Source organism: Pteronotus mesoamericanus, unplaced genomic scaffold (genome assembly GCF_021234165.1).
Source record: "Pteronotus mesoamericanus isolate MK-2021 breed Mesoamerican mustached bat unplaced genomic scaffold, CSHL_Meso_final contig_657, whole genome shotgun sequence".
Lineage (NCBI taxonomy): Eukaryota > Metazoa > Chordata > Mammalia > Chiroptera > Mormoopidae > Pteronotus > Pteronotus mesoamericanus.
In genome coordinates this window covers 412,545-473,492 of record NW_026555229.1, presented here as the reverse complement: position 1 = coordinate 473,492, position 60,948 = coordinate 412,545, and the positions used below count along the sequence as shown (strand labels likewise).

General features: G+C 39.5%; 1 protein-coding gene, 1 non-coding gene and 1 pseudogene across 2 annotated transcripts; 1 reads left to right on the top strand and 2 right to left on the bottom strand.

Annotated features, from left to right (window-relative positions):
* Positions 1 to 17,099: 17,099 nt before the first annotated feature.
* On the bottom strand, positions 17,100 to 19,174 carry LOC129077030 (malectin-like; annotated as a pseudogene).
* Positions 19,175 to 19,250: 76 nt separating this feature from the next.
* TCTN3 (tectonic family member 3) lies at positions 19,251 to 47,054 on the top strand. The gene is made up of 14 exons (XM_054581279.1): positions 19,251 to 19,506; positions 19,680 to 19,803; positions 20,128 to 20,246; positions 25,383 to 25,510; positions 25,755 to 25,863; positions 25,952 to 26,067; positions 26,567 to 26,602; positions 27,140 to 27,220; positions 28,624 to 28,749; positions 29,904 to 30,008; positions 30,433 to 30,527; positions 31,035 to 31,188; positions 34,225 to 34,362; positions 46,633 to 47,054. Exons 1-14 carry the CDS (start codon positions 19,251 to 19,253, stop codon positions 46,864 to 46,866), a joined length of 1,821 nt encoding a protein of 606 aa, XP_054437254.1. The 3' UTR covers positions 46,867 to 47,054.
* On the bottom strand, positions 28,895 to 29,028 carry LOC129077388 (small nucleolar RNA SNORA22). The gene has a single exon (XR_008529845.1). It is a non-coding gene; the product is annotated as a small nucleolar RNA SNORA22 (small nucleolar RNA).
* Positions 47,055 to 60,948: the final 13,894 nt, after the last annotated feature.

Sequence of the window (60,948 nt, the reverse complement as noted above, 5' to 3'; positions counted from 1 at the left end):
TAAGCCTTTGGACTGGCCCGAGATAGTAATCTTCCAGATGTCCAGTGGCCTGAAAAATGGGTGTCAGAAAGCCTGGGCCTGTGAACAGTCTTTCCTAAGTTCTTCAGAAGGTTAGCTATAGGATTTACATATATATCTCTAGGCATTGATGCACAACTGAAAAGTTCAAAAGTTTAAGTCCTCGGGCTAAAGTAAAATAAAATCGCTTCCTCATGCTTCAACCCATTTGGTCTGAACCAGTTTTGTCAGCTTGACTATACAGGCTCCGTTTTAAGTCAGCTTAGATGTGCTGATTCCATTTTGCTTTCTTTGCTCATTCCTCACTGGTTATTCCTTTCATGGTTGACAGTGTGCTTTACTCTTTTAACCACTTCCTCTTTTATCCTTATGTACCTCAACATTTATGATGATCTAGAAATTATGCCCAACATCACAATTCATTCTCTTTTCATTTCCCCTTTAATGTAAAAAATAAGCCTAACGATGGAGGCTCCATTAGATGACAGTAAGAAATACTGGGCAGAACAGCTTCTATGTGCATTCACTGAATCCAAGGAAACAATGAAGTTGTAATTATTGTTCTTAAATGGGGATTTCAGAGTTTCTGACTTGTTGCAAATAAGGAATCAGAGTATCACTAACACAGAGAAATTTATAAAACAAAGGCAAAATTGCCTTTATGGCCGTCATACTGGCTATCACAGTGTTACGGTCTTAAGGTCCCAACCAATGTAATCCCTCATTGGGCTGGCCTAAAGTTTTCTTTATTTTATAATAAATAAAGTTTATTTATTTTGCAGAGAGAGGAGAAGGGAGGGAGAAAAAGGGAGAGAAACACCAATCAATTGCCTCTTGCATACCCCCAACCGAGGGACCTGTTCAGCAACCCATGTGTGTGCCCTGACCAGGAATCCGATCAGCGACCTTTCTGTTTGCAGGGCGATACCCAACCCATTGAGCTACACCAGTCAGGGCTGGCATAAAGTTTTCAAAAAACTTTTGGGGAGGGGAGATTGTTTGCTTTTAAATGTACCACCACTAGAGAAACAAGTATTTGTCAGTTCTTACCCACAAGGTAGAGGAAGGTGGAGACAAAATCATTAAGGAAACAAAATAAGGCATTTTATAAGAGTGAATATAAAGGTGTCATTCTGCCCTGGCTGGTGTGGCTCAGTGGATTGAGTGCTAGCCTGTGAACCAAAGGGTCACTGGTTTGATTCCCAGTCAGGGCACGTGCCTGGGTTGTGGGCCAGGTTCCCAGTAAGGGGCGTGCGAGAGGCAACCACACATTGATGTTTCTCTCCCTTTCTTCCTCCCCTGCTTCCTCTCTGTCTAAAAATAAATAAGTAAAATCTTTAAAAACAAAATTAAAAATAATAAAGGTGTAATTCTTATTGCTGACTGTATTGTTTCAACTCTTTGCAATGGGTGGGAGCAGGAAGATTTATAAATGTAAGGAAGGAAAAGGCTTTGCCTTTTTCCTTAAAGCAAGTCTACTTTATTATAATTAGCTTTCTGATTGACAACAGGAAAGCTGCAACATTCCATTATCATACCATCCTGACAAACAGTTATTGGCCTTCTGAACTTTGGTAAGAAGCATAACAGGTACTGCAGCTTAGGAATGACCACTTCAGTAAAGAAAGTTTTGACATAGACTTTCTTCCCAGTAAAACTAAAGAAAACTACTTTTTAAAAGTCTTTATAAAATGATGTCATTTTTCATGTAGGTAATTTTAATTGTCTATATTTGTGTTTCTCTGAATATAATTGGTAAGAATACCATTTAAAATGTTAGATTACCTGATATGTTTTGAGAGAAATATAATGATTATTGGAGAAGAACTGAAAATTCAAGTAAAATGAAGTATATTCAGTGGTTAGAGACCCTTTATTTTTATATGTCTAAATTTGCCAAAGATTCTTTCAATTTGCAATATCTAAAACAATAAACTTATATTAGGATTAAAAAAGTTTTTTATTTAATTTGTTTTTTATTTTCAATTACATTTCACATACAATATTATATTAGTTTTAGGAGTACACCCCAGTAATTCAACATTACATAACTTACTAAGTGATCATCTGGATAAATCTCATACTGATCTGATACCATACATAGTTATTAGAATATTATTGACTATATTCCCTATGCTGTACTTTATATCCCTGCGACTATTCTGTAAAAACCAATTTGTACTTCTTAATCTCTTCATCTTTTCCCCTCATGCCCCCATCTCTCTCCCATCTGGCAACTGTCAAGTGTTCTCTGTATCTAAAAATCTGTTTCTGTTCTGCCTGCTCATTTATTTTGTTTTTTAGATACAATTATTGATAGATATGTATGTATTGCCATTTTTTTGCTTACATTTTTTATCTTTTCTTCTACTTCTTAAAGAAGACCCTTTAACAATTCATGTAATACTGGTTTGGTGGTGATCAACTCCTTTAGCTATTCTTGTCTGGGAAGCTCTTCATCTGTCGTTTGATTCTAAATGATAGCTTTGCGGGGTAGAGTAATCTTGGTTGTGAAGATCCTTGCTTTTCATCACTTTGAATATTTCTTGCCAATCTCTTCTGGCTTGTAAAATTTCTGTTTAGAAATCAACTGACAGTCTTATGGAAGCTCCCTTGTAGGTAACTAACTGCTTTTCTCTTGCTGATTTTAAGATTTTCTCTTTGTCTTTAACATTTTGCATTTTAATTATGATGTGTCTTGGTGTAAGCCTTTTTGGTTCATCTTATTTGGGACACTCTTTGCTTCCTGGACTTGTGTGTCTTTTCCTTCATCAGGTTAAGAGAGTTTTCTGTCATTATTTTTTCAAATAGATTTTTCAATTTCTTGCTTTCTCTCTTCTTCCGACACCCCCATGATGTGAATGTTGGTATGCTTGAAGTTGTCCCAGAGGATCCTTACAGTATCCTTGTTTGTTTTTTGTATTTTTTTCTTTGTGCTGTTCTGATTAAGTGCTTTTATCTTCTTTAGATTCTAAATTGCTGATTTGATTTTCAGCTTCATCTACTCTGCTGTTGATTCTCTATAAATTATTCTTCATTTCAGTTAGTGTATCCTTCATTTCTGACTGGTTCTTTTTTATGATTTACATATCCTTTTTATGTTGTGACAGTTCTCACTAAATTCATTGAGCATCCTATAACCAGTATTTTGAACTCAGCATCTAGTAGATTCCTTGTTTCCATTTTGTTTAGTTTTTATTTTGGAGTTTTGTTCTGTTCTTTCATTTGGTACATATTTCTTTTGTCTCCTCCTTTGGCAGCCTCCCTGTTTGCTTCTATGTATTAGGTAGAGCTGCTATGTCTCCAGGATTTGGTAAAGTGGCCTTATGTAGTAGGTGTTCTGTAGGGGCCAGTGGCACAGCCTCCCTGATCACCTGAGCTGGGTGTTCCAGGTGCAACCGCCTCCCCCGTGTGGGCTGTGTACATCCTCCTGTTGTAGTTGAGCCTTGACTGATGTTGGCACATTAATGGGAGGGATTTATCCCCAAGGCTGATTAGCTGCAAGGACTGGCTGTGACCATTAACCACCTTGGAGGATCCCACATGTCCGTGCGGTGGGTCTGAGGCCCTGCCCATGCTGGAGTGGGTGGAGTGGCAGCAGCAGTTCTGCTGCTGAAGGCCCATGCTGGAAGAGCACAAGTGGATGGTGGGCGGGTGGCAGCTGCTGCAGCTTACTATGTGGAGGAAGAGTATGGGGCTTGCCACCCAGCCCTATGGCATTCAGGGCCCGACAGCCTGGGCCTCTTCCTAGTGCCCGCTGAGTTCCAGGCAGGCCCTAGAGCACTGGAGGAGAGGTGCCCAGAATTCCCTGGCCCATGCAGTCTCTCACTGGCCTAGGGACCTGAGACTGTAGTAGCCAACCAGACAAACAAGGGGAGCAGGTTGCAAAAGCATGTGGTCTACTCTACAGAGCAGGACTTACTTCAGTGGGGCTCTGGTTCCCACTGAGTCTGCTCCTTGAGTTTTTATTTGTGGAGGTGGTTGGGTGGTGCTTCAGTGTGGTCTGAGGCTGTCTAATAGGTGTGCTGGCTCTGGGACCTTCTAGGAGGGGCAGCCAAGGTCAGCCACCACCTGTGTTCTGCCAGAGGCCACCCAACCTGAGCTACTAATCTGCAGATGGCTACTATTTGTGCTGGGTTTGGAGGTGCCCAGGAGAAGCCAAGTTGCAAACCAAGGCTAGCTGTTGCTAGTGCCAAGCCTGGGGTTACTTAGTGAGAGGTATAGGGCACACTTTGGCCAGACTCTGCTTGTTTGAGAGATTTTAGTAATGTCTGAAGCATGCGCTAAGACAGGCAATTGGTATGGAAAAGCCACTAGAAACAGCTTGGATTGGGCCCACAAATTGGGTGGTGCAGGGTGTCAAGGAATCACCAGCAAGGGGACAAACAGTATAATCCAAATTGATGGAGACTCAGACATGGCGCCTGTCTGCTGGATCCATGGAGGAGGGTCTCAGAAAAGGAACAATGGCCTCTGCCAGCACTTTTGTCTGGCAGAAAGTTACCCTACCCCAGCTCTTGCCCTGATGCCAGGCAATTCAGTTCTACTTATATGTCCCTGGTGCCTTTCAAGCTCCTGCCCCACTGCTGGAGCTGAGAGGGAGTGATCCAAGTAAGTCCATGCATGGGCCCTCTGAGAGGAACTACCTGGGCCTGCAGAAGCTCTGCCACTGCAAATATAAAATTCTAGATTGTTTGGGTTTTTGCATCAGACTGCTATGAGTAATCAAATAGATAAATAATATTATTTTGGTGTTATTTTTAGGGTTCTAAGAGAGCCTCAGTCAAAATTAAAATACCTCTACCACCTGCCTGCTAATATCTTAGATTTCTTTACTCCACAATAAGTTGTAAATAGCCATGAGAAAGTAGCATATCTAAGTTTTAAAAAATGCCTGCACTTAAATGAATTATAAATATTAATATGATTATATATATTAATCTGACCAATAAATAGTGAGAGAGGGATAGGGAGATTGTGTTCTTCCCCACAACATATTTCAAGTTCTTATTATGGCTGATAGACTAGTAAGAGAATCTTTTCACTAAGAAATGGATATTAATTAAAATAAACCTTTATGCTTATGAAGTATGAATTGCATACAAATTATCAGGAGGAGATTCCTAGACAACTTAAAAACAGGAAGCAGAGACATTGAGGTCATCTCTGGATTGAATTCTCATCACCATTTTCAGATATGGGGAAGAAATTTCTAGAGAATAAATACAAATGAAGGCCTAATGTTTTGGAGGTTGTCTAAGCTTGTGATAAATGAGTCTTATTTTCCCCTCAAATAAATAAAAAATTTCAATGTACCAAAACCATGACTCAGATCTAAAGGTTAGGAAATATTGTGAGTACCAAGTATGATCACATCTCCAGATGTTAAAGCTTCGTGTTTTGCCCAAATGAACCCCATGATTTGACTGGACTCCTTGGACTAAGCACTATATGGGACAAAACTGGCAGCCTATCAACTTCTGAACCTGATTGAGGGCATAATTTACCGTGGAACCATTGTTGGAAGAACTTCGTGTTCTTGGAAATTCCCTGGATTAGAAATTCTAAACCGGAGCTTTCAGTGAGTATGACCAGGCAGGCAAAGTTTGAAAGTTTATGCTCCAGAGAGGTGCCACCACTTTCAAATCCACGCAAGGGACCCCTGCCCTAGTCCTGCTGGAGGGACCCATAATCCAGAAACCCACACATGATAAATTTGGTAACAATCACACTGGGCAACTCACAACCCCACAAGTCTGCTACTGTGATTCACACCATTCAAGGTCCAGAGAAACGCTCGATCACATCTCTTGCCGTGTCCATGACGGAAAAGATGACTGTGTCCAACCAATAATTGAGGGCTGGGGCACTGCTGATATCAGAAATGGACACGGCTTCAGAGTATGAGGAGGGTTTGAATTGGAGAAATAATTAGGTGAGAAAAATATTAGCTCCTCGTACCTTTCCTCTCAAATACCATGACTGGAACATATTTTTGAATAGTGAAATATTTGCCAAGAGAGCATAATAGACCACCAGCAGCAACAAGTAGTGCCACTGCCCCTGGCGGCAATGGAGGCCAAGTGACAAATGCACTTCTATTGCCCACCCCGAAGGCCTGGGGCAGGACTCCCCCTTCCACTGCCAGAGCAGTATCTTTAAATAAGGTGCAGTCTCATAATATAATACCCAAAATGTACAGGTTTATGCCAATAACCATGAAGTTCACAAACCCTATTTCAAAAAAGACAATAGATGCCAACACAGAGATTCTAGTTTAAATTTTAGTTTACTTTCTAGTAGAAATTCTAGCTTAAATATGTAAATTCATTTATTTATTTATTTTAGATTTTACTTATTTATTTATTTATAGAGAGAGGGGAAGGGAGGGAGAAAGAAAGGGAGAGAAACATCAATGTGTGGTTACTTCCCATACACCCGCTACTGGGAACTTGGGCTGAAACCCAGGCATGTGCCCTGACTGGGAATTGAACTGGAGACCCTTTGGTTTGAAGGCTGGCACTCAATCCACAAAGCCACACCAGCCAGGGCATAAATATGTAAATATTTTTAAAGTAATCATATGAATCAGTCTTTGACAGTTCTAATTATTATGTAAGTATGGGTAAACCACTAAAATAGTTTATGATTTGATAGCTGGTGTCTTTTGTAAAGTTATTTCTCTTGGATATGAAAGAAGTCTAAAGGTAGGAAGTCTTGTGTAGGCACAAAATTCCCATGGTTGTCAGGGATCCAGGTTTCTTCCATTTTACTGTTTACCTTTGCTTAGTGTGTCTTTTCATGTTCAAATATGACTACTCAAGCTCCATCTCACTCAAAATTTAATCATCAGAATGTAAAAAGAAGGAAGAAGGGGAACAGCTCTCATTTCTAAAAAGATTTCCCCAAAGCCGCACCAATACTTAACATGTACCTCATTGGTCAAAGCTCCATGTGTAGCCCCAACTTGCTGCAAAGGAGGGTGGAAAAATGTCATCTTTTGTTTACATTGTGCTCAGTAAAAAAAAAATGGAGTTCTGTTTATTGGAGAGAGAAAAGAGAATGTGAATGTGGTTAGCAACCAGCAGCCTCTACCATAGAGTGAAATTTACCCATAGTCAGATTGGAAAAAACACGGGACCATAGACAATTTCCAAAGGATGAAATGAAGTAAAGAAAAAAAGAAAAGAAAAGAAGTATATACACCCTCTTACATCAAGGGAAAAGACAATATCATAAATGAGTTTCTATTTAAGAATGGTAGATGGTGTGTTGTTAATACAATGTTTGATATTAATCCTAATAGCTAAAAAAAAAAAAACTTAATGGCTAAAGAAAAATTTTTAAACAAGTCTCCAAGTGAAAACATATTTTCCCCTCTATAATGTACTCTTTGTTTATTAATCTCTTAATAAGCAACGGAATTAATTCTTTCTGAGCTACTAAACTTTCATTTTTCTGTTAAACATGTAGATAGCATTTATTTGATTTACTTGGATAAATGTTTGTGAGCCACTGTTTAAATCACATAGTTATCCTACATGGTTATTACAAAAATTAATTATGCATCCTGGAGAGAGGGAGTAGGAGGGAGGTGAAAATGGTTATGAAAGGACAATAGGAAAGATCTTTGTGGTAATGGAATTGCTCTGTCTCTTTATTGTGGTGATGGATACATGAAACATGCATGCAATAAAATTGCATAGAACTAAATACACTCACATATGTGTGCATGCACATATAAGAATAAAACTGGAAAAATCAGAAGATGGGTGGATTGTATCAATGTCAATATTCTGGTTGTATGTACCATAGTTTTGCAAAGTGTTACCTTTAAACTGGTATACAGGATCTCTGTATTATTTCCTACAACTTCATGTAAATCATGTAACAAAATTAAAAATTTAATTTAAGTAGTACCATTTGAAAGAAATGATTCAACATACATTCATAGCTTATTTTTAAAAAGAAAAATAACTGGTAAGTGTGACTTTTTAGTCTCTTAATGATGTCTTTTTATTAAGAGAAGTTCTGAACTTTAAGGTGATATAATTTATTAATCTTTTTGTTATGATCAATGCTCTTTCTATCCAATTTAAGAAATGTTTGCTTACCCAAGATCCTGAGGATATTCTCTCATGCTATCTTTCAGTAGCTTTATTGTATTATACAAATCTACAATCTATATGAAATTGATGTTTGGGTGTGTGTAGCTAAGAGTCAAGATATACTGTTGTCCATATGAATGTCATGAATATCCAATTGGCCCAGCACAATATATAGACAAGATCATACTTTTCTCACTGCACTGCAGTATCACTTTTATCATATATCAAGTCACTACATGCATGTAAGTCTGTTTCTGGACTCTTTTCTTTTCTATTTGTGTATTTCTGTATCTTGAAGCCAGAGCCATACCTTTGTATCCTAATAATTATTTTTATCTTAAGAGTAAGAGGTAATGCCCTGACTGGTGTGGCTCTGTTGGTTGGGCATCGTCACATAAAGGAAAAGGTATTGGTTCGATTCGTGGTCAGGGCACATGCCTGGGTTATGGGTCTGGACCCCAATCGGGATACATGCGAGAAGCAACCAATCGATGTTTCTCTCTCATGTCAATGTTTCTCACCCTCTTTTTCTCTCTGCCTTCCCCTCACTCTAAAAGTAAATAAATAAATAAATATGACATATAGCAGATATAGTCCTTCTAACCTAGTTTTTCAAGATTCTCTTGGCTATTCTTAGCATTTTGAATCAGCTTGTCAGTTTTTACAAAAAATGCTGGAAGTTTTACTGGGAGTGCACTGAATCTATATATCAACTTGGGAAGAACTGATATGCTTTTATTAATAAGTTTTCCTAGCCATGAATTTGGTGTAGCTGCCCATCTTGTTCAGTTTTCTTTAATTCCTCAAAAATAGTATATAGTTTGACATGTAGACATCTTGCACTATTTTAGACTTATTCCTAGGTATTTACTTTTTTATGTTATAAATTTTATCACCTAAGAATTTTAATTTCTAATTTCTAACTTAATATAGGAATACAATTGAATTTTACATTTTGACCTTGTATTTATTCTTTCCATTGCTCTTAATTTATTCCTGTATTTCTGTGATTCCATCTGGGATCATTTTTCCTTTAGTTTGAATAACTTCTTTTAACAATTCTTAGTGTGGGTCTGTTCATGCTGATTTTTCTTCATTTTTGTTTTCTAAATACATTTTTTTCTTATTTTCATTTTTGAAGGATATTTTGCTGGATATAGATAGAATTCTAGGTTAGTTCCTTTAAGACATTATTCCACTTTGTATGGTTTCTCTTATTTTTCTTTAAAAGTCAGGAGTGAGTCTCATTGTTGATCCTTTGAAAGTAGTGTCTTTTTAACCTTTTTTTTTTTGTAGATTTTCTCTTTGAATTCTGCCTTCAGGATTTGTGGAGGAGGGAATGTTGGATGTGCAGCTTGATAAGGTGAGCTACTACCAGTCTACAAGATGTGGGGCTTCTCTCTTCCTCCCAGATGTCAAAAGACATCCAGGGCACCGCCCTGTCTTCTCAGCAAAAGTGCCTATGTGGACCACCCCTGCCCCCTTTAGGAGAAGTTCTTCTGCTATTCACTGCATGCACAAGTGGGAATAAGATTGAGAGGTTGCCCTACCTAACTCTTCCTACAGTGGTACTTCATTCAGTAACTCACACAATTGTCCAAGGGCCCTACTGACACCAATAGTGTTTTACTGTATGCTTAGAACATTCCCAAGAGCCATTCCCACTTCTGTATTAAGCCTCTGTTATGCAACTTTTATTTGTCCACCTTCAATCCAATCCCATCTGCCTTCTATGTTTCAAGGATTCTCATAATATCTGGTCCATCAAGAGCACCCCTTCATGCTTTCAATATCAAGGTATGTGCATGGGTGTACATGAGTGTGTGTATCCATCTAAGTTTCCTGTAATTTTTAGAGATTTTGAAAAGAAGAGAGGAATCAGGAGAGGATAGAACTTGTTCTCTTATAGCCATATTGATTCAATCTCTTGGCTAAATTTCCAAGTACACATTGAACTTTTCAATACCAAACACAGACAGCTGCTAGTATTATATGATCTAATTTGGAAACCTCTGCTTCTAAGGTGATGTCATACTAAGCTATTTCAATAGAAGACTTGGTCCCCATGTTGAAACTGGCATCTGCATGACACATGTGAATAAATTTAACTCTCCTTCCTGAAAACTATCTTTCAGATTTCAGTATTATATCTCAAATGAATGGCAAGTTCTGTATTACAAAGATTCCTACAAGCATATAATGGCAACAGTACAAATAATATTTTTGTTCAACTATACCAAAAAGAGAAAAAAGTAACTATTCTAAAAAAAACTTGTAAATGGCTAAAATTTAAAAATAAGAAAGAGCAACTCAGATCCTGAAATGTAATTGCCCTACACTCAACCCTGAAATTACTTCAATCAACAGATTCTTTTGCCAATGCTAATAAATTCAGGAATAATTTATCACTGATTTACTATTGATTGAAAATTAAAGAGTAAATTCCAAACTTTGAAATCTGAAATAGTCTCTGATTGGGTGTACAATAGAAAGTTTATATAAAGAAAAAATGCACTACTGGAATAATATAAATTATTATATAAATACCCATAAGAGTTAAATCTGAAGAGTTCAACAAAACAGTCTTTTACAAAATATTTAATGCACATATAACATGCCCCAGGCACTGTTCTAGGCATCTGATACATCAGTGAACAAAACAGACAAAACCCCCTATTTTGTGGAGCTCACATTCTAGTAGATACATATAATTTGAATAATCTGAACTTGGCCTTTTCCTGCAGAAACTACTAACAAGGTAGATAAATATTTTGTGCCCAAATGCAAATATAGATATCTCCTTAGCATTACACAATCATATGAAAATATGTTTGAGAACATTTATAACACAGAGACACATTTAGCTACTGACTTCAAAACATTAGAGCATCAATATCTTGTCGGAGAATGCGAACAAGGTCAGGTGTCCTAAAATTTATCTGCCTAAAGTGATTCACTTGGAAAAGGAGGTATCGGCTAGATTTTAGGTAAGAATACTAGATTTTTTTTTTTTTTACTACAAATTGTTTATTGAAACACAAAACAGTGGACAGTGAAAGGCATCCTGATTTTTTTTTTCTTTTTGGTGGGAGTGGGATGAGGCACAGGAGTGGTAGGGACAGGTAGAGACAGCACAGAAGGGGAGACAGCTCTATCCACCCATATTGCTCTTCCAGGCCAGCCAGGGTCGAAGCCCCTCTATCACGTCTCACCGTGCCGCTATAATTGCATATACTGGCTACAGAGAGAGTTGGTTTCACTTTTGCAGGGAGAGGATGGGAATCTAGAGTAGGAACTACAAAGGGCTAGTAAGAACTTGACACTATTTTCCAGTACTTGGTATAGAACATAGCAGCCAGGACCAATCTGAAGGGGCAGGGTTGGCTTCTAGACAAGCCAGGTTAATGGTTGAAGAGGCTGCGCTGAAAACAGGCAGCTAGCTGGTCCTAGTGTGGGAGAATTTGGTGAAAGAAAAACGCAAAGAAATTATCGCAAGGTCAAATTTCTTTTTGTTTCCTGGACCATGACACATCAGGGAAGAGGACAAGAATGTCTCTTTCCTGATTTTACTGGACTGTCTCTCCCTGCCAATTCTACCCTCCCTCCTGGCAACTAAGCCCTCCTTTCCCAACAATTGTCCTTTGAAAAGACAGAAAGCGCACTTCAGTTTGTTATTGTTTTTTCCTCGTACTGAGGTAAAGCACTCAACCTCAAAATAGTGTAAATGGAGTTCTGCTTGGCCTGGTGCTACATGCCCCTCGTCTCACAAGACTGACTGGATGCAAGAGGCACCAAGGCCCTCTCTGCCAACTCCAACAGGCACTACTGTTCTCCCTGGCTGCCAGCACAATCCTGGCTCCTTGTTTTTATACTCCCGGGGGGAGCCTATCCCAAAATATCTATCCTGCTCTTTTCCTGCCAACCCAGGCACTCCCCACATTATCTGCTCTTATCAAAAAGATTTGGCAACCTAAAGTAGGGTAGCCAAAAGGCAGCTGGGGAAGGACAAACCAGATTGGCAGGAAACCACCCATGTACAGAAAAGAAACCCACCCTCACTGGGCAGCTGACCTGTTAGTGACAACCTAGTCTTGTAACAAAGTGAGGACACCTAGCCCTCTTGCTCCAGGAGAGGTCTCAATGCAGAAAGTGCCCTGGCTCAGACTGAAAGGGAAAAATTACTCGGAACTCTCTGAAGCTTGAACATTAAGGCTTCTTTGCAGTTTTCTTAGAGCTCTTTGATCCCTAATTGTATCTTTACATAGAAGAGAAGCAGATTTCTCCTAAGATTCCTCAACAGGTCCTAGATGTTACTGGTTCTGCTTCTGCACTATCATATCACTAAGGCTTAGCCCAGGTTTCTTCCCCTGGAACCATGGCAGAAGACCCAAAGCATATTTCCCTGCTCTGTTTTTAAACAGAAGCGTCTGTAAGTCTCTCACTTTGGAAAGCTCACCTGCTCTCCTCAGTCCTTTTGGAGAGCCACGGCGGACAATGTTACCTATTATTACTTGATGCCATTAAAGCTCCTCAGGGCAGGAAGACACTTGAATTAGGTCTGAGCTATCCAGCAAGGGGTAGGGTAGAAGGGATGGGGAAGCAGCCCCATGGCAGTGACTGAAAGACCCCTGCCAGACCTGACTCTAGAAGGAATGCCCACCCTGGCTCAGAGCAGGAGAGGAAAAGGTGCTGTGCTGACCTGGGTGGGTCCTTCCCCAACCCCTAGGGAGGGTAGAGAGCCTGCTGATTCCTTCCCTGGGCCTCTCCAGGTGAGTCATTTACTAGGGAAAGATATATAAGTGCTACAAGAGGGAATATAGTGCTGCTGTTTTCTGACTTTCAGCTGAGATTCTAAAAGCCATGGCTAGGCCCTCCCAGGACAGGACATAGACAGGATAAGAAGGAAGAGAAATTCCTTAGAATGGACACTTCTCCAAAAAAGATAAAGAAGTCAAATCACAATTCTGAAGCTGGACTATACAGTTCCCAGGCAGAGAGAGAGGAAGGGAAACTTAACTCAAACTTGACACCATCTTTTAAAAACCTAAATGACTTGTTATGTGATCTCTGATTTCAGGCCAGTATCTCTTAGGTAAACAATGGGAACAAGAGAATAAAATCACACTCTCAAACCAACGTGCGGCCCTGCAGGCCCTGTGGTCTTCCTGGGAGTCTAACACCACTTATGCTTGAAAATGAAGGCCTTTCAAGTCACCAGAACTCAAGGTATCCCCTGAGCAGCTTCTCCTTAATAGAGGAAATTTTTCCAAAAAATGGCTCTACTTTTGGGAACATGGGTCCCACAGATTGCTTCCTGGCACAATGTTTCAGCAGGAGTGAAGCCCACAAAGGTCCCATTAGAGGCAGCTAGCCCCTGACCCAAATCAGGGCTCCACGGCAGACTCTCAGGCCATCTTCAGCAGACATCTTTGTGTGGTCCACCCAGAACAACGGAAGCCACACTCCTGGCAAAAGGAGTTCCACCTTGGCTTTAGCTAGCTGGGCTCAGGGGGACCTAAAAAGCTTAGGACAGAGTGTGGATCCTGCAGAAGAGCCTAGGCCTCTCCTTCCCCACCCCTAACTGGCATCACTCATCATCCCCCCAACCCTAATCCGACCCCCTATAGCGCAGGTCTGGGTCCTGGCTCAAAATACTGGCATGGGAACAAACACTACAAAAAGCAAAAATGAAAAAAAAAGAGCAAAATTACTACAGAGTAATTTTGGACCCCCACAATATAAAAATTAAGAGTGTCCCAACAGGTGCTGGCGAGGCTGTGGAGAAAAGGGAACCCTAGTCCACTGTTGGTGGGAATGCAGACTGGTGCAGCCACTGTGGAAAGCAGTGTGGAATTTCTTCAAAAAGCTCAAAATGGAACTGCCTTTTGATCCGGCGATTCCCCTGCTGGGACTATACCCTGAGAACACCAAAACTCCAATACAAAAGAACCTATGCACTCCAATGTTCATAGCTGCACAATTTACAATAGCCAAGTGTTGGAAGCAACCTAAATGCCCATCAGTAGATGATTGGATCAAAAAGATATGGTACCTATACACAATGGAATACTACGCAGCAGAAAGAAAAAAAGAACTACTAAACTTTGCGACAGCATTGATGGAACTGGAGAGCATTATGCTAAGTGAAATAAGCCAGGGGGCGAAAGACAAATACCATATGATCTCACCTATAAGTGGAACCTAATCAACAATACAAAGATGCAAGGAAAATAAGACCAGCAACACTGAAAGGAAAAGAAAACAACAGAGACAAGAGGGAAGGAGGGAGGGGGGGCGGGGACAAGGAAGGGAAGGGGCAAGTCAAGGAACATATAGCAAGGACTCATGGACAAAACCAAAGGGGAAGAGCTGAGGGAGGGAAGGAGGGAGGGGGCAAGGGAAAGTGGTGGGGGGTAGGCAGAGACAAATGTATTTGAAAAAATAAATTAAAATAAAATTTAAAAAAATAAAAAAAATAAAAATTAAGAGTGTCCCATCCCATCCCTTCAATCTAAACTTCATGTACCTATATCATCTTGGAGGAGGAAAAAAAAAAAGCTTTCAAGGTCAGCATCATGAGCTAGCTGTGACCAGCCCTTGGTCCAGGGGACTCTAGCCCAGCCTCCACCATTTCCTCCTGTTACCTCATTTCCCCTTTGTTTTTATCAGCCACAGGAAGCTGTTCGTTCCTTTCAGACACAACCAAAAAGAAAAGTGCCCATCCCTATCCCCGAGTTCAGGGGAAAAGGGTGAGCTTGAAAACAGAGGCAGAAGCAGAACTGCTTGGCTTACAGTATCACTAGGAAATGGTCCCAGAGACCAGGGTTTCCTTCTGAGACTCTGAGTCACTGAAGGGTGTGTTGAGGTGAGGAGGTGGAGACCCCTCCTTCCACAGTGAGACCCAGACAAACTAACAAGGCAGAATGGAGGCAGCAAGTTTTCCTTCCTCCTGTTGTCAACTGTACTGGCAGTAGCCTACAACTCTGGGGAGTTGTGATGGAATAGGAGCCAAAGCCACTGTCAGAAGCTCAATTAATAGTCAGGATGTCCACTCCCCCAGGCAGGGAGTCCCAAGGCCAAGGCTACAGGGAGTCATTCTTTAAAGCAGGGAGCTTTGCACAGCACTCCAAATTCCCAATTGCAGCCTTAGACCTCAACTAACCAACTGCCTGACTCAATGCCCTGGTACTAAGGCCAAAGTCATACCTAAAATAAAGGGCTACAACTGTCAAAGAATGAAATTCTGGCCTAAAGTATCTTATTAAAAGCCAAAATCCAAGATGTGAGCCCAAGGGCTACTCGCTTTGTCACATAATAAGTGGTTCAAATAGGTGAAGCTCTTTAAAGACATATCCAAAAAGACAAAATCAAAATTAAACATCCTTTTTAAAAAATTGCCCTGATCTGAGATTCTTTGCTGCTCCAGCCCAAGCAGAAGCCAATCCTACTGCCTTCCATCCATGAAACTCCCTGTAGCTCGGAAAAAGATGACAGTGACCAGCAGAGGGAAACAGGGAAGCTTCATTTCCTGCAGAAAGTTTTCCAGGGAATTCAAGATAGATAATTTCATGCTAAGGTTGGTTCAGAGCTGCCAAGACTATGGCTGACTGGAAATCTTTCAGCCCTGTCACACCAAGAACCTGACTGCTACTTGGATGGGAAAATGAAAGGACAGCAGGGCATACTATTAAGATCAGTAAGCAGTGTTCCTCAACCAGATAGTGACAATCAGTCCACTTCCTTGGGACAGCTCTAGGCATAACTCCAAACTGGCTGAACCGTGACATAAAAGGACACAGAAATAAATGAACATCATATACTAGGCCCTCTAAACAGTGGTCAGTCACTTAGTAGGGCTCAAGTCGCTGAGGTTGCTCCTAAATTATGTTAACTTAAGTCTTTTCTAATCCAAAACTCAGAAGACATGCTTGAGGTCAAGTGTTCTGCTGCTGCAGGCTGGAAAGCATCTCTGTCCCCTGGCAGCAAGACCCTACAAAGGGGCCAGTCAAAGATGTGCTGGGTCAGGTCTCCCTGGCTGCTGGCTCAGAGATTCCGGGAGGGAGGTACCATCAAGATGAAGTGGTAGATGATAAGACATTCAAGCAGAGGGAATCCTAAGTCCTCATGTCTTCTTCCTTTCTTGGAAATAATTTAGTGAGATGGTTGAGAGAGAATTCAAATGAGCCAGATGAAGAAATTTTAAAAAAGGGACAAGGAATCAAGTTCCCAAAAGGCGCTGAAATCAAAATTATTTGTGGTAGTAATTCAGAGGCAATTTGAGGACCTGTCATAGACTAATTGTCTTGGATACCAGACAGTCCTCTAACTGGCCCATATCAGGAAGACAGGTCAAACAGTAAGGTGGAACCACCAATGGAATAAAATCAGAAAGGCTTCCAAGTTAGAACGTATCTACTTTTCCTTTTTTTAAAGCCCTCTGCTTCTGTTTTCTTCTTTATCATACAAGTTATACATCTTTACACACACAGAAACCACACGTACTCTCAATCCCAGGACATCTGGAAATGTGTCTGAACGTAACTTCAGAACATACCCAATTCCCAGCACTGGTCTTCTCAGGTAATAAGATGACCCTTTCCCTTCTGTTAATTTCAAATCTTAAAAAAAGGGGTCTGTTCCAAGTTCAGAGTCCTTTCCACTAGCTATACAGATGAGGATCCTTGAACAGATCAGACCCAGTTTACCCGAGATCCCCTAGAGAGGAAAGAAATGGCTGAGGGCCAGCCACAAAGAGAGGACTATGACTGAAGCAGGTTTGGGACAAGGTGGTGAAGGAGGGCTGCTCTCTCTTTACTCTGCCTCTTTTTAATCTCTTTTAAGGGGTGTGTGTGTGTGTGTGTGTGTGTGTTTAGTTTGTTTGTGTTGTTCACCATGAAAAATGTAGAAACCAACCAACACTTTCAAAGCTACTTTCCCACACCCCTTCACCCTATTCAGGGTGGCAATTTGTTTTCACCACCGGCAGAGGCAGAAGTGGGTTGGAATGAAGACTTCGAAGGCCACCGGGATGGGAAACCTGAGGCTGCTGCTGATGACAGAGGCATAGGGGTTGGGCGTGCAGGGGCCTGACTGCATCTGATTCTTATTGGTCTGTCTTTTGAGCTTAGATCCTTCATTGTCTTCTTCTTCTTCCCCTTCTTTCTTCTCCAATCCTGGATTAGGCTGCAGCTTTGGTCCATCATCCACTGACCCAACCATGACGTAGAATGCACAGGCTCTGGGACTGTCATAGTACCCCTTGACAAATTCAATGTCGAGTTTCTCTGTGAAGGTGGACACCTCTCCCTAGACGCTCAGCTTTGCTTTTCCAATGGTCATTGGGATGATTTCATCACGAGCTGTGCTGTGCCCAACGCTATCAAAGCTATCCAAGTCCTTCACCACAACATTCAATCACAGATCAAATACCTTCTGGGACTGTGCAAAGCAGACCTTGACAAATTTCAACACCCTTGTTGGGCACTTCATTGCCAAAGGTCTCCTCATTGTACCGCTCTGTTTGATACAGGATCTGGTCTTCGGGACTGGTAGGGAGGATTGGCCGTTTCATGCCCTAGGGAGAGGCTCGGCCTCCCAAAGAGTCCTTGCGGAAGTGGATGCCGCGCATGTCCACCTGCGCTGCGCCGTCCGCGTTGACGGCCCAAATAACGGTCTCAGGCAGCCTGGCTCCCACCAAGCCAACCACGCCGAGCCCCGGCCCGCAGGACGACAACAGCAGCAGCAGTCGTCGCAGGAGCCCCACAGCGGCTTCCTCAACCGCCCGGGGCCCCCAGCTTGGCGGCCACCAAAGCAGCGGCAGCCTCCGCCGACCCTCGTTCTCAGCCAGCCTCCAGGCCCCCTGTACTCAGAAAAACAGCGCCACAGGTGCCCTGCCTCTCCCGCTGGCAGGGACATGTCGTTCTTAGGCCTTCTTCTCAGCGACGGCTGTAAGTGTACTAGATTTAAGATAACTCTTACCAGAGCTTAATCTGTGTCCCCAAACCAAGCAATGGAAATAATCCAAACGCAAGAACCGTTAGACTGAGAAAGACAGTGGGTCTAACTAGAGCAAATTTTGATCATCTAGAGTTGTACTATCCAATATGGTGGCTGCTAGTCACAAGTAGTTATTTAACTTCGAATTAAATTTTTTAAGTTCAGCTCCTCTGTTAGTTTAACCACATTTCAAGTGCACAGAAGCAACATATGGCCTGTAGCCACTATATTGAAAGTGCAGATATAGAACATTTCCAACATTGCAGGAAGTTCTATTGGACAGTGTTGCTCTAGGAAATCAGAAGAGACACGCCACTCATGGGAAAACCCAAAATTTCCCAAAGAGGGCTACAAAAAGTGGTGCTTTATAATAGCAAAAAAGTACCTTTTTTTCACCATCCCTCAGCTATTTCCATTCTTGAATCTTATTTTCTCTTCATCTCCTAGAAAATATCTCTCTTTTCTATCCTCATTCTCTATCCTCTCACATTGTCCCCTACTCTATTTCTCAGCCCCCTTCTCTAGTGATTTCATACATTTATTGAGGTTAAACTATTTTTGTAATTTCTCAATGTTAAAATTTAAGGAGCTGAATCTTTCTAATACGCCCCCCGCCCCACCTCGTACACTATTTAGATGAGACTCTTTTTTTTTTTTTTTAAGGTATGTAATCTTTGACGTATTTTCTTTCCTCGAGGTTATCTTTGCTTAGAATCCGTAGGGAAAAGATAATGCAATTCTAGTTCCAGACTCAGGTTTCCCTCCCTCAAAAGGACTCAGTCCTCTAGGCCGAGAGATGTCTGCGCGGCCTACCGCTGAACTTGTACTGTCACCTAGCGGAGAGAAGGAGCAAGGGCTTCTTCGTCAGTTTGGCTGTTGCCAAGCGACGGAGGCAGTGCCCCGCCTGGTCTAAGAAGGAGGGCGCAGACTAAACGTTGCTGAAAGTGTGTAACAACGCCGCTCTCTATTGGCTGAAGGCTTCTCAGCCCTTGACATGAACCAATGAGCCGATGCAAACGGATTACGTAGACTCTCTGCGACTCCTCCCCCATCCCCCTACAGTCTCTAGCGACGCGTCTGGCGACCGTCAAAACCCCACTTTAAAGCCTGGGGGGTTTCGACTGCCTCATGTGCGCCTTGTCGCTCGTGCTCCTGCAGGTGCTCTTCCTGATGATACCCGAGAGCGTCCGTCCTCAGCCCTCTCCCTCTCCGTCAGGGGCAATGTCCACCTCTTCGGACTTGGGGCCAGGGACTCAGGGCGGGACCCTTCAGACCTCTTCGGAGGGAACTGGAACTCCTAGGGCCGTGCCTGGGACCTCTATGGTCGGCCCTACTGTCGTGACCCCTTCAGAGCCTGAAAATAGGACCATGGACCTTTTCCCAGGTGAGGGAAGGAGACACGGGGATGGAAACTGCAGACTTAGATGTAAAAGTCTGTGAACAAAGTGAATTGCTGCAACGTGAGGATTTGGGAGCTGTCAGGAGAGGGGAGTTCGCACTTGGAAGAATTTAGAGATCCTCATCCCTCTCTCTCTGCTCTATGTTGCACTTTCATAGTCTTACCAATCTGTATCTGTGACTTGACGCCTGGTACCTGCGATATTAACTGCTGCTGCGACAGAGACTGCTATCTAATCCATCCCAGAACAGTTTTCTCCTTCTGCCTTCCAGGCAGCGTGAGGTGAGCTGTGCTGCGCAAGTTGAATCCTAAGGGAAATTGGGGCCCTAGAACAGGTAATATTTGCAAGTGGGGAGAGTTCCTCTTTCTGCTTTCCTCCCCCATTTCCACTCCTGTAAGTGGAATTATCTTGGTTTTTCCCAAGAATGACGTTTCTCTTCAGATCCTTTAGAACAGGGCTATCCAATAAAGTAGCACCTTCGTGTTGTCCTGCGGCTGCCCAAGGAGTTTTCTCTTTGGCATCTGACCGACATGCATGGGGCAACCTCCTTTGGACCTAACCCTGCACTTATAAATGTGTCTATTCTCTATCCTGTCGCCTCATAGGTCTTCAAGTTGGGTGTGTGTGGACAACTCTCTTATCTTCAGGAGTAATTCCCCATTTCCTTCAAGGATTTTCACGGATTCGAATGGAATTAGGCAGTTTTGTGTCCATGTGAACAACTGTGAGTAGAAACATGTTGGGTATTCATATTGCCTAAAATGTATTGAAAGCTTGCTTTGTCTCTGTCGTTTATTTTATTTTATTTTGTTTTTTAAGATTATTTATTTTTAGAGACAGGAAGGGAGGGAGAGAGGAAGAGAAACATCAATGTGTGGTTGCATCTTGCACACCCCCTGCTGGAGACCTGACCTGCAACCTAGGCATGTGCCCTGACTGGGAATTGAACCAGTGATCCTTTGGTTTGCAGGTGGCACTCAATCCACTGACTCGCACCCGCTAGGGCTTATTTTAATTTTTTTTTTTTTTTTTTGGTCCTTTGAATTTCTGTCATCCTACCACTCCACCTGCCCCTCCCCCTTATTAGTGAATATTTGCAATTTCTTATCCCGTATGGGCTATGGGTCAGAAAACCCATACAGAACTTTACTTTTTTAAAAAATATTTTTATTTATTTTTAGATGAGAGGGGAGGGAGAAAAAGAGGGAGAGAAATATTGATTGATCAGTTTCCTCTCATATGCACCCCGACTGGGGACTGAACCCATAACATAGGGCTGTGCCCTGACCCAGAATTGAACTGGTGACCTTTCTCTTTGTGGAACAACACTCAACCAACTGAGCCACACCGGTCAGGGCCAGAACTTTAATTTTAATCATCCCTGTTAGCCTAGATAATTGCAGATAGATTCTATTCCCCTATTTGATACAATCTCCATGAAGGAGATTTCTACCATGTATGATGGTAGAAATTTTTAGGCAATAGTTTTAGACAAAAACTACTTATTATCCTTAGCCTATGTTCCTTATCTACATTGTCCTAGCTTACCACCAGTATCCCCGCACTCATTGAATCTGCAGTAAGTGATACATAGGGAGCACGAAATAATACTTGGATGAATGTCTTTGAAAAATGAATATATACCAACCTTGTTTTTATTTTATGCAGCAACAGTGTAGGGAAAAGAGTATGAGGGTCGGTTCTCAGCTTTGCCATTTACTTCTCAGCTGCACAGACTTGGGCAGATCCCTTAGCATTTCTGGTCTCATTTCTTCAACTACAAAATGAGAAATAATAACACTAGCCCTGGATGTGAAAGTGCTCTGTGACTTTAGAGTGCAATAGCAGTGAGAGATGGTTGCTATTATTGAGGTTTTTAAATAGGCTTATAAATTTGCTGCCGATAGCTATAACATTTCTAAAGATACGAAGCTATATGTCTCTTTTTTAATGTCTAAGAAACAAAACAGAGTTAAGTCTTCTTTATACCCTGAAAGTTAACTGATCCTGATTTCTGTTAAAAAAAAAAAAAAAGTAGCAAAACTAGATTTGTTTTAGAAAACAGTTTTTTTATTTTGGGGAACTAATTTTTTTTTTAATTTATTTATTTCAGAGAGAGAGAGAGATTGATTTGTTGTTCTTCTTATTTATGCATTCATTGGTTGTTTCCTGTATGTGTCTCGACTGGGAATTGAATCTGTAACCTTGGCCCTGGCTGGTGTGGCTCAGTGGATTGAGTGCTGACCTGTGAACCAAAGGGTTGCTGGTTCGATTCCCAGTCAGGGCACGTGTCTGGGTTGGAGGCCAGGCCTCCAGTTGGGGGCGTGCAAGAGGCAACTGATCTCTTGCATACTGATGTTTCTCTTCCTGTCTTTCTCCGTTCTGTTCCCTCTCTCTAAAAGTAAATAAATAAAATCTTTAAAATAAAAAAAGAATCTGCAACCTTGGTGTATCCGGATGACACTCTAACCAAACGAGCTACCCTGCCAGGGCTGGGGGAACTGTAAGTCTGCGGCTGCCCCGTCCTTTCCAGATCTCCCACTGACTTCTAGTTCCAGCCTTATGATTGTGCTCCAGAGCTATTGCAATAGTGTCCATTGGTTCTCCTTGCTTTTAATCTCCCCTCCTGCCTCCTATAGCATCCTGCCACTGCTTCTGGACCAGCAGTTTTGAACTTTCTTTCCCCAAGAGTACCTGAGAGTTACTACCTTGGAAACTATAGGGTATTTTGAATTGTTCAGTTTATATAAACATTGTGTCTCCCAAGGTAAATTATCTGCACCTAGAAAGGATGGATCAGATCTCTGTTTGCTCAAAAGGCTTAATATTTGCTGATAATGATCATTAGTAATGACTGTTCTTACTCAAAGTCCGTACAGAATGATGGAATGGGAGAAAGGAAACCAGGAATCAGGAGATGCGAGATTCAGTCCTGCCTCTGCCAGGTGTCTTTGTGGCCTTGTGCAACTCATCTTCATCTTAGGATCCAAATTTCCTTTTGGGATTGGGCCTCATGGTTTCTAGACTTTCTTCTACATCTGGAATTGTATCAATTTAAATCTAAATACCTTTAAGCCCTGTTTGATGTAATGCATACCATGTATGATGGTAGTAATTTTTAGGCAAAAATTTTAGAGTTTTAGACAAAAACTCTACTTATTATCCTTATCTACATTGTCCCTGCTTACCACCAATATCCCTGTACTATTGTGAAAGACAAAATGTTATCTCTTACTTATTTTTTTTAATTTTAATTTATTTTTTCAAGTACATTTGTCTCTGCCAACCCCCCACCACTTTCCCTTGCCCCCTCCCTCCTTCCCTCCCTCAGCTCTTCCCCTTTGGTTTTGTCCGTGAGTCCTTGCTATATGTTCCTTGACTTGCCCCTTCCCTTCCTTGTCCCCGCCCCCACTCCCTCCTTCCCTCTTGTCTCTGTTGATTTCTTTTCCTTTCAGTGTTGCTGGTCTTATTTTCCTTGCATCTTTGTATTGTTGGTTAGGTTCCGCTTCTAGGTGAGATCATATGGTATTTGTCTTTCGCCCCCTGGCTTATTTCGCTTAGCATGATGCTCTCCAGTTCCATCCATGCTGTTACTTTTTTAAGCCATGAAAAAATAGCCAGGTAGATATTTAATCTCAGCTTATCTTCTTTCTTAGCTTAACTTTAACTTTTCTTTCGTTTATAAGGGTAGAAATAACTGCATTTTATGTGAGGTATTTCTTCCATGTGGTTTTCAGGGTGTGAGTTCCGAGGGAAATGTTAAACAGCTCCTAGAAGCTTTCAAGTTTGAAGATTCAGATCAGAGGTCAAAGGCGGTGGTCTGCAAACCATCAGCATCAGCATTACATGTTCCAGGGCAATGGTTTTAAAACTAAAATCATGCACATCACCTGGAGAGCTTGTTAACATGCAGATTCTAACTCACTATTTCTGGGGGAGTGGCTTAAGATTCTGAATTTCTGGCAAACTTTCAGGTGATGCTGGGGCAGCTAGTCTGTGCACCACACTTTGAGTAGCAAGGGTCTAGGAGATAAAGAGAGAATGAATAGTCTGGAAGTCCCCAAAATTGAGACTTGTATTCTTTTCATGCTGTATCAGAAAGCTGAAACGTAATAACTAAGATTGATTGCAGAGGATAAAGGTCAGACTTTTGTTACACGGAATTCTCATTAGCTTTCAGTCATGAAGATCTTGATACCTTTTTAAATCTGTCCAAATGACCACACTTATATGAAAAATTAAAGGATTTGGCATGGGGCGTGTTTCTGCTATGTTTCTTTTTCAAGTTAACAAGACTTGGATGGTAAAGCAGAGTATTACCCATTACTGGCCACCCTCTGGGCAGGGGACAGTGCCAGGGGCCTTTTCCTACATCTCCCTCCTGGTTCTGAAGTGCCATAAGGAGGTGGCTGCAGCAGCTTGGATAGATTTGTGCATTGCTATGATATAGATTATAGAATTGTTAGAGAAAGTACCCCTTCAGAGTGTCTGAAGTTTTGAATGTAGAAATTATAAGGTGAAAAGAATAAAATATGACAAATCAATATACTTGAGAGATGGAAACGTTCTTATTAGGACTGGTCAGTTGAAGTTTAGAGGGAACAGGAAGATTTGAGGACAAATCAAATATTGTTTCCGACTTTGCCATGTTCCTATAGAAACAGTACCATTTTGTTGTACTAGAGCCTCATCTAGTGTGAGGCAAATGTTAACGTTGTTGAGCCTTCTGTTTTCATCACAACTTGCTCATCATGCACATTCCTCTCATCAGAGTTGGAACTAGAATTCATAGGTCATATTCTTTTTTTCCCCCCTGTTTTCGCGATTTTTAATTATGTAGATAAGACAGCTAGGTGATATATTTACACCATTTTAAAAATTATTTATTTAACTGGGGTGACACTGGTTAATAAAATTATATAGGTTTCAAGTGTACAATTCTACATATAATCATCTGTATATTACATTGTGTGTTCACCACTCAAAGGCAGATCTCTTGTCACCATATACTTGGCCCCCTGTACCCTTTGTTATCCCCCCACCTCCTTTTCCCTCTGGTAACCACCGTACTGTTGTTGGTGTCTGTGAGTTTTTGTTTTTTATCTTGTTTGTTTGTTCATTTTTTCCTTTCAGTTTTATATCTCACGCATGAGTGAAATCATATGGTTCTTGACTTTCTCCATCTGACTTACTTTGCTTAGCACAAAATTCTCAGGATCCATCCATGTTGTCACAAATGACTGTATTTCATCTTTTCTTATGGCTGAGTAGTATTCCACTGTATATATGTACCACATCTTTATCTAATCACCTATCGAAGGACACTGTGGTTGTTTCTGTGTCTTGGCCACTGTGAATAATGCTTTGATGAAGATGGGGGTACATATATCTTTTTCAAATAAATATTTTCAAATTTTTTGGATAGATACCCAGAAGAGGGGTTGCTGGCTTGTGCGGTAACTGTATTCTTAATTTTTTGAGGAACTGCCATACTGTTTTCCATAGTATTGGCCATATTCTTATCTCAGATCTTAATGCTAAAGCAATAATTCATTTAATAGATTACAAATGAATTAGAATGTGATAGAAAAAAGAATTATTGTTATCTCTGAGGATGGAACATTGATTGGAAACTTTCTAGGAAAATGTTCCATAACTTAATCTGAGTAGTAGCAATAAAAGTATATAAATTTGGAAAAATTCTTTTGAGTTTATGCTTAAAATTAGTACATTTGTATACTTAACCTTACTGTGTATATGTTATGCCTCAATAAAAATCTTACTTACTTGGCATGCGACATATTTAAAAATAAATGTTTTTCTTTTATTTAAACTCCTTTTCTTTTTCCAAACATTTTAGCAAAATTAAACTATTTCCAGGAACTCCAAAAAGTCAATGCATCCAACTTCCAGGCACTGGCTACAGAGTTTGGAGGCAAATCATTCACTTCTACATTCCAAACCGAGTCGCCACAACCTTTTTACAGGGTGAGCCTGGGGAAGAAGATGGGATTGTTTGGTTTGACTTTTCCCTCATAACCGACCATTGACTGACTGGGTATCTTTGAGGTGTCTGGCTGCAGTTAGGTAAACCGTTGTCAGTTCTTTTGGAGGGCAGTGTTGTCCACATTAACAAGCTGTTGAGTTAATTTTCTTTTCTCCTTTTTTGTAAATTTTCTGGTGGACTCATTCCAGTCTCACTGTGAACGTATTTCTGCTATACTTTGTTCAGGCTGGCGACCCCATTTTGACTTACTTCTCCAAGTGGTCTCTAGTAAGCTTACTGAAGCAGCCTGCAGGACTTGGGGCCGGGGGACTCTGTACCGAGGGCAATCCTGCAGGTGAGTCTGGAGCAGAAGTGCCAGCCTTTTGGTTTGAGTTAAAATAGGCTTTCTCATTTACTACCTCCTTAATTCTTTGTGCTCTAAGGCTTCTTGAAAAGTAAAAGTACAACCTGTGCCCGTTTCTTCAAGAACCTGGCTAACACCTGCACATTGGATCCAGCCCTCAATGCTGCCTCTTACTATAGCTTCACAGTCTTGAAGGTGGGTGTCCCTTCTCTCCCCTCTGGCACTACTGTGGGTCTGAAGTCAGCACGCTTCCCACTGCTGGGTTGTGGGAAAAGCACTAAACTGGAAGTCAGAATGCCCAAGAGCTACATAAAAAGCAGAGAGCTTGGAAACCCTGTTATCTCAAGAAAGGTGAAAAAAATTAGGGCTGTATAGTCATGATAAGAGATTTTCAACCTCCTGGCTAATGGGATTGGCTTAGGGAGGGGTGAGGGGTGACACCTCACTATTTCACCAAAACTTGCTTTTGCTATTCAGTAGAGCTTTGCTTAGAGTAGGTGGGCATTGCAGTCCATCCAACCTCCCCTCAGCTTTGCTCATGACATTGTGGTGTAAAGAAGAGTCAAATAGAAGAAAGGAAGCAAATGATTCTAACATGTTGATTTTTCCCACCCCTCCAAATGTGAAACCACAAGCTTCTGGAGATTTTCTCGAAGGTATATGCATATCATTTTCTTGCTTTTCTCTTATTTAGGTTCCAAGAGGTATGACTGATCTGCAAAATATGAAGGTACGATGCTGTTTATCAGGAAAAAGTAAAGAGAATATTTGGTCCCTTTGCATCTGAGGCAGTTTCAATCTAGATTGTAGTGGTGAAAGAAATGTATTTGTGATGTATCAGAAAGTTAAATGTGAATCTGAAACAATGTTTCCCATTTGTGTTATATATGATTAGTAAGCATCATGTGCATTCAAAAGGTGTTAGGTAAGTTTGGGAAATATTTAGTTAAAAAAAGTTAAACACTACATTTAGAGTAGACATCTTAGGGTATTTAATATGCGTGAGGGCCTTGCTAATCTCTAAGAGATAGGGATCGAATACAGTATTTCTAAAACTTATTTGACCATGGAAGCTTAATTTTATATCTAATAGAATTAACATTCTGAGAAATATGTTTTGAGACATGCTGACTTAAGATGACTAAGTTACAGGCTAGCATTGGAAGGAGAAAGTTGATGGTCAAAATGAAAATATTCAGCATGATATATAGCTAGAACAGACAATGCTACTTTCAATTTTAGTTGATTTGCTTCTTTCCCTTGCTAGTTCCAGGTTCCTGTAACACTTGTCTCACAGGCTGATTCTCCGCTGTTGGCTGGAAACACTTGTCAGAATGTGGTTTCCCAGGTAGGGATGCTGACTTCAGATTCTGGATTGAAGTACCTTGATTACTATTACCAGAGGTGCACCATCTTCTATTAAGTACCACACCAACCCCACATGAGTTTTTGTGCATTAGGCGAAAGTCAGCACATGAAGAGTTGAGCCTTCTTCCTTACCATGTTTCAGTTGTTTGCAATGCTATACTGTCCTCCAGTATTGCATATTGAGAACAGTAGGAGTATTTCTGACTCCTTTTTCTTTATTCATATGGGGTCTGTGTCGGTTCTTACCACATTTTCCTCTGTTGACGAAGTCAGTATCATCTGAAAATCTGAAACAGACTAATCAACTTTTCTTCTATTCTCTCTCTCCTATTTAACCTACAGAAGTAAGAATTATCTTAAAGCATAATTTTCAGAAATCTAAGGATGACTTCAATGGCTTATAACTTCTATCTCCAGCTACTGTCTTTACTCATTTTCAGATAGGGGGAGAGCCAAGTAAGCAAAGTTTTCATTCCATGCTCACCTGCCTGTGCTGCTTCTTGCCTGCCCCTGCCCACAATCAAAACTTATTTTTTCTTCTCTTTCAATTCTTACTATAAACTCACTTCTTCCATGAAACTTTTCAAATAGCCCTATTCATTCTCTTTTTAATGTGTAGGTATAAGATGAGGTCAACTTTATCTTTTCATAGTATTTGTGTTTGGCATTTTTAAGACTACTTGTTTATTTTCCCTCATTCAGCTATATTTTTAATTGAGATATAATTGATATATAATATCATATTAGTTTAAGAGGTACAATATGATTTGACATATTTACAGAGTGAGCAAAAGTAGGTTTACAGTTTCAATAATAAATAATATAAGAATAAATTGTTTTACATACAATTGTAAACCTATTTTTGTTTAAATCCTCACCCAAGGATGTGTTCATTGACCTTAGAGAGAGAAGAAGCAGGGGGTGAGGCGGGGAGAGACAGAGAGAAACATTGATGTTGGAGAGAAACACCCATTGGTTGCCTCCTACACGCGCTCTGTCCAGGGATTGAATCCTCAGCCTAGGTATGCACCCTGACTGGGAATCAAACCCACAACCTTTTGGTATATGGGACGACACTCCAACCAACTTAGCCACCTAGCCAGGACTGTAAACCTACTTTTGACCACACGTGTATATAGCAAAATGATTACCACAACAAGTTTAGTTAACAACCATCACTACACAGTCACAAATTTTTCTTGCAATGAGAACTTTCAAGATCTACTCTTTTATCAACTTTCAAATATACAATATTGTTAACTGCAGTCACTATGCTGTACTGTCATTCATTTATAATAAAACCCTCGAAGACAGAAAATTTAAATTAAATATAATTGACCCACTAAGTAATTTTTATTAATTGATTGTACTTTTGTATTTCAGGTCATTTATGAGATAGAGACCAATGGAACTTTTGGAATCCAGAAAGTCTCTGTCAGTTTCGGACAAACCAACCTGACTGTTGAGCCAGGCACTTCCTTACAGCAACACTTCATCATTCGCTTCAGGGTTAGGGCCCTTCTTCTGTGGGGATGAAGGGGGAAGAGATACTGGGTTAGAAATAGTTCCTCTGTCTGTAACACACGTGAAGTAGAATGAGCGTATGAAGGCCTAGTTGAGTCTGTCAGTTCAAGCCCAACATTTTTTTACTAAATAATATGCTGACTTTCTGAATTCATTTAAAAAGGTAAATAGTCCTTTCAATGCAGAGGAAAAGAAGAGACGTTGCTTTAGCACAAACTCCGAGCCACGGGAACTATAAAGCACGCTTGGGTGTTCACTGTGCAAGAGGCCTCAATGTTTAAAATTCCGTAATTGAGTAGTGATAGGCATTCAACAGTTTATCTATTAACATTTTCTCTGATTCTCTGTCTGGCCCCCAACATAGCAGGACTTCAATCTCAAACCCAAATTCTTTTTTTAATTAATCACTTTGAATCATAAACTCAGCCATCATCCCACAGAAGTTCTTTAACTAGCTTTTCTCATATTCCTGGACATTTAGCATACTTTTTTTCACTTTTACTCTTTATATTTCTATATTATTTGAGCTTATGTGCTTACAATTAACATGAATTTTTGTATATGTACATTTGTGAATGTTGGTTAAAAAATACAGTGTGATGGCATTCAGTGTTTTATTCATTCCCCAGTTAATCTAAGCTTCCAACCTTGATCACTTTAGTCTTTGGCTTTCTTCTACTTCCTTCTTTTTGAATCTTGTCGAGTCTAGTTTCTTCTCAACTCTGCCTTCAAGTGATCAGTCAACTCTCCTGCCTCTCAGAGTTCATCTCTGGAACATCTATAGTCAATTAAAATATATTTATAAATTACATTTAAATTCCTCTCATTTCAACCAGGCTGAACATAGCCCTAAATTGATAGTAATTTTTGAGAAACAGGGTTGATAAGATCCTTATTTGTAACCCTTGGTAGAAGTAGCATATAGTGAATTTCAATATTTAGATCATTTAGGATTTACTTCACAGGGGGGCAGTCACTAGATTAGAAATTTTTGCAAAATCTTACACTGTTAAAAGAAGCCAGATTGTCCACCGCAGCTAACTTACCACATTGTTTTAAGGGAGAGAGTGAAACCAAGCAGTGGAAGGTGTGACAGCATGCTTTTCTCCGTAAGTGACCTTCTTTGACTCTTTCTGCAGGCTTTTCAGAGCACAGCTGCTTCTCTTCCTGGTCCTAGAAGTGGGAATCCTGGCTATATTGTCGGGAAACCACTCTTGGCTCTAACTGATGACGTAAGTCACTCCGTATCCTTTTCAGAGCTGAGTGGCCTGTTGCGGCCTAATGGGAAAAGCTGAGCTGCTGATCTCTTGGATTTTCCAAGTCTGTGGTTGCCCCATTTTTTAGGTATCCAGGATTTCCTTAACAGGCTATTCATAGACTATGTTTTCAAATGTTGATGCGACCAAAGGCTTTCAAACTTATGTTAGACTGGCCAAAAGTGAAGATTGACTGATTTTTGCTTTAATGAGGTATTTATATGCTAGCATGTGGTTAACCATTTTTGGAAAAACACCTGTTTTTTAATTACTAGAAAAAGGAAACAAATTGTGACTTGAATGATACCATGATATTAATAAAATAAGTGTTAAGGAAACAATAAGAACATAAATGTTCCATTCTATCTCTTATTTCTGTTATGATCTCCTTAACTATCACTTTTCACCTCAGATGACCCTTTTACAGAGCAAGGGTGATGGAACGTGCTCTGTTAGGAGACGTGAAGTACAGTTTGGAGTGAATGCAATGTCTGGGTGCAAGCTGAGGTAATTCATTCCTTCCACATCATTTCCCACAATTTTTTTCTCTATCTAGGGATTATGTTGATATGGCAACTTTCATATTTTGAATGAGAGTTCAGAGATTGTTAATTGGAAATTGTCTTATAATCTAAATAATATTAGCATTGCTAAGGGTTTTCTGCCCTGGCTGATGTGGCTAAGTGGATTGAGCGCTGGCCTGCGAACCAAGGGGTCGCTGGTTCAATTCCCAGTCAGGGCACAGGTCTGGGTTGGAGGCCAGATCCCTAGCACGGGGCATGTGAGTGGCAACCACACATTGATGTTTCTCTCCCTGTCTTTCTCCCTCCCTTCCCCCTGCCTAAAAATATATAAAATCTTAAAAGAGTTTTCTGACAGTCCTCTAAACTTCCTGAGGATTATTTTACTACAATTTATTTTATATTACTATTTCTAATGTGTGGATTAATATACTAACATGGTTATACTATTGTATTAGCGTTGGACTCCAGGCTCCATGTTATTTAATTTCAGGCTGCAAAAGGTGGGCTGCAGCCACTTGCAGCAAGAGATGTATCAGACTCTTCATGGAAGGCCCAGACCAGAGCATGTTGCCATCTTTGGTAATGCTGACCCAACCCAGAAGGAAGACTGGACCAGGATCCTCAGCAGGAACTGCAGTGTTTCAGTAAGGAGAAAAATACTGTCTGACTGACACTTCCCTGTTTTGTTGTGAATTTTGAAATGAAAACCAGCCCTATTTCCATAGATAATATGGTTATTGTAGAAGGAAGATTATGTGGTTGTCATAAGAATGTAAGAAATCATACCCATTTGATGTCTTTATTTCAGGTTAGGTTTATATCTAACTTATTTTCCTTATGAGGAGAAAAATTTGAAGGTAGAAAATCTAGAGATTGCTCTGTGGTTCAAAATCAACCTTACTCATAGTAAGAGAAAACTAAATTAAGTATATTTCATATGTATTTCAAATATTCTCTTATAATTATAAATATTTGGTCAGTCCAGATTCTTTCTTGGAGGTTGAAATTGTGTTCTTTTGGTTGTTTAAAAAAAAAAAATCTATGTTTTTACATTTACATTTAATGAAAAGACATTGTGAGGTCAAAAATTCAAACCATGTAGAATGGTATTAAATGAAAAGTAAAAACCTCAACATCCCCTGCCCCAGGAATAACCTCATCCAGCTGTTTCTGTTAATCTGTTAGATCAATGCACAGCAGGTGTGTCTCTTGACTCCCCTCTAAAGTAAGGAGTCTGCTGTGCTGTTATGTCTTCTTCCTCTTTTGCCTACCCTCTACCTCACTTTAGTCAGCTATGCCTTTAATTTTATTTCTTTTTATTTAATAAATTAAATGATCTATTTTTCTGTATAAGAAATACATACACTTAGCTTGAAATGCAAAAAGTACAAAATAAAAATATCTCTCCCAGGCAGCTCTTCCCTTCCACAGTGGCAATTAGAGTTACTAGTTTTTTCCTTCCATAGATAATGCATGCTATGTAAGTAGATACTCTTATATTCTTTTTTTATCCAAATAATATAATATAAACACTGTTCTACACCTTGCTTTTTTCACTTTTTACATAATAAGCTCCCCCATTCTTTGCATAGTATAATTGCATAATATTCCATTATATGGGTGGACCATAAATTTAACCCATTTTATTTGTGGACACTCAGGTCATTTTCATTCTTTTCCTGTTATATACAATGTGGCATTTTATAACCTCATTCAGGTACCATTTCATACATGGGAGAATAAACTTTTATGATAAATCCTAGAAGTAGAATTTCTAGGTCAAAGGGTATGTACATTTAAAATTTTACTAAGTAGTGCCAATTAATTCTCTATACAGCCTGTACTAATTTGCAGTCCTACCATCCATCTATGAGACTGCTTGTTACCCCATACCTTCATCAGTACTGTGTTTTCAAATTTTTTAATCTTTGCTCATATGATAAGTGAAAATGAGTGTAGTGCATCCTAGTGTAGTTTTATTTTTCTCTATTAATAAGGTTGAGTAACTTGACATATGGTTGAACAATTTATATTTTCTTCACTTTAATCTATTTATATCCTTTGTCCATTTTGATTGAATTACTGGTCTTATCACTTATAGGAAATCTTTATGTATTTGAGAAATCTGCTCTTTCTAGTGGTCTGAATTGCAGATATTTTTTCCTAGTTTGTCATTTGTCTTTTGACTTTATTTATGGTGTTTTTTTGCCATGCAGAAGCTGATTTTTATGTTGTGAAATTTATCAACCTTTTTTTTTTTAACCTTGGAATCTTAGTTCAGACTTTGAAAAACATTTCCCCTTTGAGATTATTTTTAAAGTACCATTTTACCCTTTCTCAGCACTATAATGACATCTTTCTGTTTAAGGAGATTTGGGGGATAAGTAAACACAGGCTCTTGATCCAGCCTTTAGGCAACTGAAGTTAAATTGAGTTTTCTTAAACTTCAAAATAATTTCTTAAAATCCACTGAGGGAGTGTAGATTTTGGGTGCTACATGGCTGAATATAGGAAGGAGCTGGATTGAGATTATAGTGGAACTACTCTTTATTATTCTCAAGTTTACATTTTTAAATCACATTTTCAAAGAAATTTGACAACATGGAAAAATGTTCCTAATGTAAAGGAAAAGAAAAATGTTTAAAAGTATTTAGAACAAACTCAATAAAAGACGTTCAACATTATTAGCCATAAAGAATTGCAAAACCATGATGAGATACCACTTCACACCCACTAGGATGGCTATAATTAAAAAGACAGAAAACAGGTGTTGGCAAGGATGTGGAGATATTGGAACCCTCAGACATTGTTGGGACTGCAGAATGGTGAGCCACTTGGGAAACAGTTTGACAGTTTCCTTAATAAACATAAACATGGCCCGTTTTTTCCTATTCCTAGTTTATACATGTTATTGCCTGTATCTGAGCCTTACTGTAAAAAAGTGTGAAGCTAGAAAAGCACAAAGCATATCTGAGGATATTTTGTATCTGCTAAGTTATAGTAACCTTCTGAATCAAGTCCTCACTTCCATCAGGCCTTCCTGCATTATGAAATTAATCCTCCTAGGATCAGACCACATAGTTGGACTTCACACTCTAATACTGAAATGTCTTCCTCCTTAATCTTGTGCTGTTCCTATGTTCAGGACCTTTGTTCCAGTCAAGTGTCTGCTCAAGGCCATTGCCTGGTACGTGCCAAGCACATAGGAGGCACTCAGTAACTATTATTCACATTAATCAGTGAATGTCCCTCCATGACATCATGTGCTTTTCTAGTTGTGTACCTTTTTATATGCTTTCTCTCTACCTGAATTTTCCTTTAATCATCATTTTTCCAGTCACATATTACTCATCTCAGTTCCATCTTCAACCAGAAATGGCTGTTCGTTCTTCTAGCATTCCGCAATACTGACTATGCACCACTCACTGAGCACTTCTTATAACCTCTGTAAATGGGCTCACATTTTATAATCTCTGTATTAGCAATTTCCATTTTAGAATATTAATTTTCCTAAGATCAAGGACAATAATTTGGCTTATGGTGAACTTTTGTGTTCTCTAAGCCACATTGCCTTCTCTGTTATTGTACAATGTTTAAGAAACAATGGCTACATATTGCATGACGACTGGTTATAGGCCACTATCAGCAATTCAAGCAGATGCTTCTTTACTCTTCTGCAGGCTACACATTGCACTTCTTGTTGTGTCATACCAGTTTCCCTGGAGATCCAGGTATTGTGGGCAAATATAGGCTTCCAGTCCAACCCACAAGCTCATGTGTCAGGAGCACGATTCCTGTACCGGTGTCAGTCCATAAAGGTAAGTCATGGCTCATAAAGGGCCACAAATTCTTGCCAAGCCTTCATTGTCTCATCAACCATTTGATGACCATAGAATCTTTGACTTCTGAGAGCCAGTATATACTACCTGCCAATATTTGTTTAGAGTGAGCTGACACAATTAACTTTCAAGTTGATCCTGCCTGCCTGGTTACTGAAATTAGCATGTTGTTATGAGAATACATCTATATCCTTTTTCCTCAGTTTTTTTGCTTTTTAATACCCTGAACCCAGACTATAGTATAGGTAAATTTCTTTTAAATTATCATAACACTATTACTATACTGGTTGATTCAACCACAAAAAACACTTTTTATAACTGTATATGCAATGTGACAGTCACGTACTTATCAGAGTCTCTGAGCCTGTTGATTGTTGTTAGTTACTGCTGTTGCTTGTTTGGAGTCATCAATTCTTAGTTATGTTCCATTAAAATAAATAATTTTAATATGTAGTAAATATTTTTTAAATGATTGACACTAATGGGTCACAATTTGCAATTTGAAAAATACTTTTAGAAAATACATCTCCTACATTTCAAAGCGAATTATTTTTTAAGTGCCTATTATTCATTATAAATTAAAGTTGGCAGTAATTTTTTTTATCCTCACCCGAGGACATTTTTTCATTGCTTTTAGAGCGGAAGGGAGAGAAGGGAGAGAGACATAAACATGAAAGAGAAGCATCAATCAGTTGCCTCCTGTACACACCCTAAGCAGGGATCATAAGTGCCCAGAATGGGGATTGAACCTGCAACTGAGGTATGTGCCCTGACTGGGAATGAAACCCACAATCCTTCAGTTATGGGTTGATGCTCCAACCAACTGAGCCACTCTGGCCAGGGCAAAGTTGACAATGTTTTTGTACCTTAAATAGCATATACTAGAAAAACTACCAGTCTAGCTACCTGTCCGTCTTAGTGGTTCTTAATCTTATGGACCCCCGTTGAGAACCTGTTAAACGGTATTCACTAGAAGAATGCACCAACAGCATTCTTTATGTAGTTTCAAGAGATTTATTGATATGTTGAAGCCAGGCTAAGAACCTTTGCCATAATCTCATTATTAAATAGACAGTGCATTAGGAAGAATGAAGAACACTAAAAAAATAAGAATAATTCAGTGTTAGGTTTTAGAAATAATTGCTACAAAAGAAAGGGCTAGGAAATGGCTGGGCTGGTAAGAAAGGATTCCGTTTCTCTCTTCTGTTGATGTCTTGGAGGATACCAATTAACCTCTCTTTTGAGAAAGACAATAGTAGCGCCACCATTGGGCTTCATCGTTGTGACAGAAAAATTTCTGTCACTAAAGTGTCTTTCTTCTTCAAGGATCAATCAACCACTATTTGCCTCTATCTCTTAATGAATTATTAGACTACAGAAGTACTTTACCCTTTCTGTGGTTCCTGTAGTGTATACAGAACCTTACCTAGTTTACAGGGTTGTTTATCTTCCTACCTGTTTGTTGTTTTAAGGGAATTTTGACGGTTATGCGTACTGTTTCATATGTTAAAATGTATGACCATTTGAGATCTCTCCCTGATTCATGATATTTAACCACATTCATTTTTTTTAAACATTTATTCTCTGACTCATTTGAAAATCTTGGTAACTTTTATTGATATCTTTAAAATAAGTAAGGGAATTAAAACTTTTTTATTGGCTTCTTCCTCAAATATATGTTTGTCCCTAAGAAAATATGGAGAAATAACATGTACATTATCTGGAAGAATACTGTCCTGTGCCACAGAACAACATTTTGGTCAACAACAACAACCACATATATCATGGTGGTCCCATTAGATTATTATGGAGCTGAAAAATTCCTTACAAACCAAGGAACTAAAAAAAGAAAAATTCCTGTCATGTAGTGATGTAGCCCTCATAAAGTCAATAACACAACAAATTATTCTCATGTTTGTGGTAATGCTGGTGTAAACAAACCTAGTGCTTTGCCAGTCATATAACATAGAACATACAATTACAGTAGTAGGCTGAACCATCTAGGTTTGTGTAAGTACACTCTGGTGTTTGCACAACAACAAAATCGCCTGATGACACATTTCTCAGACTGCATCCCCATTGTTAAGCAGCATGACTGTGTTGTATATAAATAATTAATTATTTTTCAGAGATTATTATTCTCCTTAATTTCATTGTATTTAAATCACTAGTTCTCCTAACATCACAGGGTCAATACCAGTTAAAAGCTAACTTCTTCTTTAAAATAATGTATTTATTTGAGGAAAAATTATCTTTACATGGGCCTTTACAACATGCTTTATAGTTAAATAAGTTCTAGCCATCATAGTAGAAATCACGATATCTGATTATGTTAGATTAAAAGAATATGACAGATGCAATTCATGTTTTTGCACTGATTATCTGATTTCAATAAACAGTTGTAAAGCACATTTTGAAATAGTCTGGAAAACTTGAGTATGGACTGTATTTTAGATAGAAACAGTACTAACATGAAAGGAAGAGGTTAATTTTTTTAAAAAGCAAATTATAAAACAGCCTATATGATATCATTTGGTGAACAATCATATACGGATGTTTTTGTGTATAAAGACATAGATATTAATGGTGGTATTCTTAGTAATGGAAAGAGAGTGTTTTTCTTATTTTCACTTATCTATATTCTTTAACTCTTTAAAATATAATTTACCACTTTTGTAATAAACTTTCTTAAAGTCACTAGAGAAAAAAAGTCACTAAGGGGAAAAGTCACTAGGAAAACATCTAAAAATAGCTAGATGTTATTTTAAAAATGAACTTACTCAGTTTCATTTACACTATCATTAAAAAACATGAAATACTTAGGAACAAATTTAGCAAAAGGAGTCGATTTCTTCACTACAAAACAATACTGAGAGAAATTATAGAAGACCTAAATAAATGGTGGAGAGATACACCATGTTCATGAAGTAGAAGAGTCAAAATTAAGGTATCCCCAAATGGATCTGTGGATTCAGTGCAAACCCCCAAAAAACTCCTAGCAGGCATTTTTGTGGAAATTGACAAGCAGATTCTAAAATTTACATGAAAATATAAAAGACTTAAAAACCCAGAACAATTTTGAAAAAAACAACAAAGTTGGAGGACTTACTCTACTGATTTCAAGATTTACTCTAAATCTCAGGCAGTGTGGTATTGACACAGGCTAGACAATTAGACCAATGATACAGAATGAAGAGTCTAAATATAGATCCACAAATCAATTCAGTGGAAAAGGGACATTTTTTTTTAAACAGTTGGTTCTGGAACAATTGGATAAAACTGGTACCTGGGTAAACATAGTGGGGAAAATGAATTAGTTCCATACACAAAAGGTGCTTATGGATTGTAGACCTATATATAGACCTTAAGTCCAGAGTTACAAAACTTCTAAAAAAACACAGAAGAGTATCTATGCAAATTTGAAGTAGGCAAATATTTCTTGGACAGAAAACAAAAATCATTAAATCTCTGCTCATCAAAAGATACCATTATGAAAATGAAAAGGCAGGCTATAATTTGGGAAAAAATATTTCTTAACACATTATCTGGCAACAAAATTCATGTCCAGAATATAAAAATCTACAAATAAATAGTAAAATGATAGAAAAATCCTAAAAATGTGCAAAAGATTAGAGTAGATACTTTCTAAAAGGAGATACACAAATGGCCAATAAACATGACAGGTGCTCAATATCACTAGTCTTTGGGATATACAAAATTAAAACCATAGGATACTACTCACTAGAATATTCAATAGAATATTCATGAGAATAACTAAAATAAAAATTGATAACATGGAATGGTGCAAGAATGTAGAACAACTGAAATTCTTATACATCGCTAGTAGGAATAAAAAATGGTACAACCTCTTGGTCTTTACAAATTCATCTTCCCTATGACCCAGCAATTTTATTCCTCCATATTTTTAACCAAAAGAAATGAAAACACATGTCCAAAACAAAACTTGTACCAGAATGCTCATAGCAACCTTATTAATGAGAGCACAAAACTGGAAGCATCTCAAATAATTCATCCAGAGAATGAGCAAATTGTTTTATATTCATACGATAGAATACAACTTAGTAATAAAACAATGAATTACTGGTATGCAAAACAACATGGATAAATTGCAAGAACATTTATCTTCAGTGAAAAAAGCCAAAGACATTTAAAAGTACACTGTAAGATTCCATTTTTATGAAATACTAAGAGTAGGCAAAAAACTGATCTTTAGTGACAAAAGTCAGAAAGTTGTTGCCTGTGAGAGGGACAGAACAGACTAGAAAGAGGCATGAAGGAACTCCCTGAGAAGATGGACACATTGCAGATCTTGTTTTGGGTGTTGGTTTCATAGCATATATACCTGTCAAAACTCATTACACTGAACATATGAGATATATACATTTTATTGTATATAAATTATATTTCAATGAAAAAAGTTAAAATGAAACAAAAAGATACTTAAGAAAAAAAATGAAAAAAAAAAGCCACGAACTAAGGGGAAATATTTGCAATACACATATCTGGCAAAGTTCTTGTACGTAAAATAAAAAACTCTTACAGCTCAATAATGAGTTACACACCCGAACCAAAGAGGAATTTGTCCTAGTTCGTAGTCTGAAATATGTAGCTACAAAATATAACAAAGAGATCGTATCTACAGCTTTTTCTGTGATAGTTTTCATTTGTAATGATTTGACATGCAGATTAACATACAGTGACTTAAGATTTGAGATCACAGCCCTGGCCCTTGTGACTCGGAGCTTTGTCCTGTAACCGAAGGGTTGTGGGTTTGATTTCCAGTCAGCGCATGTGCCTAGATTATGGATTCTGTTCCTCAGCAGGTGTATATGAGACACAGCCAATCAATGCTTGTCTCTTACATCAATGTTTCTCTCTCCCCCTCTCCCGCTAAAAGTAGTGTTTAAAAAATGTCCCTGGGTGAGAATAAAAAAGAAATTGAGATTATAAAAATGTAATATAGTAATATATAGGATGTACTTCTTGTTACCAAGGACAGACAAAACCTAATCCAAACTTTTCATGTTGTTTTAAAGTAAATCTTATTTTGGGACAATGGATTTTGCTGCATGTAAACTGAATTGAAACAACAACAACAAAAAGTCCCCTAAAATTTCACAGAATGTTAAACAGAATTGTTGATGGCGATTTCTGAAGTAAACATCATAAAATGGTGTAGTTTAAGGTAGAAATAAATCAAACATGTATAACAGCTGGATCCCTAGTAAAAGAAATGACCTGGCTTGGCCATGTGTCTTTTGTTGTCTTGATAAAAGAAATTAGATGACTGGACTTTGAAGGGGGTTGTTTTTATATTTGGTCTTTTTTTTTTTTCAGTGTTTTTACTACACATGCTAAACACTGAAATTTCTGATTTTTGCCTATACATAAACTTTAAAATGCAAATAGAAAGAACTTAGACTTTTGAATTCAAATATAATATACTGAATTTAACTCAGAAACCTAATTCTTTATGTGGTACTAAAAACACAGATTCTAAAATGGGTCAGTAATGTTCAGTATTTTCCAATAACCGAGCAAGTGCATTTAATTTAATTGGAGTACCTACTAGAATGCATTTATTCCAAACCTCCACATAGTTGTAGAGGGTTTTTTTTCCTTAATCCTCACCCAAAGATATATTTTTTTTAATTGCTGATTTTAGAGAGGAGGATGTGGAGGGGGGGAGAGAGAAACATCGATGTGAAACATTGATCGGTTGACTCCTATATGTGCCCCAACCAGGGATCAAACCTGCAACTTCAGTATGTGCCCTGAGTTGGGACTGAACCCACAACCTTTTGGTGTACCAGATGACACTCCAAACAGCTAAGCCACGTGGCCAGGGTGGAGGCAGTATTTTTCTTTTTTTTCTTTTCTTTAATTTTTTTATGGACAAAAAGCTTTAATTTCTTTTTTATTTATAAATTATGTTTATTCTATTACAGTTGTCTCAATTTTTCCCCATTTACCCCCTCCCCCGTCCCACCCCATCCCTCACTCCCACAGTCAATTCCCACTCTGTTGTCCATGTCCATGGGTCATTCATACATATTCTTTGCCTAGTCCCTTCCCCTTCTTTCCACCATTGTCCTCTTTTCCCTTCCCCTCTAGTCACTTTCAGTCTGCTCCATGTTTCCGTGCCTGTGGTTTATTTTGTTCATTAGTTTATTTTGTTGAATAGAGACCACTTATAGGTGAGATAATAGGGTAATTGTCTTTCATCAACTGGCTTATTTCACTTAGCTTAATATTCTCCACTTCCATCCATGTTGTTGGAAAAGGCAGGAGTTCCACTCTCTCTCCTTCTTTCTTAAATGTAGAATGATTTTATTTATTTTTTTAAATGTCAAAGTTCATTATAAAATATTTAAAAAATTTAAAACCATTATGAAGTCTCAGCAATTAAACCAACATGACACCAGCACAGAAATAATCAAGTAGATCAATGAAATATAATGAACATTCTAGAGATATACATATATATCTGGTTAATATATGTATGATTAAGTTGATATTTCAAATCAATGGGTAAAATAAGGCTTATTCAACAAATAAGGTGAATGGACCACTATTGAAATAAAACAAATATAGAGCCCTATTTCACACATTATACAAGAAATATTCAGGTGAGTTAAAAATCAGTATGTAGAATCTAAGGAGTTTTAGAAGAAAATAGAACTAATACTTTTCAATGACCTGAAGTAAAATATTGAAATGCAGAAGTTATAAATATTGACAATATGACTATATTAAACATTTAACTATACAGTAATATACATATAAAAAAGTTAAAGGACAAGGAATAGCATAGAAAAGTATTTGCAACACATCTAAAACATGGTTAATAGGTTTTTTCTGGTTTTGTTTTTTAGGGAAAAAAGTTCTACAAACCTTTAATCAATAAATGGATAAAGAAAACCAAAAAGTCATTAAAAGCTTTTTTAAAAAAAATAATAGAAATAGGCAAGAAATATACTAAAACAGGTTTAGTGTCAACAAATAGTAAAGTAACAATTAAAATAACATCATTGTCACAATCAGATTAATGAGTATTAAAAATATTGATAATATCAAGTATTGGCAACTCTGAAAGGAACTGGGTATTCATAGAAACTTTTTCTTCATCTTAAAGCAGTCCCTTTAGCAAATTGTGCAGTGCTGGTTTGGTGAAGGTGTATTCTTTCAGCCTTCTTTTGTCTGGGAAACTCCTTATTTCATCTTCCATTTTAATTGAAAGCCTTGCTGGGTAGAGCTGTCTTGGTTGCAGACCTTTGCTTTTCATGACTTGGAATATTTCTTGCCATTCCCTTCTGGCTTGCAGTGTTTCTGTTGAGAAGTCAACTCCTAGCCGTATTGGGGCTCCCTTATATGCTACAACCTCTTTCTCCCTTGCTTGCTTTAGTATTCTGTTTGTCTTTGATATTTGCCATTTTAAAGATGATGCATCTTGGGATGGGCCTCATTAGCTTCCTCTTGAAAGGGGCCCTCTGTGCTTCTTGGACTTGTGTGACTTTTGCTCTCCTCAAATTGGGGAAGTTTTTCCATCATTACTTTTTCAAACAAGTTCTCTATTCCTTCCTCATCCTCTTCTTCTGGTATCCCTATTATATGGATATTATTACGTTTCAGGTTGTCCTGCATTTCCCTAAATGCCTCTTCATTCTTTTCGATCCTTTTTCCTTGCTCTTTCATTGTCTTTCCATTTTCTTGCTCTTTCTGGGCGCTTTTCCTCCAGCTCACTGATTCGGTCCTCTGCTTCATCTAGCCTGCTTTTCATTCCTTCTACTGTGTTCTTCAATTCAGAAATTGTATTCTTCATTTCCTCTTGTCTCATTGATAGTTTCTATGTCCTTTTTCATGCTGATATAGTCTGCAGTAAGTGCCCGTAGTTTCCCTGTATTTTTTTTGTAATTCTCTCTGAGCTCATTGAGCTTCCTTAGAACCATTGTTTGGAACTCAGTATCTGATAGCTTACTCGCCTCTATTTCATTTACTTCTCTTTCTGGGGATCCCTCCTTTCCCTTTGAGTGGAGCGTATTTCTTTGTCTTCCCATTATTTGTGAGACTCTTCTCTTTTGCTTCTTCTTCTTAAGTTGATCTGTCTTGATTTCCTGACTTTGTGGTGTGAACTTCTATGGTTGGAGACCACTGTTGTTACTCTCTGAATCTGCCTCTGATGATGTCAGATGTTGACCCTGTCTGACCTTAGGCAGTCTGTTTGAGACTTCCAGTAATGTACTGTTTGTGGCTATCTCCTTCAGCTGTTAATCTATTCACTCTCCACTCAGCAGGGCACCTTAGACAGCTCAGGGTGTGGCGGAGTCCCTCCTGGGGGTGGCGTTATTGGGTCCTTTCATGCTCCTGCCCAATGGGGGAGGAGTCTCCACAGGGATTCCGCCAGCTACTCTCTCTGTTCTCTCCTCAAATGTTGCCAGACCTCTCTGTGTCCCCTTTATCCAGGGATCTACTGTCTGTGGCTTCCACTCTGCACTCAGCAGGCGCCTGAGACAGCACAGGGCAGGGTGGAATCCCACCTGGGGGTGGGGCTATTAGGTCCTTTGATGCTGGTGCCACTCAGGGGGTGTGGCTTCTTCCTGAGCAAGATGGCTGCTGCCGCATGGGGGATGAGGCAGCACCGAGATCCCACCAGCTACTCTCTCAGTTCTCTCCCCAAAGCCTCCTTCCCCAGTCTCTCCTCAGGTGTCTCTAGCCCACTCTGTCCCCGCCTTTGCTGGAGACCAGGGTATGTGGCTGCAAATAAAAATTTGCGTTGGCCCTTTAGAAGACTCTTTTCGTCTCCAGCCACCTGTCTCTGGCAGAGAGCAACCCTGCTGCTTTTTGCAGCTGGTTGTTTTCTGTGTACTTTTTGGGCTCTGGTGCTGTGGGCTAGAGATCCCCACTTTTGGTTTAGACCCCGCTCTTCTCAGGGGCATCCAACTGGCCATTTCAATATCCTCCTGGTGCTGCCGCCCGTTGGCGCCCCGCCTGCCTTCTCAGGTCTGTACTGCACTCCTTCCCAGTTAGATTGTGCTAAAGCTGATTCTTCTGTGTCCGAGGTTACAAGGCTCCTCTCTCACTATTATTCAGTTGTTTGTTCCAAGTGATTTCTCCCCAATTTAGTTATAATTCCAGGTTGGTCCTGGGAGGAGGTCAGTGTGACTTCCACTCACTCCTTTGCCATCTTGATTCTCCTTAGTATTTTTAATATATGAAGAATAAGCATTTCATTTGAAATGTTAATAAATAAGTAAATACATGAATGAATGAAGCACAGCCTTTAGGAATCCTAATTACAGTGTGAAGGTAAGGTTAAGGAGTCAAAGTAATCTGTAATTGCTGAGTCTTAAATAGCTATGGCATACTTTCTACCCTATGACTTATTATCTGTTACTTTATATTCCCTGTCTCCTGAAATACTTCTGCTCATTCATCAAAAATAGAATCTTCACTGAGTGCTTACTCTGTGCCAAGTACCATGCTTGGTGCTAGGTATTGCATGGTAGACAAGGTAAACATTGTCCTTGCTCTTATGGATGGTGAGGGGCAACACTGAGGTGAAGTTTAGAACACCGTAACCGAAATTCACCGGAGATGATGATGACCTGGGCCCCAGTGCAGTCTGCAGGGGCTGCAGAAAGTAGACAGAGTTCAGAAGATTCAGGGGCGTCACAGATAGAATGTGATTGCTTGGATATGGAGGTTGAGGGAGAATGAGTCAGAGATGATGAATACGTTTTTAGTTGGGGCATTTCATTCAGTTCTTTTTTAGCATATATGATACCCTGTTGACTACCAAGTATAATTTTCCTTTCTGCAGTAACCCTTACATGTCGCATCCCCAGGTTCCCTCTCCCACTTTTTTCCCCTAATGTTTTCTTCCCTTTTTTGTTTTGCTTGTTTTGAAAGGATGTCCTCCAACTACTGGAACCCATGTGGAGTGCCTGGAAATACATTTCCTAGATGGCCCTTAACCTGTGACTTAGGGCAAAGGAATATGAAAGCCCAACTCCCTTGCCTTAGGTTGGGACAACGCAAGTTGTTGGGACTGTGAAGCCTATATTTTGAGTTCCCTTGAAGATTAGGCTAATGCTAGATAATGGTATAATTTCTCAAATTAATAACTATAATTTATCAAAATTACATATATTTTTAAAGGCAAAAAATGCCAGAAAAGAGGATCTCTTACAAAAAATAAAGTCCTATAATCCTCCTCACTGTCCTAATCTCCAAAAATTACCTGGTATTTATCTTGATTTCTAAGCAATATTTTATTCAGTTATCTCTTGAATCGAGAGTTTATAGATAATCTATTGACTTCCCATTTTGGCAGGTGAGTTGAGATCTTTTAGTTTCTCTTACCCTTCCCATTACTGTCCCAAAGTAGTTACATCAAAATGTTTTATTAAGTAAATATTGTTTTGATATTATGATTATATAAATACTCATGTTGAGCCAAGGGGTTAAATTTTTGTGAAACTTTCCATTCCTCCTGAAATTAGTAATTACTTTGATTTCATTTCTTTAGTTTTCTTTTAGCTGATGGCTAAGACTTCTCACACTGTCCAACAACTCTGTAAAATTTCTCAGTCCAGTTTTTCACACTTAACCTTGCCATATAGTGTTATCAGTTCTACCTTTCCTACATATTTTCTTTATAAAGACCTCCATAACCTGATATAATATGAACTGTTTACTCCCCAGCAATTATTAGTGGATTTTTCTTTACTGTCATCCTGGAAATTCCTCTTGCTTCTTACTCGTGTTAGATTCACTATTTACTGAGCACTGTTTTTTCCTTTTTCTTGATTTACTCTCTTGTTTTGGTGGACCTCAAATTCTAATAACCTTTTTGAAAAAAGGTGCATGTAAACTACATTTTTTCTTTACTTCACATGTCTAAAGACAACTTCATTCAACCACCATCATCATCATTATGATTCATAATTGATCATTTGGCTAGGTATACAATTCTAGGTTGAAAATGATTTTCACTTACAATTTTGAAGGCACCCTTCCATTGTCTTCTAGTTTCTAATACTACTATTCAAGCACCATTTTAAGATCTCCTGTTTGCTCCTAGTAGTCTGAAGCCTGTAATATATTCCTCAAGTAGGTTTTTTCTTCAATCATCATATCAAACAATTCGTGGGGGTTTTTACTTTGAAAACTCAATTGTGAGAAATTCCTATTAGTATTATATGTTTAATAATTTCCTCCCCACTATTTTCTCTGTTCTCTCTTTTTGGAACTTCTATTAATCTGTTATATGGTCACTAAATTGATTATCTAATTTTCTTTTCTCTCATATTATCTATCTATTTAGCTTTTTGTTCTTTCTAGAAGAGTTCCTCAACTTTGCCTTTTAACCTTCTTATTGAATTTTTTTTTACTTTGGCATCACATTTTTAATATCTAAGAGTTCTTCGTTTTTCTTTGTTTCATTTCATAATATCCTTTTCTCATATATCTTATAAGATATTAACAATTTTTCACTTTCATCATTGTCTCTATTTCCACTGAGTTTATTTATTGTGCTATTTGGTACAGATTTTTCTTTAATATGAGAAGCTTCTCCCACATATCTAGTGGTTCCAGTCATCAGGCTGCAACCATATCTACCAAAAGCTATCTCTGTTAGATCACATCCTTGAGGCAGCTTGACAAGGCCCCATCTCCAGGGAGCATCTGTTTTATTTGACTTGAATTGGTGTTTGGGAGAATCCTTTCTAAACCTGAGATTCTGTGAATCTGATGTTTTTCTTTTTTAATCTCAATTTGAGTTCTTTGCTTCTTCAATGAAATATCCCGTTTCTTTCTGCAACTGAATAAGGAACAGAATTGCCACTCCGACTTCTACTGGTACATGTGTACTGTTTCAGAGCCTCGAACTTTCTGGGACCTGATATGGTAGAGCTGCTAAGCACATCATACATAGCAGTTTTGCTATGTGGCCTCTCTCATAACAGGCAGCTCCCCAGTTGGGGAAAGCTAGAGTCAATCTTTAGGTAGAAGGTAACTCTTCCCAGTTCTGGTGTCAAGGACTGCTGCTAAGTTGTTCATTTTCTGTGTCTCATAGGAAACTACATAGGACCAATATGAGAAAAAGGTGTATCTTGCTTACAGCAATTTGGGAAGTCTTTCTTCAGGGAAAGTAGTAAGTTGTTAAGTGGAGGGCTATTTGAATTGGTACCAAGTGCTGACTTGTCATGGACTTTCTTCCTGCAGGATTCCCAAGTAAAAGAAATGTCTTTGACAACTATTGTGACCTTTGTGGACATTACCCAGAAGCCAGAGCCGCCACGGGGCCAACCCAGAATCGACTGGAAACTGCCATTCGATTTCTTCTTTCCCTTCAAAGTGGCATTCAGCAAAGGAGTGCACTCTCAAAAAGGCTCAGTATCTCCCATCCTTATCCTGTGTCTCTTACTACTTGGAGTTCTCAGCCTAGAGACTAAGTAACAAAAGGAGAAGAATCAAATTTTAATTTTCCCTATGGGAAGTCCTACGGCAGCCTACTTATGTTGGCTAATGACCAGAAAGTATTTAGGATGATAGAGGATCATACTGAAAGAATCTTTGTACATGAGGGAAAAGCAATAAAGATAATTTATTCATCCTAGCTCTCTGCTTAGAACTTAGAACATGCTTCAGTAATGTTGATTGCAAGTGATTTGTTCAAAAAAATTGAATATATAACCTACAGAACACCAGATACACCTTAAGCTCTGTACTCCTCAAACCGGAAAGAACACAAAGAGCTCTTCCTCCAGTCCTTCAGGGTGTGTTAAGCCTGACTAAAGGTTTGCAAGATCTTCACCCACCTGCTCACAGGCACAGTTAGGCAACTGCAAAAGGAACATGTTTTTATGGTTCAGAACAGAAAACTACTGGCTATATATTTTATCTGACTCCTCCCTTGGGCCACAATCTTCCCATGCCTGAGTGAAGACAGCAATTCTCTCCACGAAGAGTCAAAATGAATGTGGAATCCCAGCCCTCTTTCTTACTAACAAATAATCTTACCACTCATTTTTCTTTCTTTCCTCTGCTGTGGTAGAGAAATAAAAACTGATTGAGAGCTCAGTTATACTAATTCTAGCAGCACAGAAGTTAGTTAACAGATTGCCTCATGATTATTTTTTTATATATAAGAGAGGTTCTTAAAGAAAAAGGAAAAAAACCTTTTATAGATAATAGCATTTATTATTATGAGGCGAGACCCCACAAAACCCAGAATTATCTTCCGGGGGGGCCCTTGTAGTACAGGCTTCCCCCACTAGGTGAATGTTCTGGGAACCCCTCTGTATCAGTGTACCAGCCGGTGTTGCTGTGGTGTGCGTTTGGCTTCAGTGATTTTTTTTGAAAACTCTTGCAGTGCAGTTGCCCATTTATTGATGAGTGATTTACCAGCACAACTACCCGCACCATGCTGAGTATTGAGCAGTTTTTTGACAAAAGACCTGTGTCCTCTCTCTATTCATCCAGTCTCACCCTGAGCAAATTTTTTTTGTTTCCCCTGATGAAAAAAGGACTCAAAGGGAAATGTTTTGCTCACGTGGAAGCGGTAAAACAAAAAACTGCAGATGCACTGAAAGGCATCAAAATCAGTGAGTTCAAAGACTGTTTTTGAGCAGTGGAAAAAAACATTTTGATAGGTGTATTGCATAAGGTGGAGAGTACTTTGAAGGTGACTGAAGTTTAAACGTAAGAATAAATACACAATTTTTTATAAATTCCAGATTTTTGGGGGGTTCCTCCTTGTATTTCCTAAGTTGGTTATGAATTTGTACATTTTAATAGGAAAATATGTATATTATCAGCAATGCTGAGTGAACATTTCCAAATACAATTTGCAGGTAGACTGAGGATGGGATTCACTGGCTGGTGGTGTCACATTTCACTTTCTTCACCTGTCTCTTCAGCAGCAATCCTGGCTATTGAGGTGGTTTCACCCTTCTCCATTTTGACAAAAAGCTCATCCTCATCAGATGAATCTTTGTCAGGTAGCTTCTGGGCCACATTTTTCTTGGGTGTGGTGTTGAGAAGTCCATACACATCCATAAGCCTTTTCCAGAAAATGCCCTCCTCCATCTTGCATTTTGGTGAGCATTTCAGTGAGCATCTCGTGCTGGAGAGTTGAGAAAAAGCCCCTTGAGCTTCCTTCTTTACCTTCTTTGATGCTGTTCTATTACAATGAGGCAAACAATTACAATAAAAATCATTGCTGCTACAATCACAGGTCCTCCCCTGATGAGATTGCGGCACTTTGGTGAGCTCACATGACTTCTGCTCTTCTTGTTCACCCTGTGCTTCTGCCTTCTCATTCTTCCATTGATCTGTATACTGCTGTGGCTTGGAAACCTTCACTTCATGTTGCTCACCAAGAAGGTTCATCAGGAGGTTCATGAACGCTGACAAGCTGTTGCCTTTTTTTTTTTTTTGCCTGAGAGTGCCCTCACTAGCTCAGTAGTCAGCTCAGTGCTGCTGTTCTTCCAGCCTTGAAATTTTTTCATTCAAGAGCCTTTTGTATTTCCTAAACATAGTTGTTCATCACAATGTGTGTCAGACATTCAGTGTCACAATGCAGTTTGACTATCTTGCCAACAGCCTCATATTTTTAAATTGGCATAGACAGCAAGCCAAATGGTAGGTAGAATCTTTTTTTCCAATTCATTGGTCTCATGAGGAGTCTCTCAACTGTTGTGATACTTGTGTTGTTCCTATGTCTAAATATTTTAATGCTAGCAACTTAAAAAGATAGGAATCTTCAAGAGTTGTCAGAGGATTACAGTTGATAATTAAATACTTGAGAGATATCAAGCCTTCAAGAGAATCCTTTCTCTCAAATTATTTTCACTGAGGATTAGTTTCTCAGCCCAACAGTATGATTTCCATGTATCTTTATCAATGTAACAAATAGAGTTTCCTTGCACTTAAGATGGTGATGGTGCCATTGTAGGCATTGGGCTCTGGTATAGACACCAAACACTCTGTGGAGTTTCTGCTTTGGGTCGAGACCAAAACATGACAGTGTCTCATTATTACAAGTACATAGTTCACATATGTCCATGGTGACATTCTCTTCACATGTTGGAGGACCTGCTCAGATGACTGTGGTTGCTGAGTTCTGGTAAATTTCAGGTCCAAAGGTCTAATTGTGAATTCAGACAAGGTTGACCGCTGAACATAAACAGGCTCTGGATGAGGAACTTTAACATCAGGGCGCTTTGGAGGACCTGTAGTCTGCTGCAGGGCTATAGGATATTTCACCTTCCACAATAGATTTTGGTGTTATGGTGACCTCCAGGTCCAAATGTCTGAACTGTGATTTCAGACAAGAGTGGCCGCTAAGCCTGAACAGGCTCTAAATGTGAAAGTACCACCTCAGGATTTGTTGAAGAAGGTGTACTCTGCTGCAAGGCTGTAGAATGTTCAGCTACCACAGTTGGTTTTGGTATTATGTTGGGCTCCAGGTCCAAAGGATGAACTGTGAAATCACAAATGGTTGGCTACTGAGCCTGAACAGGCTCTAAATGTGAAAGAGTCACCTCAGGGTTCTTTGGAGGAGCCACATTCTGCTGCAGGGCTGTAGGATGTTCAACCTTCACAACAGATACTGGTGTTAGGATGAACTCCAGGCCCTCAGGTTAAATTGTGACTTCAGATATGTTGGCTGCTGAGTCAGAACAGGTTCTTGATGTGGAAGTGTGACTGCAGAGTGCTTTGAAGGAGTTGTACTCAATTGCACGGCTATAGGATGTTCAGCCTCCACAGTAGGTTCTGGTGTCATGGTGAGCTTCAGGTCCAAAGGTTGAACTATGACTTCACACAAGTTTGGCTACTGAGCCTGAACAGCTCTAAATGTGAAAGTGCCACCTCAGGGCTCTTGAAGCTGTTGCAGGGCTATAGGATGTTCTGCCTCCACAGTAGCTTCTGGTGTCACAGTAAGCTCCACGTCCAAGTTGAACTATAAATTCACACATTAGCTACTCAGCCTGAATGGGCTCTAAATATAAAAGTGTCACCTCAGGATGCTTTGGAAGAGCTGTAGTCTGATGCAGAGTTGTATGATGTTCAGCCTCCACAGTAGTATCTGCATTTATGGTGAGCTTGAAGTCCAAAAGTTGAACTGTGATTTTGCACAAGGTTGGCTGCTGACCCTGAACAGACTGGATGTAGAAGTGTCACCGAAGAGTGCTTTGAAAAAGCTGTACTCTGATGCAGGGCTATAGGATGTTCAGCCTCCAAAGTAGGTTCTGGTGTTGTGGTGAGCGCCAGGTCTTAAGGTTGAACTGTGACTTCAGACAAGGTTTACTGCTTAGCCTTAACAGTCTGTCAATGTGTACATGTCACTTCACAGTGTTTTGAAGTCTGATCAAGGGTCCAGCTTCCACAGTAGATTCTGGGGTTATGGTGAACTCCAGGTACGAAAGTCGAACTGTGACTTCAGACAGGCTTGGCTCCTGAGCCTGTACAGTCCGTGGATGTGGAAGTGTCACCTGAGGGTGTTTTGGAGTAGCTGTAGTGTATTGCAGGACTGCAGGCTGTTCAGCCACCACAGCAAGTATTGGTTTTTATGGTAAGCACCAGGTCCTAAGGTTGAACTGCAAGGTGTGCTGCTTAGTCTGAACAGTGACCTTACAGGAACTGTCATCTCACAGTTTTGAAGAAACTATCGTCTACTGCAGAGTTACAGGCTGTTCAGCCTCCAGAGGAGATTCTGGTGTTTTGGTGAACTCCAAGGGCAAAGACTGAACTGTGACTTTAGACAAGATTGGCTGCTAAGCATGAACAGGCAGTGCATTGTAACAGTGGCACTAGAAAGTGCTTTCAGAAGCTGTACTCTGATGCAGGGCTATTGGATATGCCACCTCCAAAGTAGGTTCTAGTGATATGGTGTGCTCCAGGTCCAAAGGCTGAACTATGAATTCACATGTTAGCTATTGAGCCTAAACAGGCTCTAAATGTGAAAGTGTCACCTCAAGGTTTTTTTGATCATTGTATTCTGCTTCAGTGCTGTAGGATATTCGGCATCCACAGTATGTTCTGGTGTCATGGTGAACTCCAGGTCCAAAGGTTGAACTGTGACTTCAAGAGTGTTGGCCTCTGAGGCTTTGAAGGAACTGTAGTCTGTTGCAGGTTTGTAGTATGTTCAGCCTTCAGAGTAGGTTCCAGGTTTATGGTGAGCTCCAAGTCCCCAAGTTGAACTGCGAGTTCACACCATGTTGGCTACTGAGCCTGAACAGTCTGTGGATGTGGAAGTGTCACTTCAGAGTGCTTTAGTGTGTCCCAGAGCTATAGGATATTCAGCCTCCACAGTACGTTCTGATATATGGTGAACTTCAGGTCCAAAAGTTGAACTGACTTTAGGCAAGGTACTCTGCTGAGCCTGACAGTCTGTCAATGTGGAAGTGTCATCTCATGATTTTTTGAAAGATCTGTAGTCAGCTGCAGCACTGTAGGATGTTCACCCTCCACAATAGGTTCCGATTTGTGGGGAGCTCCAGGTCCAAAGGTTGAACTGTGATTTCAGACAAGGTAAGCTTCTGAGTTAAACAGAATCTGGATGTAATATCACCACACAGTGCTTTGAAGAAGTTGTAGTCTGCAGCAGGCCTGTAGGATGTTCAGCCTCCACTGTAGGTTCTGAGATTATTGTGAGTTCCAAGTCCTAAAGTTGAACCATGATTTCACAAAAGCTTGGCTGCTGGGCCCAAACAGTCTGTGGATATGGAAGTGGCATCTCAGGGTGCTTTGGAGGAGCTGTAGTCTGCTTCAAGGTGTATGTTCAGCCTCCATAGTAGGTTCTGGCGTAATGCTGAGCTTCAGGTCCAAATGTTGAACTATGAATTCACAGAATGTTAGCTACTGTTCCCGAACAGCTTCTAAATTTAAAAGTGTCACCTCAGGACTTTGGAGAAGCAGTTGTGGTCTGCTGCAGGACTGTAGGATGTTAAGCCTCTACAAGTCCAAGTCCATAAGTTGAATCGTGATTTCACACAAGGTTGGCTGATGAGTCTGAACAGTGTGTGAATGTGGAAGTGTTACGTTAGGGTGCTTTGGAGGAGCTGTAGTGTGCCTCAGGGCTGTAGGATGTTTAACCATCACAGCAGGTACTGGTTTTATGGTGAGTACCAGGTCCTATGGTTGAACTGTGATCAGACAAGGTTTACTGCTTAGTCTGTCCAGTCTGTGCATGCAGAAGTGTTACCTCACAGTATTTTGGAGAAGCTGTGGTCTCTTGCACAGGTTATAGGATGTTTAGCCTCCACAAGTCGTTCTTGTGTTACAGTGAACTCCAGGTCCAAAGGCTGAACTGTGACTTCAAAAAGGTAGGCTGTTGAGCTTGAAATGCTTCTGGAAGCAGAAGTGCACCTTGGGGTTTTTGATGGAGCTGTACTCTGCTACAGCGCTGTTGGATATTCCTCCTCCACCACAGGTTATGGTGTTACAGCGAGCGTCATTTCCAAAGTTTGAACCGTGACACTAGACAAGGTTGTGGTTCAATATGAAAAGACTCTGCATGTGGAAATATTGCTTCAAGGTGTTTTGTTGGATCTGTAGTCTCCGGTATGGCTATAGCATCAGCTTCTGATATAGGCTGAGCTGGAGTCTTTTGCTGAGATGGAGATTTTTTTTTTAAACTCCTTAATGTTCTTTGGGAGGACACTCTGCTTGATTAGAGCTTTTCCCACTTTTGTCAATTTTGCAGTATGAGCTGAGATCTCTTTTCAATTGCAGATGGCTTAATCCCTTTAGGGTGCTCTGCTGTTTTCAAAACCCCAAGATCCACATTTAATAATATTTGATTAGGCAAAACTGAATGCTGAGCTTCACCCCTATGTAGAGTTTGGACTGTCATCTCATGATATATTGAATGCTGAGCTACACCTTTTATGGAGGATATCGGAAGTTGAAATGAACCCTTCTGCTGGACTGGAGAAGACTCTACGTTTCTCCAGAGGCAATTGAGGCAGAGTTGAGCTCTTTGGCTGGATTAAAGATTCCACATTTTCAAGGTAGTGGGGAGTTGGATGCTGGTCTAAAACTTCTTGATAAACTAACAAAGATTTTAACAACTCAGGGGACACAGCAGACTTGAGCTAGGTCTTCTCCTAGATTGAAGATGATTCTCCTGCATTAGAGGTTTCTGGTTGATGAGTTGGGGCCTTCTGATGGGCTGGAGAAGGTTCCGTTTTCTCAGGAAACTCTCTAGGCACAGTTGAGGCTTCCTGTTGGAATGATAAAGGTTCAGCATTTTCAGAGATATGTGAAGGCTCAAGTGCAAGGTTTCACTGCTCCAGGCCAGGGCTTGGAGCCCACAGGGAAATGGAGGTCCAAGGTCGAGGGCTAACTCCAGAATCTGAGGTGCCTGGGTCAGCAGCCACAATAGCTACCGTGTGAAGAGGAGCCATGGGGCCCAGAGGCACAGCTTGGACATGACAGGCAGAGGTCCAAGGCACAAAAAGTGACCCAGGCAAGTGGGATGCTGGCACCACATGCTGAGCAAGAGCCAACATTTGGCAGCTGTGTCACAATTGGCAACTGTGTCACAGATGGCAGCTGTGTCATGCATGCGCCCCTTAGCAACAAAGCACACCTCCCCTGCCTCAGGTTCCAACCTTTATTTAGGCAACATTAGTAGTCTTGGGTTGAGAGTAACTGCAAAAGAGCAAGCCTTTTTCCCAGAATCACCAGGGACCAAGAGGTCCTTTCTCCCTGCAGAGGGGACAACTACTTCTTGCTAGTATTCCCATCCCTCCTCACAGTGAGGCAGGATTTGAGCTGCATACCTGAGTGGCCCCAGACTCCAGAAGCCCAGAGATGGTGGGATGCGGGTCTGGCTATTAATGAAGGTGAGGGTTTGAGGGTTGATGCAGAGCTTCCCAAGGAAGCCATAGGGCCTCACTTCCAGGAAATTCAGAAGTGCTAGTCCACTTCTGGCCACCTGAACTCCTCAAAGCTGAAATCTGAGACATTCTTCCTCTCCTTGGCCATACTGCTTCCAAGAAAAGTAGCTGACAGGTTTTCTAATTCAAGGGTCATGAAGGTGCTCTCAACTGTTTTGACACTTCTGTTATTCCCAGGTCTCAGTTTCAATGTGGCTTCTTCTGTTAAGTCCCTTGGTTATAAGGCTTCTCTCCAGCTAGTCTTCAGTTCATTATTCAGGATTATTTTTCTATAATTTAGTTGTAAGTCCAGTTTGATCCTGGGAATGCAACAGGAAATAAAAAATTTATACCATTCTCACCATGAGATAGAATTAGAATAAGATGTACTAACAAACTGATAAAAAGAACTCACATACTGACAGTTTATAAGCATATTGCAAGTACCAGCAGTTCCAGTTCCTGGTTGTACAAGACATGGCCTTTGCCATTGACTTCAGGTGATACAGAGTGCCCAACTATCTGGGATTCTGTAGAAACCAATAGGTGCTGTATGGTGGTATGCACAACTCATTAAAACCTCAGTTCTGCCAGTGAGGGATTTGGAACACACTTCTGGTATTTAGGTTTATGGATTTCTGGGTTTTGAATATTTATTCTGTTTGAGAGCTCTCATCTCTTCTGTTTGGGAGCTGAGAACTCTTGTCTGTCTGAAATGAAACTTTGGTTACAGTTGTTCTTTGCTTTCTTATCTTGTAAGGACTTAGCTTGCTTTCTGCTGTTTTGTGCACACAGGGAATCCTCTGTCACTACCATTTGGGCTTTGTGCCATTTAGACCTTTGTGCCATTTAGGCCAAATGAGAGTACTCATTTGTTTGAGATTTGTCTTTGCTTTAGAAGTTTTTGTTTCTGTTTTGAAATGGGCAGCTCAGTCTTGATCCCATCAGAGAATCCATTAGGTCACAGTTTAGCTGACTGGTCAGCTTATGCTGTGTCAATGACTAGAATTGTTTGCCAAAGTTCTGGTAAATAGAGTAATATTTCTTATGTGCAAACTTTCATATTGTGACACCATAACGATTCTACTCAGGAAAAATTTAAATTGATGGTTCAAAGAGGGGAAAAGATCTCACTCCCCTCCCAGACTGTAAAACTCAGAAAGAAGAAAAAATGAGGAGATAAGTTTTTTAAACACTCTAAATCCTCCTCCTGGAGGTCCAGGAGTTGCTGTTGTTCTGGAAACAATAGGGTAATTAATGCCAAATCTTGAGCAGGCTGAGGAAGTGAGGGCAACAGTGCTACCTCAGTGTGAAAAAAAATAATAGAACTTTTAAAAAACTCAAGCGGCTAAAATAAGCCAAGCCTGATATCTCCCTCACTTCTCCTTCAGGCTTCTTAAAGTTGTCGAGAACATATTTAAAAAAAGAAAATCTTATCTTCTATACAATTACTAATAATACTACTTATGTGTATGGTAAAAAATAAAAACTATCTCAAATATTTTTTTCAGGATCATAACGAAAAATATTTGATATTAAGGCTGGTTTTAATTTAATTGATATATTTTAAAGTTATTAACATAAAATATTTGGGTTTTTTGCCTGGGTTTGCAGGATAAGTTCATGTTATCTCTGTTACAGAATTTGTCAAGAAAATGGCCTGGGTAATAATTAACTTTAAAATCTAATAAAGTTTTTAAGAACTAATAAATAGATTAAAATGAAAAGTTTTGATAAGGTTTTTCAGTAATAATTATAAATATACTTAAACATAATTTTCCAAAGTCTTTGGTGACTTGGAACTTTAGAATTTTCCTGTGTTATATAGTGAAGATTATTAAATATCTAGATATTTTGAAATAACAGGATACTGAAATATTAATTGATCCAAGTTGGTCTACTTTGGCTTATTGCCAAGAAGCTAGAAAATGAGTTTGGATCTGTTAATGAATATATCTTATACTTTATTTGAAGTATACCTGTTGAAAATGTGCGTGTGTTTGCCAATGGGGGGGCTGTTTCTAAAAGTTATGAAATGTATTCATAAAAGTATCATTTTGTAGAATGCTAATTACTTTTAGTTGTCACTAAAAATCAAAGTTTCTAAGAATTAAAAATTCTAATTTAGTTGGAAAGAAATTGTATGGTTTGGTAATAGAAAGTATAAAGTATGAAAACACTTATTGAAGAAAAAAATCATTTGTTCTAAAGTTGGTTATTTCTGAATGGGTTAAGAAGTAGTGAACTAAAAGAGACTGTAAATTGCAGAAAGATTGTATACATTGTGCAAAATCTTGTGAAAGTTGAAGAAGGTTTGCAGAGAGAATCTTGAGAGGAAATTATATAGTTTAGCTGAATAATGAATTTAATTAGGTAAATGAATCTAAATACCAAAAATAAGCTATTACAGAATTTTTCAGTTCTGTTTCAGCCTGTTAAAAGGGAAAAAGTTTTTCCTATACGTGCTGAGGAAGCAAAGATTTTCTATTTTTTAAAGTAGTTATATGTTATATTGTGTTATTGGGTACTTGATTACTTTGAAACCCATACCCATATTCTTTATTGTGAGAACTAAAGTTTTGCTAGCCTGTATTTATGTTTGATATCTTTATTGTCATTTTGGGTAAATAAATAATTTAATATTGTTTCATAATGATATATGATCTTTTGGTCAATTATGTTTGACAACCTTCCCAGTGGTTCAATTTTAAGAGACTTTTCTTTGACCTAGAATTAGCTTTCGGTCATTCCAATGGGTCCCTGGAATGTCTCAAGGTTTGGTTCTTTCTCCTTATGAAGAAGAAATTTTGAACTAATTAAGCCTATTTAATATGCTTAAAGTACATGGGAAGCTCTGGTCAAGTAAAGAAGTAATAACTATGTCCTACTTGTATACACATTTTTATTATTAAAGTGGATGTTCTAGAGATTATATAACAATCTCCAAGAGTCTGTAACGGGGGACACACCCTCCCCAGAAATTGGGGAGAGGTTTGAGCTGAGCATGTGTGACTGGAGACTTTGCCCCCTTGCTAAAACACAGCAAAAGGAAGAGGGGCAAAGGCAAACATGGCCAACACTGGCCTTCATTGGTTGGAAGACTGGACATTCTCACAAGCATTCTGCATGCATGGGATTCTGGGAGAGGACTTTTGAAACGGAGCGTGCTAGAAAGCAAAAAATCAGTTAGTTCTTTCTCTTCCCCTGGGCAGGGGGCACGTCAACAGTCGCCAGCAAGTGTGCCAACAGTGGCCAGTGTAGGCCTGTGAGCGGTGGCCTGGGGCACCGACTCTGAAAGATGCCTGAAGCTGGACAGTGACTGGAGACCAGCTAAGCCACCTACATTTATGATATTTTTGGGTGGGAAAAGAGGTTCCTGGTGCCACATTGAATTGAGCTGCTAGAGGGTGACAGGGTGATTTTTCTTTGGGGGGTCTTAGACGAAATGGAATTTGAGGCAGAAGCTTGCCATTATTTCCAGACACTTTGGTGACAAAAGTCAACACTGTGAACAGATTTTTGTTCTCGTGTTATTTTCTCATGTTTATGTTTTCAAACCTACATAGTAGTTGTGATGAGACTATTTTTTATGTCACACTCTGACATTCTTTCCCCTTACTTTTGTTACCCTGATATTTTAGGCAGAAACTTGCCATTAAATAAAAGATTCCTTTCTTTTCCACCAAACTTCGTATTTGGAGACTTGTCTGGTAGGTGGCAAGTGGCAGGACCACTACCATCCCACCACCACCACCACTGGTTGGATTCAGTAACAAGTCTACAAAGTTCTGATATACTTTAATTTGTAATTCTAATTGTTATCTTAAAACATTGTTACAGGAAAGCAAATTTCTTTGTCAATTTCATTATAATCAGACTTATAACCATGTCAGTTGAAGTTTTCTTTTTCTTTTTTGTCATTTAGAGACAATCATTGTGTTACCCTGATGCATTTACAAATACGTTACATGTTCAGAAAGATCCATGGAAAGAACTCTTATTATAAATTACATATTAATGAAAATTTTCAGATTATATTTTTTAACAGGATGAAGATTACTAGAACTCTGTGGAATTACTGGCAAATAATCAGCATAAACAAAAACTGATTATGAGACAATGAACTGAAGATGATTGTAGTTTTTGTAACATTTTGTTGAAAACATTGCTAATTTTTAATCCTTTTGTTTTTCAGACATAAGGACACTTGTTTTTTTTCCCTTAAAGCAACTTTGTAAATCATACTTTCATAAGCAATAATGAGGCATTAATATTTTTCTCCCTGCCTGATCCCTCTGAAATCTGGCAACTTTTAATGAGTGAGTAGTATTATTTCCAAAGGAAAATATTTGTTTGCATAGTTCAATAGGAATTGATCTTTTCATAACAGGACACATAAAGCAAGTTTCCATTTGTGGTTTTATTAACTGAAACTTTGACTGGAATATCATGTATGACAGAGACATGCCTAGACTTTGGATGTCAGCAAAGCTTTAAGGAATGAAGATTGACTTTGAAGCCAATTAAAGCCCCTTGGAGAATGGCCTGGTAACTTGACTATTCATGATGTTCATGACAGTCTTTCCAGGTAAGGAGCGAAGGTTGCTTTTCTGGGAAGCAGCAAGGAAGAACCTCAAGAACTTGAAGAACTCACCCAAAGTTATAGTTACTGCAGGCAAAGCCTGAAGGCAATTGGGTGGCTTCACTTCACTGCCCTTTGGGGCTAATTAAAGCTCAATCTGGAAATTCCTTATAAGATTCCAGCAAAGCACATTTAAGAAAGTCTATATAATCACCTGCTATTCCTTTTGTGTTTATACAAATAATCAGGCTGAATTGAAACTGGACTTAATACAGTAAATGAATTGGTCTTCATTTGGCTCTTTGATAAAAATAAGGGTGATTTGGAGAATCAAGATGGCAGAGGAGTGAGTGGAAGTCACACTGGCTTCCTCCCAGGACCAATCTGGAATTACAACTAAATTGTGGAGAAATCACCTGGAAGAAACAACTGAACAATAGCGAGAGAGGAGCCTTATAACCTCGGACAGAGAGAAGAATTAGCTTTAACACAACCTAACTGGTAAGGAGTACGGAAGAGACTCGAGAAGGCGGGTGGGGTGCCCACAGGCAGCAGCACCAGAAGAATATTGAAACAGCCAGTTGGATTCCCCTGAGATAAGCAAGGTCTAAACCATAACCAGGGATCTCCAGCCTGCAGCACCAGAGCCCAAAAAGTCCACAGATAATAGCCAGCTGTGAAAAGTGTCAGGGTTGCTCTCTGCCAGAGACAGGCGGCTGGAGATGCAAACAGCCATTTAAAGGGCCAACATGTACATTTTTACTTACAGCCACTTACCCTGGTCTTCAGCAAAAGTAGGGGCAGAGTGGGTTAGAGACGCCTAAGAAGAGACTGGGGAAGGAGACTTTGGGGAGAGAACGGAGAGAGTAGCCAGTGGGATCCCAGTGCTGACTCATCCCCCATATAGCAGCAGCCATCTTGCTCAGGCAGACTACTCTCCCGGGCACCAACAGCATGAGAGGACACAAAATAGCCCCATCCCCAGGAGAGACTCCGCCCTGCCCTGTGGTGTCTAAGCCTGACTGCTGAGTGCAGAGTGACTAGATTAACAGCTGAAGCAGACAGCCACAGACAGTGGATTCCTGGAAGTCTTGAACAGATTGCCTAAGGCCAGATAGGGTCAACATCTGACATCATCAGACACAGATCCAGAAAGAAAAAACAGTGGCCTCCTACCATAGAAGTTCACACCACAAAGTCAGGAAATCAAGACAGATCAACTTAAGAAGAAGAAGCAAAAGAGAAGAGTCTCACAAATAATGGGAAGACAAAGAAATACCCCCCACTCAAAGGGAAAGGAGGAATCCCCAGAAAGAGAAGTAAATGAAATAGAGGCAAGTAAACTATCAGATATTGAGTTCCAAACAATGGTTCTAAGGAAGCTCAATGAGCCCAGTGAGCTCAGAGAGAATTACAAAAATCTACAGGGAAACTATGAGGAACTTACTGAAAACTATATCAGCATGAAAAAGGACATAGAAACTATCAATAAGAGACAAGATGAAATAAAGAATACAATTTCTGAACTGAAGAACACAGCAGAAGGAATGAAAAGCAGGCTAGATGAAGCAGAGGAACGAATCAGCAAGCTGGATGACAAGGTAGGAAAAAGCTCCCAGAAAGAGCAAGAAAATGAAGAGAGACTCAAAAAGAATGAAGAGGTGATTAGAGAAATGCAGGACAACCTGAAACGTAATAATATCCATATAACAGGAATATCAGAAGGAGAAGAGGAGGAGGAAAGGATAGAGAACCTATTTGAAAAAGTAATGATGGAAAACTTCCCTAATAGGAGGAGAGAAAAGGTTGCACAAGTTCAGGAAGCACAGAGGGTCCCATTCAAGAGGAACCCAATGAGGCCCACTCCAAGACACATCATCATTAAAATGGCAAATATCAAAGACAAACAGAGGATCCTAAAGGCAGCAAGGGGGAAACAGGTAGTAACATATAAGGGAGCCCTGGTACAGCTAGCAGCTGACTTCTCAACAGAAACACTACCAGCCAGAAGGGAGTGGCAAGAATTATTCCAAGTCATGAAAAGCAAAGGCCTGCAATCAAGACTGCTCT

Excerpts from the sequence above, each read along its gene's own strand:
- TCTN3 (XM_054581279.1), top strand. The coding sequence starts at position 19,251 with ATGTGCGCCTTGTCGCTCGTGCTCCTGCAGGTGCTCTTCCTGATGATA. Across the intron at positions 26,068-26,566 it reads ATAGCTTCACAGTCTTGAAG|GTTCCAAGAGGTATGACTGA; the intron begins GTGGGTGTCCCT and ends TCTCTTATTTAG. Across the intron at positions 31,189-34,224 it reads GCAGGAACTGCAGTGTTTCA|GCTACACATTGCACTTCTTG; the intron begins GTAAGGAGAAAA and ends ACTCTTCTGCAG.